Source organism: Chionomys nivalis, chromosome 9, assembly GCF_950005125.1.
Source record: "Chionomys nivalis chromosome 9, mChiNiv1.1, whole genome shotgun sequence".
In the NCBI taxonomy this organism is placed as follows: domain Eukaryota; kingdom Metazoa; phylum Chordata; class Mammalia; order Rodentia; family Cricetidae; genus Chionomys; species Chionomys nivalis.
The window spans coordinates 81,954,433-82,025,975 of NC_080094.1; the positions used below are offsets into that span (position 1 = coordinate 81,954,433).

Below are 71,543 nucleotides of genomic sequence, written 5' to 3' on the forward strand. Positions count from 1 at the left end.
CTCTATAGGAGCCAGACAAACAAGAGGTGCATACCCATACACACAAAATAAACTTATTTTAAAAAAAGAGAGAGAGGAATGTCCATGTAAGAAAGGGACCCTCATGGGTTCTCATGATGTCATTTGAGCTCCTAAATCCAACCACTCTTTCTGTTCAATCCAGCTGGATGAAATTTGATTTTGCTTAAAGGAAATTTCCGGCCAGCTTCAAATTCTCCTTCTCTTTGAACCTGCCCTTTCAGGCTCCAGGTCACGTAACACACTTCTCTTTTTGATTCCTTGTTCATTTATTTAGGATTCCACGTCACAAATTTCTGGGATTTTCTTTCCTAGAACTTCCCAACCCTTTTATGAGCAATCTTGCCCTCTAGAGGGCTATACCATGAATCATTTATATCATCGTCTGTTGAAGGAACTGCGGGCTGCGTTCCTGCCACCCGGCTCCCGGTTGCCTGGCTAGCTTATGCCCCAAAATAATTACACAGAACTGTATTCTTTTAAACACTGCTTGGCCCATTAGTTCTAGCCTCTTAATGGCTAATTCTCACATCTTGCCTTAACCCATATTTAGTAATCTGTGTAGCACCAGTCTTACCGGGAAAGATTCAGCATGTCTGACCTGGCGGCTTGCTTCATCGCATCTGCCCTGGAGAGCAGTGGCCTGGCATCTTACCTCACTTCCTCTTCCTCCAGCATTCTGTTCTGTTTACTCCACCCACCTATGTTCTAACCTATGAGACCAAGCAGTTTCTTTATTAATTAACCAATGACCTTCCTCCATCAATCATCTATTCATGGAAGCCCTTCTTTCTTTCAGGATGTTTAAAATCTGTCCTTTGAAGCTTTCTACTTGTCAGTTGATTCATGTTGACTCTTTCATGAGCTTGTGTGTATGCACATGTGTGTGTGTGCATGCATATGTGTGTGCACATGTGTATGTATGCACATGTTAGGTACATGTGTACATACCTGAATGTAGAGTCTAGAAAACAACTTGGTGTTATTCCTAGGGAGCTGTCCATTCTCTTTTTCTGAGACAGGGTTCCATTGGTCTGGAGTTTGCTGACCAACCAGCCCCAGGGATCCACTTGTCTCTGCCTCTATAGCAATGGGGTACACACCACCATATCCATCTTTTTATTGTGGGGTTTGAACTTAAGTTATGAGCCATTTTCCCCACACCCATGATGACGTTTTACAGTGGGGATCAGGGTACAGGAGGGAGGACAGGGGTGGTAGTTGCCACACAGAGGATTGTCAGCTTACAATGAGGCTGTATGATGCCTCCTCTGTAGCTGAGGACAGCAAAGAGGCCTCAGAGAAGAGAAGAGATAGACCAGATGTCAAAAGCAAGCCCACCTGACTATAAAGCCATTCCCCTCGTTTTCCTCACTACACTGCCACCCTCTAGGCTGTTGTTTCTCCTGAAGGGGACCCTGAAGATTTGAGAAGGTCATGTGGCCATGTAAAAGCTTAGAGAAAGTGAGAGCAGTTGACTGCTTCTCCAGGAAGAAGTAAACAGAAGGCCCTCTGGGAACCTGACTATATGACAAGCTGCCCACCGTGAATGGATGCCACTCCCTAATCCCTGTCCATACCTAGGGAGTTGGAGCTAGCAACAGGACATCCATGGTTACAGGCTGGAGCATCTTCCAATCATGGTCCCCAACCCAACTTTGCTGCTCTGCTCAAACAGGGACTATGGTTTAGAGGTACTTGCTGCAGGGAAGACATGTTGCCTTGTTTAGAGACAGGGTTCTCTGGGTGTGTTTTTTGTCCTGTGTTGCTCACTACCTTCCTTCTACTCCTACTGGACATCTGGTATACCAGACCATGTATTACCCAATGTGAACAGCAGCTATGAGGTAGGTGCTATTTTCCCATCGTACAGATGAAGGAAAAAGGCTATGAAGAACTGAGACTGGATCCCCACCCTTTCCAGTCTTTCTTCACTCCCAAAGAGAAGGCATGGTGTCGCATGCTTCCACCAGCTGGCCACAGGAACCACACTGCATTAGTTACTTGTCCGTTGCTGTCATAAACTACCATAACCTGAAAGAACTTAGAGGAGAAAGGGGCTGATTTGGGCTTACAGTCCATCACGGCAGGGAAGGCTTGCCAACAGGAGCCTCAAGCTGGTCTAGCAGTCGGGAAGCAGAGAGATCATACAGAAAGCAGGGCCAAATTACATAAATATTCAAAGTCCACCCCTAATGACATACTTCCTCCAGCAAGACTCCACCTCCTAAAGGTTCCATAACTTTCTCAAACAGAACCGCCAGCTGGAGACCAAATGTTCAAATACTTGAGACTGTGGTAAACAGTTCTGATTCAAACCAACACATACACACTCAGTGGATGGGGATGGCTCATGTTTTGGTAAATCCCTAGGCTCAACAGCAACCCCTATCACACTGTTTGTTGACCCCACTGAATGGGTACATCTCTAAGTGCTTGGTCTGACCCCACAAATCCCTCCATGGTGTTTTCAGTAGAGATCTAGGGACATGTGTATACTGGTAACACATTATCCACTGGGAGCTTTCCATATGGGAAATCCCCTCTCTCACCACCCTTTGCTGAAGCTGTCTTGCTGTGTCACTCGGGCTTGCTTCAAGCTCTGGATCCTCCTTCATCAGGCCCCTGAGTGCTAGAATTATAAGCATGTGCCCCCACACTCCGTCCAGGAGCCCCCTTCCTAGCAGAGAGTTCTAAACTTAATTCCCAGGCTTCCTTGCCCCTAGAATACAGGCACATGACTTGGCTCTGCCAATCACACCCTTCCCTGAAAGTCACTGATGCAGAGATGAGCGCATCCAGAAACAGACACAAGACTGTTTCCAGAGTGTCATCACAAGATCAACTTCCAAAGGCAGAAGCCACCCTAGCAGCAGGTCCCTGACATATATCCCAGTAGCAAAAACCCTTTCCCTGTGGAGCCAACTATTTGGTGTGTGGCTCTGGGTGTCTCTTCTGGAAGCCTCTCTCAGGTCTGAGTCTCTGGTATCCCAAGGATTCTGCTTGAACTAGCTCTTGATTCTCCTTTCTGTAGTTGACAAATAAACACTTACTTCCTGGAGCTAGAGATGAGGTTCAATTCCATAGGATCTCTTGTCTTTGGACCGTATGGTCATCCATATTCTTTTGTACACACCCTATACACACACACACACACACAACCACACGAGGAGACCCCAACACAACAGCTCTAGCCTGTCCGGCCTCACTGACTCCTCACTGGGTCTCCAAGCTCATCAGTAGCCTCCATCTGTATAAGCAGGACACAACCCAAAACACTGTAGTCCCTGGCTCTCAACCAGGATCATGGTGGACCTAGGAAAACACAGATTCTCAGCTGTTTCATCACACTGCTTTTTGAAATCCCCACCTTGGGCTAACAAGAAGCTCAGTGCTGAAGGAACTTGCCACCAAGTCTGATGACCTGAGTTCAATCCCCAGGACCCACACGGTCAAAGGAGAGAAACGACACCAGCATATTGTAGCACATGTGCACACCTGCAATAAACAAACAAACAAACAAACTGTAGTCTAAAGGGGAGGGAGGGAGGAAGGGAGAGGAAGGGAGAGAAGAAGGGAAAGAGAGAGGAAAGAGGGAGGGGGAGGGAAGGTAAGGGAGAGAAAGGGGGGAGGGGAAGGGAGAGAGGGAGGGAAGGAGGAAGAGAGGGAGAGGAAGAGAGGGAGGGAGGGAGGGAAAGGGAGGGATAGAGGAGAGAGGGAGGGGAGGGAAGGGAAGGGAGGGAGGGAGGGAGGGAGGGAGGGGAAGGGAGACAGGGAGGGAGAGAGGGAGGGAAAAGGAGGGATAGAGGAGAGAGGGAGGGGAGGGAGGGGAAGGGAGGAAGGGAGGGAGAAAGGGAGGGAGAGGGAGGGAGGAAGAAAAAAAAGAAAAGAAATTCCCACTTACTGAATTGTTTTTGTGGCCCAGGCATTGAGTGTGACAGTTAATATCTTGCTCACGCTCAGTGTGTTTTGTGAGGCCGGTGATGCCACTTAGACTTGAGGGCGAGGAAAGTGAGGCCTCTGTGGGCATGGCCATGCAGTAGCAGAGTCTGGCTGTTTGACTTCTTCCAGAGCTGATCAGTGGGGAGTGGGGCTGCTGGTTTAGGGTGCTCAGAACCACCCACCCCCGACACCTGCCTAGCTAGAGAATCCAAGAGCTGTGAGTGGAGGCGAGGAGCCCCAGCTGCTCGGCTTCGAAGCAGGGAGACTTAAAGCTATTATTTTTTTCTCTCAAAAATGCTCTCTGGACACCTGTGGCCATTGTCTACGGCCACACAATGGCCTGGGCTTTTCCCACTGCTGAATGCTTTCAGGTCCATAACAATATAAACATAACTGCTGCCGTCCTGTTTGCTTGTTTGTTTGGTCTGAGTTTGCAATAGAACCTCACAATGTGGCCCAGGTTGGCCTTGAATTCAGGATCGTCTCACCTCTGCCTCGCTAAGATCACAGGAACGCACCCCTCATTCAGCTTTTGGGGCTTGAGCTGCCACCACTGCCCCTACTACAGACTGATGTCTGTGTATTTGCAAAATGCATAGGCTGAAAATGAACCCCCAGTGTGACAGTATTTGGAGACAGGTATTTTGAGATGTGGTTGATTAAGTTGTAAAGGTGAATCCCCCAGATAGGGATTGACACCCTTATAAAATAAAAATTAAAAAAAAAGGCCTAGAGACCTGTCTTGACCTGATTTTGCTTCACAAGGATACAATGAAGACAGGCCTTCACGCTGCACAAGGGCCCTCACCAAAGCCTAATTGTGCCACCATCCTGGCCTTAGACCGCTGACCTCCTGCGCTGTAAGAAACAAAGTTCTGCGGCGGCTTATAAACCATCTGATGTCGAGACATCTTGTTACAGTAGAGAAAACTAAGATGGTTTCCATCCCCAGGCCTTTTCCTCTCTTCCCTCAGCTTCTTCAGAATGCTGCAAGCTACAGGGGCTGTCTTGGTGAGCACAAGTAGGGAGGACCTGTCCCGGTGAATCTCATCTGCTCTGCTAGTGGTGGGCTTGAAAGATTGGGAGAGGCATGAGAGGTTAAGGCAGCTGGGGGCTCTGCTGAGGAGCTGTGGGAGAGGTGACTGAATTTTGCCGCCATCTTAGTCTGACACTGCCTCTGCCCTGGAGAAACACAAACAAGAAATATTAGGTGTACACTAGCCTAAACCTTCATTTTGGAGTTTGTCAATTGGAGACAGTGGGCCAAATCCATTCTCTGTGTTTAGTTTGGCAGCCAGTGTTTAAGTAGTTTTGCTTTGTTCTGTTTTTGAGATAGGGTCTAGTTAGTTCAAGCTGGCCTCCACACCCAGAGCTGGGAGCACAGGTATGAGCCTCCTCACCCAGAGCTGGGAGCACAGGTATGAGCCTCCACACCCAGAGCTGGGAGCACAGGTATGAGCCTCCTCACCCAGAGCTGGGAGCACAGGTACAAACTTCCACACCCAGAGCTGGGAGCACAGGTACGATCCTCCTCCAGTATGCAGTGCTGGAAATCGAACCCAGGACTTGGTTCACTCAAGGCAAGCGCTCTACCACCTGAGCGACACTCCCAGTCCTATTTTTAAAAACGACCATTTCCCAACACCCTAGAATTGGGAGAGCTCATGGTTTACTACAGACGTAGAGAGTGCAAGTATATTTCGTCGAATTAAGTACGTGTGGTGTGTACCTTTACTGGAAATTCCCTTCAAGATACAGATTCTGGATCTTTACAGAAATTATGAGTCTGGGTGGGAAGAACAGCGGGGAGAGGCTTGGAAGCTTCTGGATCTTCACTGCCAGAGGAATGGGTAGACACAGGGATTAGATGCCACAGACTACAGATGAAGGCAGACCGACAAGTTCTATCTTTAGAAGCACAACCCAAAAGAAAGAAAAAAACTAGAATTAGACTTTCATCACCATGCTAGTTAGAGAGATTAGAGTGCCTGTGTATAGGGGCTGAGCTTGATAAAACCCGCTGGAAATCCTGGCACTTGGGAACTGAAGGCAGGGGGTGAGGAGTTCAGGAACAACCTTGACTGCATAGGGAGTTTGAGAATAGCCCCAGCAGCATAAAATCCATTTCCAAAAAGACTCAGCAGTCAAGGCAATTCACCCCAGCACATTGGGTGCAAAGGGAGGAGCCTGGAAATAGAGCAAGGGACCAAGGAAGAAAGCCATTGGCTCATCCCTGCAGGGACCGATGAGGAGGAGGAAATGGAACCCCACATCCCTGCAGGGACCAATGAGGAGGAGGAAACGGAACCCCACATCCCTGCAGGAACCGATGAGGAGGAGGAAAGGGAACTCCACATCCCTGCAGGGACCCATGATGCAAAACAGGAAGGGACTGGCGGTGTAAGCAATGTTGAGTTTCCCAAAGGGGGACATAGAAAGATCTAAAGCTAGGAGAGGGGTCAGGGAGCAAGAAGGAGAGGTGTTCTATGGTGGGCCCACCCTCCATGGGCCAATCTGCCAGGGACTCTAAGGAAGTCTCACTCCTTCATTTATTTGCCTTGGTTTGCTACTCAATAAAAGAAGATTGGCCTTGTTAAGCCAGGGTGTCTATGCTAAACTTGGAGGGTCCATAAGTGTGCTTAGGAGTTACTATACTATCTAGAGAAAACATGAAAAGTCCCAGCCCTTGTCCCCTCCTTGGCTTACCTTTCATGACAGATAATTAAATATGCAGCCTGCACCCCATTCCAGGATAGGCTCGGTGCTTCTGCTGGAAGTCTCCTTCCGCGCTCACAACCAGTACCCCAGGGCAGCACATCTCGTTACCAATGGGAGAGGTAGGCAGGAGAAAGGCCACCCAGATAGCTCTGGTAGACCAGTGACAGCTACAGACACCCTCTGGAGGTAGTCCGGACTGCCAACAGACTAGCACCCCAACTCGACTTTCTGTCTCCCCTGCTTCCTCATCATACCGTATCACCCTTCTTTGATGAATACCTCGAGCCTACTCCCTGGAAAACCCAGCTCCAAATGTTATTACACATGAGAAGCTTAGCTCAGAAAACAGCAAAAACAGAACCACAGTGGCATTTGTGATCAGTGAGTTCTTCCTTGGTAGTCTGCTCTCGAGTTTACAGACTTCTAAGTGGTCGTACTCCAGGCCCGTCCAGATACAATACTTGTTAGTAGTGGTCAGATAGTCAATCCTCAAGCCCTGCTGACCGCCAGAACTGTTCCAAACCCTGAGCCAAGCACGTGCAGTCTGGCTAGTGTCTACGTGTCTATGCCATTTTTCTAGGTGTAGAACAGAACAGTTTCTCTGGGGTACTTCCTGCTCTCTTCATCTATTAATTACTCTCCCAAGAATCACAATTGCTGATCTATCTGCTCAACATTCCAGGGTCTTATTTCCCTCTGTCTTCTGGCATTATTTCTTAGGGAGACAGGTGTGTGTGTGTGTGTGTGTGTGTGTGTGTGTGTGTGTGTGTGTGTGTGGAGTGCTCACATCTGTGTGTATGTGTGAAAATCAGAGGTCAACTTTGAGCATCTTACTCCACTGTTCAACACTTTTTTTTTTGAGGCCGTGTCTCTCCCTGAACCTGGAGCTTGTCATCATCAGCTAGACTGACTCTCAAGCTGGTGGAATCTGCCTGTCTCCACCTTCCCCACCAGCACTGGGTTACACATGAGTGTGCCATCCCTCCTGGCTTTTTACAAGCGTTCTGGGGATCACAGGTTTCCATGGGGTTTTTCGTTTGTTTGGTTGGTTGGTTTGGCTTGGGGTTTTGTTTGTTTGTTTGTTTTTCTGTGTTTTAGTTTTTCAAGACAGGAGTCTCTGTGTCACAGTCCTAGCTGTCCTGGAACTACGGAACTAGTTCTTGTAGACCACCCGCCTCTGCCTCCCGGGTGCTGAGATGAAGGGCGTGCCCCACCACCGCCTGGCAGGTCTTCATGCTTTAACAGCAAACACTGCATCCTCTGAGCCATCTCCCATGCCCAGAGTCGGGTTTTCATGAAGAACTGAACTGAGTCCTAGCCACCCAGATCCTGAAAGGATTTGGTTGTGAAAATTTTAAAGAAATAAAATAAAAAGAACAACTCAAGATGAGGGAACTGTAATAAAGTCAATCCTCATTAATAGTAGTGGTACCCACAGACTTGTGGGGTACTGGCCTAGGAGCTTGACAGGTGCTGACGGACAGGTGACATCATATGTGTCCTAGACCAGCATGAATGACTCTCTAAAGAGGGAGAGAGGAGAACTTCAGTCTATGTGCACTGACCCCATAGATCAAGCACAAGCCTCATGCCACCAGCCTGCAGGTGTGCTGTAAACCCTGGAGGCACAGCCAGTGGGGACCACTGATAGTGTAAGGAGAGCACAAGACCCTGAGGCTGTATGTGACGCCTAGGTGCCAGCTGTCCAGGGGACCTCAGCCAAGGTGTCTCAGGGAGACCAGTCCCACCCACAAGTGCTCTGCTGCACAAACCCTCCTCTCCTGGAGTTGACCTAGAAACCAGTAGCTTCCCCTGGGGGCCCATAGGTAAGTCAGGGCAGCTGCTCCTCCCCACCTGTGGTTTCCATAGCAACAATTTGAAGTGGCTGAGATTTTCACTGAAGAAGAGGTCCCTCCCAGAGAGCAAAGGAGATGAGGGCAGGGTGGGGGGGGTGACTCTTGAGCGCAGGGAGATCTCCATTGGTTTAGAGAAGTGGGGCGCTCAGTAGGACAGAGCAAGACATCTCAGGGACCTCCTGCTGTGCCACACGGGCAAAGGACAGTATCAGCACAGTAAGTGGGAATAAACCGGAGGCCATGCGCGAGCATCTGCAGGGAACTGGGGGAAAACATTGTCTTTCTATAATTCTGATAAGAAAAATAGGTAAGAAATAGGGCAAATGCTAAATATGGAATATGTATAAACCTTTCCAATGAAATCTCTTCAAAGGATTCAATGAAGAGCCTGAAGAGTAGTCCGTGGACACGTTTAAATAGACACATCAGGGTTTCTGTGTAAAATTCGCTTTGTTTGTCTGCTTGGTTTGGTTTGATCTTTCGAGACAGGGTTTCTCTGTGTAGCCCTGGCTGTCATGAAACTTGTTCTGTAGACCAGGCTGGCCTTGAACTCAGAGATCCACCTGGCTCTGCCTCCTGGGTGCTGGGATTAAAGGTGTGCACTGCCACGACCACCAGTACCTGCACCATTCTTAATCAAGACTTTATAACAATGCCTGTCTCTTCAAATTCTTGAGAGTCACCATTGTCAGGATATTTTCATACATACATGATATAAAATGTAAAACCATTTCATAACCGTTCAAAAACGTCTATTCCTTGAATGATATTAAAAGAACCTACCAGCCTCCCTTCTCTGCCCTTGGTGAATATACTGTTGAAGTGATGTGTGCTAACATGGATGGATTACCATTTTATAACAGGGTCTCAAAATAGGATGAAGTTTTAATTTCCAGGATATATTGAAGTTCTCACCCTGTAGCTAACATGGATGTCACCAAAAGGGCACATGGTCTACAGCGGCCTTCAATTGCTACTATATTCAAAGACAGGGAAGCTGGACCTGGATATATGTAGGTCTGTCATTTGGTTGCTGGGGAGGTAGAGGCAAGAAGATGCAAATTCAAGGTATAAACTGATGAGGGCCCGTATCAAAGTAATAACAATCAAAATAATTCATTTTTACCCTAAAAAGTGTGATGTGCAGGACACGGCTCAGTGGGTAAGTTGTTTGTCATGAAGTCATGAGGACCTAAGTTTGGATCCCCAGTACTCTCGTAAAAGCCAGGCACTGTGGCACCGCACACAACTGTAACCCCGGTGCTAGAAGAGGGCAGAACGGTGGGTTCCTAAGCTCTCTAGACAGCCAGTCTCGTCAAATCAGTGAGCTCAGGGCTCAGCAAAAGGCTGTCTCAAAGAATAAGGTGTGGAGCACATGAGAAAAAGACCCAGTATCAACCTCTAGTCTCACACAGTAGCAAGACTGAAGCTGTAGCTCAGTGGTAGAGTACTTACCTGCCATGTGCAAGGTCCTAGGCTCAACACCTAGATTTAATAAGAAAGGAAGGAAGGAAGGAGAGAGGGAGGGAGGGAGGGAGGGAGGGAGGGAGGGAGGGAGGGAGGGAGGGAGGGAGGGAGGGAGGAAAAGACAGACAGACAGGGATTTAAACCCTGGTTCTGGAGCCACACTGGCAAAAGGTCCCATCCCATTTCCTGTCAGCCACAGATGTGCACCTGCCCACCACAGATGAACATCATACTTCTGGGTCAGCAGCACATGAACTCCTGTGGCAGCTGCAGGGACCTTGTGGCCAGCTGCTAGACAGATGTTGCTACGGTTTGAACATCCTCACTAAAACTTGGGTTGAGAATCTCCGTGGTTGAGTTAAAGTTGGGGCCTAAAGGGAACTGTAAGAGGTGTGTGGGTTCTGAGGTCTCTCCTCTCCTGGGTGGGTTGGTCCATTCATGAATAGTTACTTCAGAGTGGGTTTGCTTGAGCCCCATCTCTTGTATGGCACCCCTCTTATCCCATGATGTCCTGATCAGCTCTGCGCAGTCCCCACCAGATGTGGCTTCCCTCCATCATGACCTCCCAGCCTTCAGAAACATGAGCCAAATCAACCTTCATTCTTCCTACATTACCCAGTCTTGTGTATTTTATGGAAGTCACAAAAACTGGGCTAAAACAGATACCCAAGTGCTAAAACTCTTCAGATGTGACTCCTCCTCACAAATCCCCCTGAGAGCACAGGATGTGCTCCACCTCCCAGGAAGAGCAGGAAGCTCGGGACACCTATGGAAAGGGAACAACCATCCCATCCTGGGGTTTGGAGGTTTCCAGAAATGTGGTCCTTCCAGGGCAACCCAAATGAGTGGGCCACCCTATGTGGCCACCTGAGGGCTGCCAGAATCACATCCCCACTGTTTTCCCGTAACTCTACTGCACACATAGCTCTTGCTGGCACACACTGCTGAACACTCTGGAAAGGAGGAGTCCCTAGGGCCTTCCTGAGCACACGGATACCTGGGGAATCTCATGAAAATGAAGAGGCTCACGAATGGTTACTGAGTTTCCTTTGGTGGAGCAAGAGGTCCCAGGGTACAGTTGCACAGGAGGGCATCCACAGAGAAACAATATCATCAGGAGAGAATGGTGTCCACAGAGAAACAATATCATCAGGAGAGAATGGTGTCCACAGAGAAACAATATCATCAGGAGAGAATGGTGCTTTCAAAGTTGGGCCATGCAGAGCTGCTTTTGCCTGTTTAAACGTTACCCAATGTGTGCCTGTCTCAGTACATCACATGGCACCTTGCATATGTGTGCAATTTTGTACTTTTTTTTGTTTGTTTAAGACAGGGTTTCTCTGTGTAACAGCCCTGGGTCTCCTAGAACTAGCTCTGTAGACCAGACCGGCCTTGAATTCACAGAGATCTGCCTACTTCTGTCTCCCAAGTGCTAGGATCAAAGGCATGGGCCACCACCACCTGATCAATTTCCTATTCTTACCTATCGGTTAAAAATAAATTTAATTTTTAGAAAGGAAGGTTCTAAAGTTGGGTCGTGGGGAGCTGTTGTTTTCATTTTGTCTTGTCTGGGGGACAGGGTCTCCTGTATCCCAGGCTAGCCTTAAGCTCCATGTGTAACTAAGGATGACTTTGATTTTTCCACGCGTCCATGTGTACCACTATGTCAAGTTTGTGTGGTGCTGGGGGTTAAAGCCAGGGCTTTATGCATGCTAGGCAGGCGCTCGACCAGCAGAGCTGTGGCCCCTGCTTTTCTTTACTCTAACAGCACTAGGGTGGAGGCCAGGGCCTCGCACATGTGAGGCAGGTCCTAAACCTCTGAGTGACGTCCTGGCCCTGAATCCATAAGATTTTCAGGTAGGGCAACTCCACTAGTAAGTGCCTGGTCCATCTGTGCTTCCATGCTGGCGAGCATTTCCGCATCCCACACTGAGCACAAGCATGTATTCCCGGATTTGCACATTTATTTGCTGATACCCAAGAACCTGTAGGATAATGGGGGAAAACTTGGTGTGGCCTCTGCCCTCGGGGATTGTTAATATACTGTATGTGAAATCGCCCTTATTGGAAAACAACTGAAAAGTCTGGGGAGAAGAGTAAAAGTCCTCGTGAGGGTAAAACGAGCCTTCCAGAAGGAAACTAACATGCAAGGCAAAACCTGGGGTAAGAGTGGGATCCAGGAAGGGAAAGGAAAGCAGTGGTGCCCACCCAGAGCTGGTCACTCACCCCTGAGGACAGAGCTCTGGCTTCCCTGCTGTCTTGGGGCAGAGGGAGGAGCTCACAAAGTCAAGAGTCCTTGACATTCCAGACTGGAATGTCTGTCTCCCACCAAAGGGCTAGGATGTTCAAGAGTTTCGTGGTCAGGCTGAGGACTAATGGAAACACCTGAAACCCTCCACTGGGGAAAGCGATGGCCTCTGAATGAAGTGCTAAGTCGAAAATGGAAAAAGTGACTGCTGAAATTCTGAAGCCATCAGCCTCCATTACATGGTACTTAACTGGAGCTCACACCTCCTGTGTGGCGCAAATGCTCCCCAACCCAAAGCTTTGAGTGCTCACTACCGGTTAGTGCTCCCCAGACACCTGGCAGAAGCAAAAGTGTGTGTGCACGCGGGTGTGTGCACGGTGTGTATGCACACGTGCACATGCACTCACATCTGTCTGTATCTGTGTCTGTCTGTCTGTCTGTGCATGTATGTATACACTTGGGAAGGACCATTAGTAGCCCTAGCTCTTTTAAATTTAGGAATCTAGGGAAATCAGTCTACCCCTGCTACAAAGCAGCCAAACCCGCAGGAAATAAGGTCCCCAGGCACCACAGCAGAGAGGAAGCAGAGACAACTGGCAAGAAACAGATCAATAAGAATTCCAAGGGCCTCAGTTTACCAAATATGTTGCAAGGTAAGTATGTCTGCTACATTAAAGAAGAAAGTCTGAAATCACCTGCAGGGAATAAGAGACAGCAGAGAACAACTAAGCAGATGTGGAAATAAGGTAACTTCAAGAAATGAAGAACTGAGCACTGAGTAGACCATGCTTAATAACAGAGGTTAAACTGGAGGATAGCTGGAACTAAGTTCTCAGCACAAAGGGTCAAAGGACTGCCTCTGCATAGAGAAGAGACAGACAGAGCCCATAGGCAAAGGGCAGTTTATAAAGGGAAAGGGGACACCACACACACACACACACACACACACACACACACACACGACGCTACAATGAGGAGGTTACTTTTGGTTGGACACATTAGTTAGGGCAGCCAAAAGAAAGCTTCTGATTGCTGGATTTCAATGCTTTGGTAGCTGGACATTGGTGGTCAGCCTCGGGAGGAGGAAGTGACCAGATAAGGTGGTAGCTAGCTTTAGAGAATGTAATCTAACAGGTTAGCAAGGGAAAGGAAATGGGGGAAGGACAAGGCCGGCCAGAGCCATGTTTGCCATGCTCAGGCCTGCTAGAGCCCTTTGATAGTTGTGAAGAAGTTATTCAGAATTGAGCAGAAAGAGCAAGGAGACAGGGAAGGTTAAAGGAATTTTGCCATGGGCAGAGGACCCTGACAACATAAAGAAAGAAAGCAGACTGCGCTCTAGCATGTAGCTGTGTCTTTTACTTTGTTATTGCTCTTTTATTGATTTTATTCACACTAGGATCAAGACAACTTGTATAAGAAAACATTAAATTAGGGGTTTGCTTACAACTTCCAAGGGCAAGCCTATGACCGTGGAGACAGGCACGCATGGTGCTGGAGCGGTAGCTGAGAGCTTACATATTGAGGCAACACCCATGAGGCAGAGGAGATAACCGGGAATAATTTGATGTCACCCCAGTAACACGCCTCATCCAACAGGCCTCAACAATTCTACCAACTAGGGACTAAGCACTCTAATATATGAACCTACAGGGAGCCATCTCATTCAAACCACCACCATCTATCACTCAGCTTTTCAACTGTGAACGTGATATGACCATGATCTTTTTGTGTCCCTCTGGTTTTGCCATTTAGTTTAAAGATTCATTGATTTCATTTTATGTGTACAAGTGTGTGGATGTTTGAAAGAAAATGGCCCCATAGGCTCATAGGGAGTAGCACTATTAGGAGGCGTGGCCTTGTAGGAATAGGTGTGGCATTGTTGGAGGAAGTGTGTCACTGGGGTGAAGGCTTTGGGGTCTCAGATGCTCAAACCAAGCCCAGTGACTCTCTGTCTCTCTTTCTGTCTCTCTCTGTCTCTGTCTCTCTCTGTCTGTCTCTCTCTGTCTCTCTCTGTCTCTCTCTCTCTCTCTCTCTCTGTCTCTCTCTCTGTGTCTCTCTGTCTCTCTCTCTCTCTCGCTGCTGCTTGCTGATCCAGATGTAGATCTCTCAGCTCCTTCTCCAGCACCATGTCTACCTTCCCGCTGCCATGCATCCTGCCATGATGATAATGGACTAAACCTCTGAAACTGTAAGTGAGCTACCCCAATTAAATGTTTTCCTTTCTAAGAGATGCAATGGTCATGGTGTCGCTTCACAACAATAGAAACCCTAACTAAGACAAAGTGGTGTGTGTGTGTGTGTGTGTGTGTGTGTGTGCAAGACCCATGGAAACCAGAGAAGGGCATTGGATCCCTGGAACTAGGTGGTTATGAGCCACCGTGTGGATGCTGGGAACTAAACCGAGTCCTCTGCAAGAGAAATAGTGTTTTTAACCACTGAGTCACCTCCCCAGCCCTGCCTTTGGCTGTGGTGTGTTTATTTTTATCCTATTTGGAATTTGCTGAATGATCTGCATTTATGGGTTTGCTATTTTCATTTGGAGAAGTGTTGAGCACCTCATCTCATCTCTTCCCTACCATGACGGACCACACCTTGAACTGTGAGCAGAAACAAACCCTTACTTACTTAATAAGTTTCTTTCAGAGTGTTTTGCCCCAGTAATAAGAAAGAAACCAAGAACATGGTGTAGTGCTTGCCTGGCATGTGCAGGGTCTTAGATTAAATTTGCTGTGTCACTGGAAAAACAAAACCAAACACAGACAGTGGAAGAGAAATCTGAAAAGCATTAAAAAAGGAACTATCCACTTGAATTCTTAGTCCAGTGTCTTAGGTAGGGTTTCTATTGCTGCAAAGAGACACCATGACCATGGCAACTCTTATAAAAGAAAGGATTTAATTGGGGACTTGCTTACAGTTTCAGAGGGCGCTCAGTGTGGTAGCAGCAGTCAGATGCTGGAGCAGTAGCTGAGAGCTTTACATTCTGATCCACAGACGACAGAAGAGGCAGTGACAGTGGACCTGGCATGAGATTTGGAAGCTCCAAAGCCACCCCAATACCTGTGGCACACCTGCTCCAACAAGGCCACACCTCCTAATCCTTCTGGGAAACAAGTGTTCAAATGTATGAGCCTATGGGGACACTTTTATTCGAACTACCATATTCCAATCCCAGGCCCCTATAGGCTTGTAGTCATATTATACTGCAAAATGGACTTAGTCTAACTTCCAAAATCCACAGTCTACGTTATATACTCTGTTATAGTCTATAACAGTCTCAACAATGTTCAAAATCTCTTCTGAGATTCATGGTAACCTCTTAACTGTAATGCCTTTAAAAATCAAAATCAAAAATCAGATCACTTACTTCCAGCATAAAATGGCACAGGATACACATTACTGCTCCTAAAGGAAAGGGAGCACAGTGAGAAACTACGGGACCAAAGCAAGACCAAAACCCAGCAGGGCAAACTCTGCCTTCCCGGTGTCTTATCCAATAGGATATCTTTTAGACAATGAAGGCAAGAATAAAGACCTTGGGACACACAGAACCTGAGAGTGGTTACAAAGTGACCTGTACATCAAGAAATGCTAACAACAGAATGGGAAAAGATCTTTACCAACCCCACATCAGACAGAGGTCTGATCTCCAAAATATACAAAGAGCTCAAGAAACTGGTCATCAAAAGAACAAATACTTCAATTAAAAAAAATGGAGGCCGGGCAGTGGTGGCGCACGCCTTTAATCCCAGCACTCGGGAGGCAGAAGCAGGCGGATCTCTGTGAGTTCAAGACCAGCCTGGTCTACAGAGCTAGTTCCAGGACAGGCTCCAAAGCCACAGAGAAACCCTGTCTCGAAAAACCAAAAAAAAAAAAAAAAAAAAAAAAAAAAAATGGAGTACAGACCTAAACAGATAATTCTCAACAGAGAAATCTAAAATGGACAAAAGGAAATGCTCAACATCCTTAGTCATCAGAGAAATGCAAATCAAAACAACTCTGAGATTCCATCTTACTACCTGAAAGAATGGCCAAGATAAAAAACACTGATGACAACTTATGCTGGAGAGGTTGTGGGATAAAGGGAACACTTCTGCATTGCTGGTGGGAATGCAAGCTGGTACAACCCCTTTGGATATTAATACGGCTATATCTCAGAAAATCAGAAAAAAGAAAAACCTTCCTCAAGACCTAGCAATACCACTTTTGAGTATATATCCAAAAGACGCTCAATCGTGCCACAAGGACATGTGTTCAACTATGTTCATAGCAGCATTGTTTGTCATGGTCAGAACCTGGAAACAATCTAAATGCCCCTCGACCAAAGAATGGATAAGGAAAATGTGGTACATTTACACAATGGAGTACTACACAGAAGAAAAAAATAACATCTTGAAATTTGCAGGCAAATGGAGCTAGAAGATATTATTTTGAGTGAGGTAACCCAGACATAGAAAGACAATTATCATGTGTATTCACTCATAGGTGGTTTTTAAACACAAAGTAAAGAAAACCAGCCTACAAATCACAATCCCATAGAACCTAGACAACAATGAGGACCCTAAGAGAGACTTACATATCTAATGTACATGGAAAGTAGAAAAAGACAAGATCTCCTGAGCAAATTGGGAGCATGGGGACCATGGAAGAGGGTTGAAGGGGATGGGAGAGGCAGGGAAGGGAGCAGAGAAAAAGGTAGAGCTCAATAAAAAACAATAATAAAAAAGAAATGCTAAATAACTTCCATCGGACAGGAGGAAAAGGACACCATGTGGGCATCTGGGTGGACACAAAAGACGAAGACTGCTCCATACAAAGAGCCCACAGACAGTCAGCATGATGGGCTCAAGTCTCCAGAGTTTCATTCATACAAAAGTCTGAAGAGATTTATAACAACGACACAGAGTGGGGACCATATGTGGCTGGTTGGTAGAGAAAGAGGGCTGGCCACCAGGTGGTGATTCAAGCCTATAACTCCAGCACTGAATGTTTGAAGCAGAGGGGGTCAAGTCATCCTCAGCTATGTAGAGAGTCTGATGCCTGCCTGAGCTACAGAAGACCCTGTCTCACAAATGTAAACGACAGAATCACTGGGTGCCACAGGCCAGCCGGCTTCATGCTCACCTGCCATCCTGCCTTCCTGCAGAGCACATTCTCCTTAGAGGTCATGTGTCTGTGTGTATGTGTCCAGTGTCATGTGTGCGGGAGTGTGTGTGAGATTCTGTGCAGATATCAGAGGCCAGCCTCACATCTTCCTCAGTTTCTCTCTACCCTGATTGTTGAGATTGGGTCTCTTCAGGGGCCGGGATCACACACACCCCACAGTGCTCAGCTATTCTACAGAGATGTGGGAGATCAAACTGATGTCCTCAAACTTGTAAAGCAAGCACTTTATTACTGAGCCACTTCCCTGGTCCAGAAAGCATACTGTTTGCCCTGCTTGTCCCCAGACTACCACTGTGACATAGATGTCCTGTAAGATCCCTCATTTCTTCAGTCATATGCACTAGGACAAGGTCTCAGTTTGAGATTCCTACCAACTAACCCACAGATTTTTTCTCTCTAAACAGGTCTAAATGCCTTCTGCTGCCCAGCAGTATGTCGTCCCTGCCTCTGAAGTTACACCCAGCTTCCCAAAGCCAGCCTCTGAGTGACAGAAGAGAAGAAGGCAGGAGGGCATATAGGCTGACCGTAGCTACATCCAGTCTGCTGGAGTATAACAGAAGGAAGTCCCAGCAGGGCTGTGTGTGACTGGCTAGATATTTCCAAGGAGAGGTAGACTTCAGGAAACTCTGCCACCTTCCTCAATGGATGTAATAGACCCTGGTCTTGGGGAAGAGAGTCTTGGCTGATCACAAGTTGTGATGATTGGTTTTGTGTCAACTTGACACAATGTAGGATCTTCTGAGAAGAAAGATCTACAGTTGAGAAAACACCTCCACCTTTATCTGTAGGCAAGTCTGCAGGAGATTTTTCTCGATTAATATCTGATGTGAGAGAGCTCAAACTGCTGCAGACAGGACTAGCACTGAGTAAGTGGTCCTGGGTTGTGTAAAGCAGACTGGAAGCTGGGCGGTGGTGGCACACGCCTTTAATCCCAGCACTCGGGAGGCAGAGGCAGGCGGAGCTCTGTGAGTTCGAGACCAGCCTGGTCTACAAGAGCTAGTTCCAGGACAGGTTCCAAAGCTACAGAGAAACCCTGTCTTGAAAATCCAGAAGAGAGAGAGAGAGAGAGAGAGAGAGAGAGAGAGAGAGAGAGAGAGAGAGAGAGAGAGAGAGAGAGAGGCAGACTGGACAAGCTATAGGGAGCAACCCAATAAGCAGCACTCCTCCCTGGCGTCTGCTGCAGTTCCTGCCTCCAGGTTCCTACCTTGGTTTCTGCCCTGATGTCCCTTCATGATGGACTGTGATGGGAAAGTGTGAGCCTAATAAGCCCTTCCTTTATCAAATTGTTTTTGGTCAGTGTTTTTTGACAGCAGTAGGGAGCCTAACTTGGACATGGCTGGGAGAACAGCAAGGATCCAGGGATCTCTCAGGGACAGAGAGCTGCCAGCTAGCTTAGGACTCTCAGACACCATTTCAGTCAGAATCCAGACAGCCTCAGGAACACAGTGGAAGGAGGGTCTATTCAGTGTGATGGGTAGTGTTGTCAACTTGACACAACCTAAAACAAGACCTAGAATCTCAATGGAGGGTTGTCTAGATCAGGTCAGCCTGAGACCATGTCTGTGGGAGACTGTCTCGGTTGCTGTAAGTGATTCTCGAAGACCCAGCCTGAAAGGGAAGGGAAGAGAAGGCGGGGCATGTGAGCTCACGCCCCTGCTCTTGACACTGCAAATAAACAACACCATCTCTTGACTAGCTGCTCAGTCCTTCCACCCTGACTTCCCTGTGGTAAGGGGCTGCAGCCTGGAACAGTAAGCTAAAACTAGGCCAGCATCTATCCCCTGCTGAAGCCTGGAGTCTCTGAGCATCCCACTGTGAGTGGGCCAGATTGTCCCTGTGCGTGGCCATCATTCTGTGGGAACCACAAACTTACCCCACTTCCTTTCTCTTTGGCATCAGCTGTCATCACTGGCCATCTTAGAGAGGTGTAGCATTGGCCACTGATAACAATTCAAATGAGAAAACCCCTAAATGGACCTTTTCAGCAAAATTTTCACTGAATGACTGTCATGTTCCAGGCATCTGATGAGGCAATTTTCCAACCAGGAAAGGCATTCTGGCCTAGAGAAATACTTCCCCAGACAAAAGTTTCTCTGAGGAATGGATGATCAGGAAGGTGGACAATACCCTCTTCACTTGTAGGAAGTGGGGTATCCAGTGGGCTCCCCAGGATTCCATGCAATGTGTTTGTGACTAACAGCGAGAGGGTCCAGGTGAGCAGGTGGGAACACACAAACAGAGGAAGTGTTTGCTGCAAGAAAATACAGGATGCAGGCAGTGTTAGCCCCACAGTGAGAGACCAGCCCGGAGTCTGGGGACAAGACCAGGAAGTGACTCGTGCATGCCTCAGGATCTAAGTTTTCTGGAATAATACACAGACGTGGGTTCAGGGCCAGTTCTGCGTCGTGGCACTGAGAACACCATTTCCTGTCTAGAAAACGGAATCTCCATGGTCAGCAGGAAACCATTGCCAGAAAGCGTTGACTGGCAGGAGAGGGAGATTTGCAAACTGTAATCCAGGCTGTGTGGAGCTCACTGTTACTCAGAGTGACATCCCAGCAAATGACAAGCATCGAGGCAGGTGCTGCCATCACAAGGAAACTACAACACTGACTCAGGATGTCAGGGGAGGGTGTGGAACAAGCCAGCATCCTTCCGGAAGGGCACAAGTTGTTCGGTCCCTTGGATCCTCGGGAAGCCTTGCCTGCTCTGTGTGAAGGCCCCAGACAGGCAAGCTCTTTTATCAGCTGGGGGACCCCTGTTTTATTCATCCTCGTACTCAGTCAGCCAGTGTTTATTGGACACCTATTGTGCACCGGGCCCTGTAGTAAAGGTGTGATTACAACTGCAGTAAACACTATGAAAGAGATGTACACAGTGCTGTAAGGGCCTGTAACTGGGATATACGCGATAGAGAAGCAGCTATGTAAGGGCCAGTGATCAAGATAAATGAACTGGTAAAATTTAGAAAGTGCTGATAATTAAGTTGGGATTGAAAGAATGAACAAACTTTAACTAAAGAAAGGAACAGGAACGGAGGTTCAGGCATGATGAGCGGTCTGTAAAGACTCCGGCAGGGACAACAAAGAGTCTATATATCCGTCAGAATTGGCCATGTAGTAAGTTATTCTGAAAGTCAAGTATCTTCAAACAACAGACATGCTTTTAATCCTCACTGCCGAGTCAGAAATCGGGCTAGACTCAGCCAGGTGCCTCTAACTATCCAGACCAGACTGTGGGTGCTATTAACTAGGGCTCCTGTGTTTCCCAGCTTGTGCCCTGAAAACCTCTGGCGAGTCAGCCTGGACCTACCTCACACAATAGACAGGCAGCCTCTCTCCTACCCCTGCAATTGCTCTTCTTCTGTTGACTGAAGCAAGTCACTTGGCTAAGCCCCAAGTGGCTTTGAGCAGGCGTAGCTCACCCACAGGGTACAGGGAGACGTGAGCAAATGGGGGGCCGTGGCTGTAAAAGTCTACCCCAGTGTGTTCAAGGTCTGAGATAAACCGATGGGGACTACAGGGTGAAGGACAAGGAGGGAGAGACTGCAGAGAGCAGTGTGAGAACCCGGATCTGTCCTGGAAGCAGGGACGTTCTCATATCCGTGTCGTACGATCATCTGAAGAAAATCTGCGTGGCTGAGTTAGTGGTGTGCTTGCCTAACAGGCTTGAAGTTGGAGTCTCAGCACCTGTAATTCCAAGTGTGGTAGCACACGCTCATACTCCTACTACCCAGGAGGTGGAAGATCAGAAGTCAGTGTCATCCTTAGCAACCTACTGACTTTGAGGCCATCCTGGGCCACATGAGATTGGGGCAGTTGGGGGCTCCCTCGTAGGTTAAACACCCCTGGTGGAGTGGCAAAGTTTGTTAGTTTGAGAAGATGAAGGTTGGGGCTAGTTCAGCCCACACATCCCTGGTGCAGCCTCTCCCAGCATAACACCCTAGGCCTCCCATCCACACTGTGGCATATAATTCTCCCCAGGTTGGGAGCAGCCTTCTCATTCTTCTTGAAAGGCCCATTCCTCCCTCCCTAAGACCCAATTCAGATGCCACCACTAAAGTAACCCTGACTTGTCTAATCTCCAAGAGCACGAAGAATGAGATCTTAAGGTCATCACAAATGACATTTCTAACATCAAGAGGCTATGAGACCCGACTCTGTCTGTGGTTCGACCCATGGGTTGCATTTACTGCGCCCATGTTTTCACTCGCTCGCCTTCACTGGGTGGTTTTGCTTGAAAGAATTCTCATACCCGTAAAACCTGCATGTAAGAGTCAAAACTGCGTGAAAATATTGAACACATGTACAAGTGAATGGTCTCATCAGCAAAGAGCTTTCTCCCAAAGACCCCAGGCATAGGAGTGGCGGTGATTCCTTCCATCTGAAGGAATCTCTGGTGTCTCCCAATTCTAACAGAAAGTCACTCTCTGAAGGAGAGGGGACACTGGCTCAGGTTGGTCATAGGGGAGCTGCCTGAGGGCCTAGGGAAATTCCTAGGTCTATAAGATGTTCGTTATGCAACCACAAGGACCTGAACACAGTTCTTAGAACTCTCATTTTAAAAAGCCAGGCAGGCTGGTGTGAAGTTGCAATCCCAGCACTGGAGCTTACTGGCCAGCCAGCCTAGCCTAAGCAAGCCCCAGATCCCAGTCAGAGACCCTGTATCGGAAAACAAGATGGACGGCTCCTGAGGAACCTCTGGCCTCCACACACAAGTGCACACACATACGCGCGCAACTAGTCTGATTTATCAGAAGGACCGTCTAGCAGTGGTCGTGGCTAAAGTCAGCCTTCTCTGATGTTAGAATGGCCGAGTAGCGACCACAAATGATGTCATGACATGAAGTCATTCCCACAGCCTAGGTGTAAGTCCTGTAAGCCAGAAATCAGTGACAAGCCCCACCTTGCCCACCACTCCTGGCAGGCTTTTCAGACCAGCTTTTGGTTCTGATAGTGTTGCCTCCTCTTCTACATGAGAGGACCCTGAATCCCAGGGAGATCCACCCTGGGTCCTTCAGCTACCTTCACAGTGCAGGCCACTGAGAGGAGAGCCCCGGGTCCTCTTATACCTATGTCCACGTGATCAGGAATGGAAGGGAGGCACTCATGCAAGGAGAGGTATGTCTCTGCCTTCCTTTCCCATTCTTTCTCCTTCTTGCAGCTTGGGAAGTCATTATACAGTCAAGGGCACCACCTTAGGAAGATGGAAGTTAGAGCCAGGGCCTGTGATATCTGGGCACATGACCTGAGACACCACTCAGACCTTCCTGGTGAGTGAGACTGGAATAGGCTAGCTCATCACACAAATATTAGGATGGACCCACTGAAAGGGAGGAGGGAAGGAAGAGTTGAAAAGGATGCGGAGTGGTGGAAACCCTGTGTGGTACAGCAACATGAAGCAGTACAGAGGCTGGAGAGAGGGCTCAGTTGGCAAAATGTCTGCTATGCAAGCATGAGGACCTGAGTTCAAATCCCATGTAACAAGCCAGCTGCAGCTGCAGACGCAGCTACAATCCCAGAGCTGTGGACAGAGAAGAGCGGAGGCTTGATGCGGCTTGTTGGCTCTCAGTGACAAACTTCTGGCTCAGGGAGAAACGCTGCCTCAGAGAAATAAGATGGAGTGACAGAGGACACCTGGTACCTTCTTTTGGCCACCGTGCACACCTGCACACAGGTACACAACCCACACACAGAAATTCATGCACACCAAAAAAAAATGATAATAAAACAGCATGACCACTATAGAAAACAGAGCAGGTCTAACAATAACTAAAAATGATTGCCAGAGGGTCCAGCAATTACACTTCTGAGTATACTCCTGTCCACAGCTGTTGAAACATGGATGCAACCCAAGGCCCACTGAAGCACTGATGGATAAACAAACTGTGGGCTGCACTGGCCCTACAAAGGAAGGATAGGCTGACGTAGTGTACAAGGTGATGAACTTTAAGGACATTGTGCTCAGGGAAATAAGCCAGGAACCAAAAGACAAATGTTGCATGATTCCATTTATATGTGGTACTCACAGTAGTGAGAAACACACAGACAGAAAGTGGGATGGTTGCTAGGAGCTGTGGGAGAGAAAGGGACGAGTTGTTTTGAAGGAACAGACTTTGAGTTTTACAAGATGAAAAGTTATGGAGGAGGATGGTGATAAAGCTTGCATACTATAGAAGTATTTAATGAGATGTGCACTTAAAAACAGTGAGGACGGAGGCTGGAACGATGGCTCAGCGGTTAAAAGCACTGACTTTTCTTCCAGAGGACTGAGGTTTAACTCCCAGCATGCACAGGCTCACAACCAAGCATGACTCTAGTTCCAGGGCATCCAACGACCTCTTCTGTCCTTCACAGGTACCAGGCACACAGACAGTGCATGCAACCAAAACCCCACACACATAAAATAATGGAGATGGTGGTGATTGCTGAAGCTCCAGATTTATTGTTTTATGGTAAATTCCATGTTCTGTAGCTGGGAGCTTAGAGATGGCAGTTTGGGGCTCGTGTTCTGCTGGGAGAGGAGGTTGGCTCCTGGGCTACCTGATCTAACCAGTTAGATGGATGGACCGGCTGCTTTGTGGTTCTTAAATCATGGTAAAGCATACCATTTTTATTTTCTATTAAATGTCATGTTATGTATGTTTCTTCAAGTGAGGACTAGGGAGCTTCTTAGAAGAGCCTGCTAGATTGCCCAGGAAAGTCGGGGAGTGAGCGCAGCAGATCCCCAGCAGGCCTGTACACCAGGAAACTTTTCCCAGCTTCCTTAGCCCCAGATCTCCTAACTGGTAGAGAATAGGCTCATTCTTACCTCATGCCACTCTGAATCCCAACACCACAACTCCTGTTAAATACTTTGGGCATCCTGGTCAGAAGACACCACCCATCTCGGCTGATGAGAAGGTAATAAGATTGAAAGCCCCAAGCCAGCATGGAGGGTGGTAAGAGATCTGAAAGGTGGGGTGAAGTGGAAGGGGGGACTGGGGGTTCATATGATCATGATAGGTTGTTTGTATGTATGCAATCATCAAGGAATTTAAAAGGAATATTCTAGTTCTTTAAAACAAAAATTAAAGTTCTAAACGACAAGTTTGTCATTTAATTCTCCCTTTTCTCTCTCCATCTCATCTCCAAAGCCAGGACTATCCGGAGCCCATTGATTAATACTCATAAGGCCTCCAAATCACACTCAGACAGTACTGCACACTTTTATTTACAGAAAACACAATTAAAGCATTTCAATTTTCATCTAGCAAACTGATCCACATTTTTTGTCGTTTTTTTTTTTTCACAAAGAAATATCACAGAGAGACCCCAGGATCAATCAGAAACTTCTAAGATTCATTAGCCATTACTAATCCAGGGGTTGCCACAAGACTCAGACAGACAAGCTCATCACAAACCAGAGAGAAAGGAAGTAGTCCCGGTTCACCTCACAGTAAAACCCTGCTCACCACCAGGCAAAGGTGCGCAGGAGGGACAGGTGCCCCATGAGAGGGAGTGGGAATCTGGGGCAGGAAGCAGGGATGGGGGAGGGGTGATCACTTTTCCTAAACTGGGAGAGCTGGTCCCTTTGTATCCATCCCTTACAATGAGAAGACAGTTGCAGAAGGTGGAAGTTGTGTGCTGGAGAGCCTCTCCTTGTATGCCTGTGCCTACGTGTGACTGTGTGAGTGGGTGCCTGTAAACACTGTCCCCATCTATAGAAGGATTCAACATCCTCTGTCCCAGTGAGTCCCCTCTAAGACATAGTGCAAATTTCAGGGTCAAAGAGGCAGGAGGGAGGGGAGTGGGCATGGGTGGGAAGGACACACAGACAGGGTGGGAAAGGCTGGAGGGAGGGGAGTGGGCAGAGGTGGGAAGGACACACAGACAGGGTGGGAAAGGCAGGAGGGAGGGGAGTGGGCAGGGATGGGAAGGACACACAGACAGGGAAAGGCTGGAGGGAGGAGAGTGGGCAGAGGTGGGAAGGACACACAGACAGGGTGGGAGAGGGAGGAGGGAGATAAGGCAACAGTTTTAAAAAACCGTCCATAGCAGGTCCACATCAGCAAAACCAGAGCCACCTGCCTCCCACCCCCACCACACTCGGGTCACAAGAATGGTCGGAAATCGCGCTCCTCCACTAAGCTGATGGCCGGGTTCTTCAGCTCCTCCTCCGTGTTGGCCATTTTGTAGCCCAGCTGGGCCAGCACCTGCTGGCAGGCATTCTGGGCGAAGGCCACAATGTCATAGGAGAGGCGGAAGCGCCACTTCTCAGCTGTGGCCGCAGAGTTGCGCACTGTGCCATACTTGTGCTTGCCCAAAGTGGGGTCGCCCCTTGTATTGTTCTGGATCCAGCGCGCCACGTGACCGTCCAGCGGTATACCCAGGAATTCGTAGATCTCCTCTGTCTTCTTCATGGGGTTTCTGGCCAGGTCCTCATAGCGCACTAGCATGTACTTGCCCTTGAGCCAGGAGGGCCGCATCAGGCCGGTGGACACGGAGCTGGAGAAATCCTCGCACACTGTGGTGAGCTGTGTCACATCCAGGTTGTAGGGTTTCCTTCCTGTGCCGTACCAAAGCCGCCAGAGTCGGTAGGTGTCCCGGAAGGTCTCACTCCGGGAAGCTAAGATGCCACGAGGGTCTCGTACCAGCTGGATGACCTTGAGGTTCAGCCTGGGGTCTTCCACCAGGGCTCGAAGGTCATTCACCTCAGGCACCCGTACAGTCTTGATGGCCACGTGGCTGCGCTCACGACAGGCTTCAGCTGCCAAGGTCAGGTTCAGAAGGCCGCACTTGCGCACACAATCCCCTTCCTCTAAGACCAGATCAGGGGACCCTGGAGGGTCGCACACTGGACGGGAACAAAGGACCCTGCTAGCTCCTCGGCGGAACACCCTGTCAGTGGTGTGGTTGACGGGTGGCGGCTTGATGTAATTCTCTAGAAAGTAGAGATCACAGTCATAAAGGCTCCTCAGCAGGTCCCGGCTGGCCCCAAGCATGACCCTACGATCTGCCGGGCTCTTGCCCTGGGTGAAGCGGGGAATGAGAGTGTTCTGGACGTGGTAGAGAGGCTCGAACAGGTAGAAGACATCCATGTGCTGGTTGAAGAGCTGGCCCACAAAGGATGAGCCACTGCGTGTGGTGGCCAGGATGAGGACGTGAGTCTTCCTGGAGAGGTTATAGGAGAAGGTGGGGCCCTCCTCACACAACCGCTCTGCCAGTCCAGTCTCTGTCAGTCCAGGGCAAGTATGGAAAGACTTGGCAGTGAACGTGCGGATGGCTGTGTACTGGATGGCAATGGAGGCCAGGGCAAGGAGGAGGACAGCCTTCCAGGAACATTGCATGGCTGGGCACCGTCATGGGGCTGCTGCTCCAAGGCACAGGGTCTGTGGACCGAGGACAGTCAAGGGTTAAATGTCTCATATAGTCAAGAGTCTTCATGGAATCCAGGAAAACACCCAGTCCTGCCCAGGACTACAAAGCCTGCACTGGATAGTCATTTTCTTGGTGTCTCCTGGGAGCTTTTGAGAGCTAAACAGATAGATTCCCTGTGCCCCAAGAGCTAAGTAAATTTTGACTGCAGAAGCCTCCTAGAGTGAGCTCTGGTTTCCCTATGCCAACCCACTTACTGTGCCAAAGTCCAACTCCCCCAACTCCTGCATTTAGGGGGTGCCTCATGCCACACCCTGCCCCTGCCTGTGGCTTCTGCCAGCATCTCCTGGATCATGAAGATCATCTTCTAATCACACAGGCTGATACCCAGCTTCCCAGACACTGCTCTTTCTACCCATCCTCTAGATACCCTCCGAGGAAGGAGATACACTCATTTCTTCCCCCAAGACACAAGTCCTAGAGAGCAAGGACTTGTGCCCCATTAATTCTAAGTTGACAGCAGAAGCCAGCAGGGCCAGAAAGTGCCCACATTGGGCCACGGCCCTTCTCCCTTGCAAATGAGGGAGCCCAGCTACCTCCAAAGGGGGACTCTGAGGCACCTTTAGTGTCATAAGTCAACTGGCCTGGAGCAGGGGCAGATCCCAGAGGCTGCTGGGATGTGTCTCTGCCCAGGACCCAAGGCTTGCTTCTGGCGGTGAGGCAGCAATGCTCGCTACCCAGACAAGATGCTCCTTCACCCTCTGGTCCACAAGAGAGAGGCTAGCAAGGGGCCATAGGAAGGTAGAAAGGGAAGTGCATGCCATGGGCTCACAACATGCCCCAAGCAATCTTGCAAGGTGGCCCAAGGGATGCTGACTCAGTCACCAGGTCCCAAGAGATGCCAGGGCTGTCCCAGACCCAGGGCCAGGGACCTCAACACTTACCGAAAAAGGACTGCTGCCCAGTGGAGACTCGGCTGCCAGTGTCTCAAATCCAACCTGTCCAGGAAGTGCAGTGATCTGCACCTCAGGCCTGTGGCCAGCAGCTGCAGGGACAGTGGGCAGGGTGTGCTTGGGCTCCATTCTCCCTCTCTTTACCCCACAGTCTGCTCCCAAGGCATAGTGACTTTGCCTGCATTGACTCAAAGCTCCAGCTGATCCAGTACCATCCATGAGCCATGAAGCCCCAACCTTCAAGCTGCAACCTCTCTTGCCCACCCCTCTACCCACAACAAGCCATGATCCTTCTGGCTAGCATGCATGCCCAAGTGCCTGAGGTGGCAGGCCCAAAGGGGTTCTGTATTGGAAATGAATGGAACAACCCTGACCTTTCAGAATTCAACTGGTCCTGCGATGCAGGCGGGTCACCCAGGCCTTCGGGTGGAGAAGGTAGCTCCAAAGGGACAGCTGGGGACAAGGGTCTTCTTTCAACCATGTGCAGCATGCACGACAGCTACCTGAAAACCAAAGGCACACTTTACCAAGCCCCAGTAAAACACCAAAGCCAGTGTGGCTTTAGATGGCACCTACTAAGCACTCACACAGGGCTAAGCCATTTACCCAAATGAGCAGATTCCCTCTGTAAGCAGGTCTGGGCCCACAACACAGGCGGCAGTACCTGCTGGGACCTATGGCTTTAACCCACTTCTGGAAGCTGTATACTTTCTCCCCAAGACACAAGTCTTTCTCATGCTCGGACACACCTGGCCTTCAAACATGCACCCGATTCACTGTCCCAGCCCACCCATGAGCCAGCATGGGAGGGACCAGAACCGAAGGGGAGGAGCTCTGAGACTCGGGATGCACGTTCTCTTTTGCCATTATGCCTGTTATTGGTTGGCTCACGGCTGGTAGGTAGACTCCATCTCCCGAGCAAACAGAGACACCATTTTGGATAATCTGTCATTCCTTACAAACTGCTCTGGTAGATCATGGGCCTACTCCCATTGCTCGAGTGGAGAATTCAAAGACCACTGTATGGCTCACAACTGGGAACCAGCAGGGACCTGAGTCCCTCTGCAACAGTCTGGCCAGCACTCTAATCCCTTCACCTTTGGCTCAGTGTCCCAAGGAAGAAGGCAGAGCCTGCTTGCCTGGGGAGAAGCAATGGTAACAAAATAGAGGCTTGAGATCTGGGAATCCCATTTAAAATGTGAAATTCCACTACCATGTGTAGAAATCAGTACTGCATCACCACCGAGAGGCAGCTAATAGGGTAAGAGGCACGGCCCGGATTCTTGGGAACCTCTCAGTATGATCAAAGTCATGGTCTGGACCACATTCAACACAGCCCCTGTGACAGAGGACGCTGCCCCATGGAAGGAGGGCTGAGGAGAGTGGGAAGCCCTCTTTATTTTAATCTCGGGTCCCTGCCAGGTGCCCCAAGGGAAACCCAGCACTCTGCCAGCCAGGGAACGCCAGCAACAGCAGAACCCCCTTTCTTCAGCTGTGACTCCACCAAACTCAGTCACGTTTCTTCACAGGCATCTACCAGTGATCTAGACCAATAGGCACCGAAGACCACAGAAAGTCAGCACTCTTGAGGGCTCCCTGTCTTCCTGTGTGAGTGCTCCACCCCTGCCCCACCTCAAGGCTATGAGATCAGCACCCCACAAACCCATTTAGCAGAAAAAGAAGTTGAGGCTCCTCGGGTTGCAACAGCTTTTTCAGGTTCATGCCCCAAACTAATGTTCAAATCCATTTGCTGAATCTGCTCCAGGGCCACCTCTATTTCATCACTGATCTGCATTAAGACAGGGTTCTTTGGCCCTTAGCACCCCACCCTGCAATTGCAGCTCTAAAGACAGAATACGCACAGGTCACTTCAGAGGATAGCCATGCTTCTTGCCTAGGAGAAGAGGGACAGTCCGAGCTCTTTCCCCAGTTTCCCTTCCCACACAACACTTGGAGAAACTCAAAGGCAGGTCTAAGAGTTGAGGTTGTTCTCAGAGACGTGGTCCCCTAAAGTGAGGAGACTTCTCTCAAGGGACAGCATGGGCACTGTGGGCACAAGTTTGAGATCCAGCTGAGGACCATGTGCCCGCCTTCCAGGAGGGCAAAGGCAGAGCATGAGAACAGGAAGGAGGATGCTAGGACCCACTGAGCGTGCCCTGCTCTCCTGCCAGCCTGGCACAGCCAAGCCCAGAGCTGGCCAAGGGTCCTTGGTATGCCAGAGGCATTTGTCCTGGAAACCAGAGGCCCAGGGGCCAGGTCTGGTTGTTCCCAGGCAAGTCTTGGATTCTGCAAGAGATTTCTCAATGCCCTAGTCTTCCAAGACAGACTTGGGGGCCCATACCCCTTCCTGTGTTTCCAGTAGTTTCTGGTATGGCCTCCCTCATTGGTGGGTCAAACCTTGGGCACAAGAATCCAGAATCCCACCTTCTTGTGAGAAGCTAGTGCCCACCCAGGAGAAGGTTCCGACTGCAGCAGCATAGTCAGGAGTGGAGGAGGATGCTACACAGAGAAGCTCTGATTTGCAGCTAAGAGCTTAAGCCAGCATCACACCAGCTGCCAATCAGAGGGCACACACATCTGCTGAGCACCAGCTGGGTCTGAATTCACTTCTGCAGTCTCTAAAGGTGGCCTAACCAGAGCAGTGGCTGTAACTGACATGAAATATTTATTCATACCCAGCATTATGACAAGACCTTGCCTTGCAATTGACAAGTGACCTCTGGCCCCAGCTCCATGGACCCCAGCAAAGCTCTCCTAATTTTTGCTTTGCTTTTTTGCCTTAGGGAAGCACCTCAAAAATAATTACCTGCACCCCTAGCGTCTGCTCTAATAGAGGCAGACCTCTGTAAGACTTTGCCCACCACTCCTTCCCAAACCACTTACCCTACCAGAATTTTCTGCTCTAGACTGCTGCGGTGTTATTTCTGCCTCACTCTAGTGGCCAGAACTGATAGTGCAGCCTCTTAGCTTTGTTTGTTTGGAAGAGGCCTAATGGGAGGGCCAAAGGTCCTGTGGTGGGTGGGAGGTGTGGTGTTGCAGACTGCAGGAAAGTGTGATAATGGCACCTCCACCCAAGTTCTGACTTCCGATCCACAAAGAGGCAAGCAGCAACAGGCAGTCTGGCTCTCTACACTGACCTTCCCCACTGCCCGCCCCACAGTGCCAAGGCTGGAGAAGCAGTGTCGTACACAATGCCACTAGCAGGAATGCTCTGCATCTTCTGCCTGTCACTAGGTTAGTGACACTGGTTCACACCTATTTGTACCTAGCATTTTCTTCAGGTCTTCGCCTCTCTACCTTAAGGACGTACCCCATATTCAGGACCAGCTGAGCCACGTTCACATGGGACAGAGGGAAAACCCCGTGGATAGTGGGAAAACTCAAGTCATTCTCCAGGAGAGAGCAGCATTCAGTGCCTGCCCTCCTCACCAACCACCAGCTCAGTCTCATTCCCCATCCCATCCCATCTTCTCGCAGGGGAGGAACTAAGAGGCTGTGGAGGGGTGGGCACTGCTTACAGTGAGCTTTGATTTATTATGTTTGGGAATAGTCCTGGGGAGTGACCTCATCTCCGGGGAAGAGCTAGAGAGGTGTCTGAAGATAAGGTTGGCCACTGAGACAACTATCCCTGACCCATCTTAGTGCTCCCTTCTTTACCCTGGTGACACCGCCAATCAGCCTTCTCCTCTCCAGCCTTCAACATGCCTGGTCAAGGCTCCACTGCCCTACAGTCAAGCACTAACCCTGAGCAGGTAGACCTGAGGGAAATGGTTGGCTGGAGGTTACTGAGGTCACACAGGACCTGCAATAAGCAGGGCCTTAAAGAGACCAAAGCCTGCAGGGAGTGGTTGAGGCTATTCTTGGACAAGTGACTTCTTTCCCCCAAAATGTTTTTTCTGACAGCCCGGGGAGCAGGGCACAGAGAGCAAGAGAAATGAGCCTGAGCATCGGCCACCTGAACAAAACCATGGCACGGGGACTCCGGGGCTCCGGGGGCAGGGCACTTGGCACGGGGACTCTAGGGCTCTGAGGGCAGGGCACTTGGACAGGGAGGAGCTTAGCTGGAAGGCAACTTCAGGAAACTGCACATCTAAATCCACTGTCAGCCCTGACCCACCATAGATGTTTGTTTGGTTAAGGTTTAAAAGGAAAACAGCCAGGGGATTTCTTTTCTCTAAAGGAAAATGAGGTGATGAAAACGGGGCAAAGAGAAAAGAAGAGCCGGGAAGCCTGAAGACGGTGCCAGCTCTGCTCCAAACACCAAGTAACTTGTGGGTTTATGGGGTAGAGCTTCCTGGCAGCCAATGGGAAAAGGAAAATAACTCAGCTACACGTTTTACAGGATCGATAAGACAAAACACATGATTGTAAGATATCTGGTGAATAGAGGCTGGGATCATGAGATCTCCCAAGAAGTCTCCAAAGTCACATGCCACCAAAAACCCAACAAAACCCAAGGGCAAGTTCCCGAGGGCTGTGTGCTGGAGCATCCTTCAGAATTAGCAGTATGGCAGACACAGAGAGACGTTGCAGGTGTTCCAGTCCGTGGAACAAAGTGTTCCTCTTTGCTGCCACGCCTGTCTCCACTTTAACCTCAGTAAGGTCTGCAGGTCTTTCCTGCGGAATCTGCATGACAGGTGTTATGTACCCACCCTCTGGAGCATCCTCAGCAAGAACCGGTCTTACTGTCAGGGTTCTCAAGGTCGACCAGCTGTACAGAGGGTTACTAGTCCTTTTTCATTTCGCCATAGGCACACTGCGTTCTCCAGGCAGGTCGTTCCAGTATCCACGAGTGCAGGTACTGAGGACACAGGACACCCCTGGCCGTCTCAAGCTTCTTCATAAAGTTGTCATCAGCCCTGAAGGAAAGACCTGCATGGGGAGGTTGGGTGGGAACCTCCTTCCAGCTGTTTGGCGGCTCAGAACCTTTGAACCAAATGCTCAACCCCTGCTGCCCTCTGTTGCTCTGAGGGGTGAAATGAGAGAAACAGAGCAATCACAGACAGAAGCAGAAAGCAGAGGATAGGAACAGCTCAACATAGTGGGGTACAGACAAGATTCATGAAGGGGTGTCCTCTGGTGTGAGTTCAGGGACTAGCCTGGACCACCACAATCCTGGCTTGGATATGCCCGCCCATGGAGCTAGTCCCACCTGCAGGGACCTCAGCTTTAGGGGAAGGAAGTTACTTCTGTCCTGTGTCTGGTGGCCTGGGAGCAAAGTCCTCCCTGACATGGGGTGAGTGACTGCCCTCCTGTGCTGACACAAGGGCCTAGTATACAGGAACCCGAGAAGAGAGATGAGTCAGAAAGCTGGTCCCTGTCTCAGCCAGGCCAGCCTGTGAGAGGCGGAACTACTGCCCCAGCACCAGACGGAAAGGCCCCGGTTTCCTGTCCCCCTCAGCACAGCCACGCCGGTTGGAATAGTACTAAGGCCCCACCCACTGGATTCTGGTTTGGTTTGGGCTTCAGTCATCCTCCCAACTTTAAGGATGAGGAAACAACAGCAGAAGCTGGGCACCACAGCTGCTGCCCTGCTGGCAGCTAACAGAGTGACCTCCTGCTTCTGCATCTTTGGACCCCTGTCTCTGGACACCTCGTGCTTCTGCATCCTTGGACCCCTGTCTCTGGACACCTCGTGCTTCTGCATCCTTGGACCCCTGTCTCTGGACACCTCCTGCTTCTGCATCCTTGGACCCCTGTCTCTGGACACCTCGTGCTTCTGCATCCTTGGACCCCTGTCTCTGGACACCTCCTGCTTCTGCATCCTTGGACCCCTGTCTCTGGACACCTCCTGCTTCTGCATCCTTGGACCCCTGTCTCTGGACACCTTCATGGGGCCCGCCTGCCCCATGTGCTCAAGAGCTGGAGCCTGAGAGTGAGAGAAGACAGGGCATCAAGGTTCACCTAAACCCTGAGGTTTAGGAGGGATGGGGACGACTATGGACCTGGATCCCGCAAAGGGTTGATCCCGCAGGAATAGCTAGTTGACAACAAGGCCGGGATGCCCATTCAACTGCAATGACCCAAGCCCTGATTGCAACCACAGAGTTTAGGCCCCAGGCCACATAAGAACACCAGTTAGCACTAGGACACAAGGAACCGATGCAGGGAGTGCCAGAACCAAGGGGGCCACCCCAGATAAGCTCCTGACAATCATGACCTCACCATCCACCCTCTGGTGGTGTCCCCTGCTGGAGACAGGGGCTACCTGCTGCTCTTCCTGAGGGCTCCCTGCCGAGTGAATGAATCTAGCTATTTCACCCTTCCATGCTGAATGACAAGAACAAAAATGACCACAACTGGATGTGGCTGTTACCATCCGCACCCCACCTCAGGACTCTGGGGGAGCAATAACTTAGAAGCTACGACCCAGGAATGTCGCAATCCTCTGCAGCCAGAAAACATCAGAGCAGAAAACACCAGGTCTGAACTTGCCTGAACTGGATAAAGGTCTTAGGCTCAAGGCCCAGAGAGGCAGCCTTTCTCTCTTCTCCTAGACTGTGCCACCCAATCTGGTACCAAGCACATCACATGCCAGTGTGTCCTTCATCACTTCTCCCAAGTAACAAGCAGAATGATAATCTCTGACTGCTACAAAGACCTCTAGAATAAAGGGTAATGTAGGTATTCCCCAAAGTTCAGAACCATGGTGTGGCTGCCACGCATCACCCCAAGCTGAGGGTGAAGATACGGCTGTGTCCACTTCACATGTAAGACTCAGAAAGGTTAGATAATGGGCCAGAGATGTCTCATCAAGTAAAGGTGACTGCCACCGAGCCTGCTGGTCATAGTTTGATCCCCAGTTCCCATGTAGTAGAAGGAGAACCGCCCTCCTTACAGACGTGGTGGCTTGCACACATCTACATACATACACACACAAGATAACTAGGAACATGTAATTCCCTTTTTAAAGAAAGCACGTTTAGGTGGCTGGATCACAAAAGTCAGATGTGGCAGTGGGGTGCGGGAGGGTCCCTAGTCTCTGAACTTGCCTATAAGCTTTCCACAGTCCATGCTGGAGAGTGAAAGCCAGACCCACAACCTCAGGTAGCCTGACCCTTTCTGAGCCTGGCACATAGAAGGGGAAGGGCACACCCAGTTCACAGGACTCAAACAAATCGAGTACAGTGTGTCCTCAGCACAGAGATGGGTCCGCAGCCATCACTCAATTAGTGCCATCTTCAGAATGTCAGCAACACACAGCCATCTGTCATTTTCTCTAGCCTGCACAATCCTTGAAGGATAGCTCCAGGAACCCCTCTGTCAGTGTCGAGTTTGGAGCACCTTCCTACTCAGAAGTCCCAAGAGACTCTCTGGCATCCCAGAGACTCCAGAGAAGAGTGGGGGCCTTGCTTTCCTCTGCATCCCTAGGTCTCCAGCTCACAGCCCTTCCAGCTCCAATCACGGAACAAACACAAAGCGAGGATCTCTAAACATTTAGAAATCGCGGGAACCCTGTGCCCCCACACAGCACCATGGGGATTTATAAAGAACAAATCATGCCTGACAAACTTGATAGCTTTCCTGATAGAATTACAAGACTGGTGGATGAAGGAAACGAGGGCAGGGTAATATATCTTGATTTTTAGTAAAGCATTTGATACAGCGCCTCGAGTAATCTTACAAAATTAATTCAAACAGACTTGGCCCTCAGCTCTTGTCATGGAGCCTAAAGGCAGGAGGGGGCATGTCCCAAGAGTCCTGAGTGGAGGAGGCAAGGCCAGGGGCAAGGCCTGGAAGGCAAAGAGTCTGGGAGTGGGGGCAGGGCTGCCCGGCCGGTGCCAGGCCACATCTTATCTAACATCTTCATTAATGATCCTGAGAGAGGGAGCAAACAGTCCGTTAATGAAATTTGCAGAGGATATTAAATTGTAAGGTGTTGTGAACACCAATGAGGACAGCAAAGTGGTCCAGAGAGACCTAAGGCAAGACTCAGATCGCTGGTAGAGACGGGGTGGGGGCAGAAGGCAGTTGCCGAGCTTCTTGGAGAGCTAAAGGGAAGGAGGAGAACGGTCCCCCAGGCTGCTGTGCAGCTGAGAGAGGTCACAGTTAGCTTGGGTTCTGGCCTAACCGAGCAGGCAAACCCCAGGAATCTTATTTTTGGCATCTGTAAAATAGAAGAGCCAGCAGCTAACTCCGTTGCAGCTGAGATAGCTGGTAGGAGTGGGCGGAGGGAGTTCAGGGAGCTGGGGACGGATTTCCACCTTATACAAGAGGGCCCTTCAAGCCATGGGTGTGCTACAGTGAGAAGGGGTCTGGGGAGGAGACTCTGCTTGTGTGTCACTGGCGGCCTGAATTTTCCTAGGCCATGCTCCCCAATACTGTGGTGCTGGAACTGTTAGAAAAAACCTCTCCCAGCCCTACCAGCTCCAACCTAAGGACTGTGCTCCTAAGTCCTGATTGTCATAACCACATGGCCCAGCTGCTCCAGGATCGGGGGATGGGGACTGAGCCCTTCTCTCTGCCATAAGGTCCCTTTCTACCTATACCTCCTTTGTCCTAGCCCCAAGGGGCTCAGCAAGCAACCCTTCCCTAGGATGTGAAGCAAAGCCATCTAGCCTTGGAGGGTTTCTTCTCACAGGTTTCTGGCTAGGTAGAGTCTTAAAAAGAGCCAAGCTATAGAGTACCAGGCTGGAAAAACCTAAATAAATCTCTATGAGAATAAATGAGTGGCTGACCCCAGCGGGGTGCCAGGGTTCTTCTCAAGCAGGCCATCCCAGACAAGCATCAGAGCACTGACTGGCACACAGGGGAGGGAGCCAGGTGAATCCCTTCACATTAGATAAGTAGCCATGCCACTCTCCCCACACACTGGGGTACTGCTGTGTGTTCCCTGTTAAGGAACCTGACCTTCAGGAGCCTATTAGGCCCTCGGTTTGCAGAGAAAGGAACAGAGGCACTGAGTAGTCACCAGAAGCTTGGAAGCTGAACCAGGAGAGAATCCTATCGGGTGGAGAGAGGTAGCCTGTCCTCTGGGGGGGGGGGGGGGGCTTGTTTACCCATCTCTCTTCCCAGCAAAGAGAGTTGGTCCAGCTGCACCACACTTGTGGAGCCTGATTTTACTATATGTTTCCTTCCTTCCCCCAATGCCTCGCTGCACCGAGTCCTCTGAACAAGTCTGTTTCCATGGAAACCATACAGTGACTCAGGGCTTCGGGACCTTCTCAGAACCAGATTATGACTATCAGATGCTCCCTTCTCACCACACTTTCAGCCTCCCAATGTGCAAGGATGGGGCACAGCAGATGGGCAAGAGGGACCTGGGGGGCACAAGCCAGACCTCACTGCGAACCTGACGCCCAAGGCTACTGCACACTCAGGGGAACAAAGACAGATCCCTCCTCCAGGGCAGCCTAGCTTACTCCTATACTAGCACCCTCAACCTAGCTCCTCTGGAGCCAGGACCCTTGGGAGAGGGCACAGAGATCTACATCCTCCTCTGAGCAGAACTGACATGGGGGCCGGGGTAGAGGGAAGCAGGGTAATGTAGGGTGCTCAAATGCAAAGGGTCCAAAGCTCCACAGCTGCTCAGCAAAGAGGATGTGGAGGGGAGGGGTCTGCAGGGTCTGCAGGGTGCTGGGGAAGGGGAAGGAGGTGTGACCTCAAAGCCCCAGCAGTACTGCGTGGATATCACCAGTGGCCTCTCACTTTGCACAGCCCACAGACACTGTGGTCTGAGCTGGTCTTGAGCCACTCACCCACCAAGACCAGGGATGACAACAACAAGCAATGAAAGTTTAAGGGGCCAGGCTCCTGCAGGGGTCCAAGACCCAAGGGCATATCCACCCCCTCCTTTCTTCTGCAGCTCCCTAAAGCCCCAAGAGGGCGGGGAATAGAATAGATTGGAAGCTTGATCTCTCCCTGGTGAATCCAACATGTGAGTCATGACGGCAGAAGCACTTTGAAAGAGAAACAGGGTCATCATGATGCCTAGAAGTGCGGCGGTTACTGGGGACTGGAGCCTGGGAACTGCCTGCCAGCTTGGGTGTCTCTGTGAGACAGCCCAGCCACACCTCCCACCTAAGGGACTGAGGAACCAGGGAAACCAATCTTGCTCCCTGGTCTATGAGCTCCCTGTCTATTTGCCTCTTACACCTACTGGTATCTTTGGCTTTCCAAAGCAGCTCCCTGCCCAGCCAGGATACCTGCCTCCTGCCACCATCCTCAGTTCCTACTGTCCCTAAGTTCCACAAGATTTTGGGCTGAATTCCTGTCCCTGGGAGGACATGCATCTTCCCTGTCCTAGCCTCAACCTCTCAGCCATCAGCTATAACATCCCTGGCACCTGGATGCCTGGATCCCCTGGTGTCCAGGAGCCTCTTGTTTAAACAGTTGTTAAGTCTATCAGGAAGCCAGAACTAAGATTGCAATCCTGAAAAGGGGCAGGCCTGGAGTAGGGGGAGATGACATAGTGAGGCCCTGAAATCAGGCCAAGGTGCCCCCCTAGCAGGACCATGAGATCTTACCTTCCTCAGATAGCTTAGCCTTTCAACCCATGGGTCCCAGACAGGGTCACAGTTGAATGTTACTGTAAAGTCAAACACTGTGTCCCTCCTCTCTGGAGCCGAGAGAAACTGACCAACACACACACACACACACACACACACACACACACACACTCCCGGTTCTACTCAGAGAGGAGCTAGGGCTATTTATGCGGTGAGAGGGGGGAGATCTGCACCGTCAGGCAGACCTAGCCTCCTAAAGGCCCATCCCATCACAGCATAGTGGGAGCGGATGCAAGACCGAGGCTAGAAGCAAGAAGCCTCAGGGTGTAAACCTGGTTTGGAAAGTTAGAGGAGGCACCCGAACCTCAGGGTTTCTGCCAGCTTTGGCAGCCCCGAGTCGGGCTGTGAGATGGTGAACCCGGAGCAGACGCCCGAGTGCGTTCGGCAAGAGAAAGGAAGCCCCGGGCTTATCCCAAGTTTGCTGCCCTCGCCAGATGGGGGCAAGGAGGGGCTGGGGCGATCGCTGCGCTCCACGGCTACCAGTCCAGCCATGCTCTCCCAGCATCTATCACTCTGCGGCCCCACACCACCGCCTCCGCGCACCGCCCAGAGACACCGGCCCCGAGCTAGGGGCGTCTCCCGCCGCGCCCGCGCCCCTCCCGGCTGCTGCGGCGCAGTCCACTCCCGCCTGCCCCGGGTACGGCGGGTCCCGGCCATACCTGGTGGCGGGCACGCTGGGAGCCCCTGCAGCGCACAGCGCCGGCTCCATCCTTGGTCTAGAGTCAGGCTCATTGAGAGCCCGCGGGTGGCGGTGGCGGTGGCGGCGGCATCCTCCTCCTCCTCCGCGCCCTGCTCCTCGGCCCCCCTTCTCCCGAGCCTCTTCCTCCGCCTCCGCGCGTCCCCTCACGGGCCCCTCTCCATGGCCCGGAGGGGCTCTAGCCTGGGGTGACTGGTGCAGCACAGTGCCTTCTCCCGGGAGGAGAAAGAGAGCGATCTCTGACCAGAGGGACGCAGGATCTGGGACCCGGACCCTGAGCACTGCAGCCCCAGGCTCCGGAGGATAGTAGCAGCCCGGAGGCCGGAGCCTCGCAAAGCACCCTCTTCGCGTCCCCGAGCCTCAAGCGGCAGCCTCTGCTTCAACCCGGAGCTAGCGGGCAGCAGGCGCTGCGGTCCCGGCTCCACCCCCAGCGCCGCCCGCCCCCTCTCCGCCCGACCCCGTCAGCGCGCGCCCTCCCGCCCCCAGTGCAGCCTAGGCCTCCAGCGCTGGGACACCCCCTCTAGCAGGGCTCCGGGGCCAACCCACCGGCGGGCCGGGCAGCCACGCCCACCCCGAGTTGAGGATGTCAGGCGGCAGGAGCACCGGTACCTCTTGGCCTGCCCTCTCTCCCGAGCCCCCACGAGGGAAAGCACATGCTCTATTTTTACGGCCAAAACCTCTGTATCTCCAAATCTGTCTACAGCCACATCCTGACCCTGTGTCCCAATCACTATCCTTTCTTCCGCCAGTGCAACCAGAGCAGACTCTAGAACCCAAAACCAGAGTCCATATTCCACCACATACCCCTGCCCACCTTGGTCGTGCTTCTGCCCACCCCCAAATAGAGAAATGTTTCACTTGCCCCAGCGCCCGTCTTCCCTTCCCAGCCGGGCTCCCGAGGAACTGGAGATTTTGTGGGTCACTAGAGTTCCTTTGCTGGAGGAAGCCTTCCACCTTGATCAGTCACTTCCTACGAGGCTACATCTGGCCTCCCTGGTGGAATCAGACCACAAGCTGTCCTTGTGGAACCAGGGCAGTAACGGAACTCTGCCATCACCGTGGTCCTTCATTCTCCTCACAATATCCACTGAGCATCTCCCGCTTGTCATAAATACCAAGCACTAGCTGGTGACAAGACAAATAGACCCCTGAACTCAGCGTGGCCTGAAGGAAAACCAAGGTAAAACGGCAGAGGAATGCCTGTGGCCCCTGAGCTGGCGGGGAAGGGAAATCCGGTTCTGCTCATCCACTACCAGTGTCCCCGCATGCGCAGCCCAGGCTCCACCGGGCAGTTTGGAGGGCTCTGGCCAGGAGATTGTCCCAAGGCAATGGCAGAGCCGGGAACTTCGGTCTCCACCATGGCTGAGTTCTCCTGGAATCTCTCATTTCCACAGTCTGTTCACCTGTCACCCCTGACCTGAGTACAGAGAACAGGGGTTTTACAAGGAGGCTGTGCACCTGGAGCTTCCCAGGGCACAGGGGCCTTTGTGGGTTTGCTGTGTGACTGCATGATGCAGCCTCTCGTGCCTCAGTTTCCTCATGGGGAAAATGGAGAAACCAGTTTTTATCTCCTAGAGCTACTGTGAACACCACATAGTAAAATAGATCTAAAACACACAGTGCTTAACCCCATTAGTCACTGGTTGTGAAATAGATATTTGTTTATAAAAATATCTTGGATTCTCTGGGAGACCCCAACAAGCATATCTTGAGAAAATTCTCCACATAGAACCGGATGACATGAAGGGTCTCAGTAAGCCAAATGACCATTTGTCTTGGTTACAGTTGCCACTTCCTAATTATAAATTCCTGTTCCCCACAACCTCCTTAGAGAAAGCAGCTAGCTTCACCCTCCCAGTGCCAGCGACAGCTGTGCCCAGGAGCACTGTTGGGCTCGCCCCACTGCAGCCAGGGCTCAGCCCCAACATCAAGGTGGCCACATGGGCTCAGTCACCTACTCATCACACCGGTGAGTTCTGAAATGCCCAAGGGGAGGGAGCTGAGCTTCAGGAGCACACCAGGCTTCAGATCTCCTGTTTCTTCATAGAAAGCCTGGCTTCCAACACCCTGGATGAACCAGAACCTTCTATTCCACCCAGGTTAATCCCTGCCTGTTTCATCTAGACAGAAATAGCCAGGGCTTAGAGCCTCCTCTATCTCCCATTCTCAGATCCCAGCAACCATTTTTCAAACTCTGCTGTATTCCTGGTGGAGACGAGGGTGTGGTTGAAGTGTAAAGATGGAGTAGAATTGGGGAAAATATATTCAAACCCTAAAAACAGAATCATGAGCCCCAGGATTCTGCTTCCAGACGCCCAGAATCACCCCAGAGAATGAAAATAAATGTTTCTTAGGTGCATTCAATGTGCAAGGAACTGCGGAATGTGTTATCGAGAAGGGGGTGTGGAGAAACAGAAGCAAAGGCTTCGTGCTCAGGGAAACAGCAAATAGTCACTGGGGGCTGGGGACGTGGCTCAGCCATTAAGAGCATACTGTTCTTGCAGAGGACCCTTCAGTTCTCAGCACCCGGGTCAGGCAGTTCACAACTGCCTGTGGCTCCAGCTCCAGGGGATCTGATGCCTTCTTTTGGCCTCCATTGCACATCTACACTCATGTGCAAGACATATACACATACTTTAAAACAAATGTTTTATTTTTAAAAAAAACTTTAGAAAGAATGGTCACTGAAAATGTGATTTGATTTTTCGAGACAGGGTTTCTCAGTGGCTTTGGAGCCTGTCCTTGAACTAGCTCTGTAGACCAGGCTGGCCTCGAACTCACAGAGATTCGCCTACCTCTGTCTCCCAAGTGCTAGGATTAAAGGCGTACACCACCACTGTCCAGCGAAAATGTGATTTTTTTTAAAAAAAAAAAAGTGGCTTAGAAAATCAGTGGAAGATAAAGACTTGGAGGCTCATTCAGGAAGGGCTTCTTGGAGGAGGAGGAGGAAACTCCAGGAACTAGACTTTGTAGGATAGACAGGGCATACAAGACAAAGAAGAAGACAGCAGCCAGCCTGCCTCTGACAGCAGGTAAGGAGGCTGTTAGCAATGCATCCTCAAAAGCAGCCTGTGATTGATAGGAATCTCCACTTCACAGATGAACAAACTGGGAGCCGAAGGAGTCATGTGACTTGCCCAGGTTCCAGAACCGGTTGGACACATAGTAAGTAGCCAAGTCAGGGTCTCCCACTGGGGGCCACACTGGGCCAGCCTGGCTTAAGGAAAGTATCGGTGGAAGGAAGAGGAGGCCAGGTGGGCTGAGGGTGGAACTTTCAGCAGGCTCGCAGACATTGGTGCTTCCTTGAATAGAGACCCCCTAGGTTTCCCAAGAACTCAAAGTAAGTCATTTCCTCTTATGCCCCAGCATTTGGGTCTCAGAGGCAATTGGAAATTTGTTAAGGGATTTGGGGCTTGGGATCCTGGCATTTTAATCTCTTTCAAGTGTCCATGTGGAGGCAGTCTGCGCCACCCACCTTGTTATTTCAGTCTCTAACGGGAGATTGATGGCCCAGGCTTTGATTTAAGATGTGCAGCAGACTCCTCCATGCCCTTTGTCTCCCCGGGACGCTGACAAGACAACAAGCTTGCACCAACTCCCAGCTGCCCCTGGACTCCAAGAGCTTCAGCGCCTGTAGAAAAAGTTCCAACCAGAACACCCCAGGCAGGGCAGGTAGGCCCAGCAGGTAGGGCTACCCCACTTCTACTTCTGAAGAAGGTTGCTCAGTGAGAGCCCTGATGTACAATCTGGGGGTTCAAAAGTGGCCAATGGCTCACCCACACAGGAGAGGCACTGGCCTCCACTCAAGCCTACAGTGTCCTGAGAGAAAGGTCTCTGCTACTTCTGCTTCTTTCTTGGTTCAGATGAGCTCCTTTTCTAGAAAAATGTAGGAATATCTCCATGGTTGACATGGAACAAGTATTTGAAACCTACCTGTGACTGGACACATGCTAGACCCTCAGAATTATAGTGTGCTTGTCTGGGACCAGAGGCTGCCAGATCCGGTGAGCATATAACTTCAACAGGTCATGCTGTTGAAAAAGAAAACCCGTTCCCCCTTTCCTGGCCCTCCAGCTCCTCCAGCTGAGGCCCCTTGAAAGCAGCCCCCTGCTGCGTGCACAGCGCTGTGCATGCCCAGGGACACTGTGTTGCCTCCGGACCAGCCGGCTGCCAGCCATCAACACTAGCTATCTGTTGTCTTCTTCGGTCCTGCAGAGGAGGCTTCAAGGGTCTCCTTTCCCCCAAGGCTCAGGAAGAGCACCATCTTCCCCAGTGTCCCTGCCCCAAAACAACTAGTCTACCTTAGTCTCTAGGCACCTCCCACAAACAGCTTGTCCCGCTGGCAGCTGTGACCTCTAAACTCTGGCTGAGGAGTCTGGACAAAAGTCCTTCTCCCTCCTGTCTGTCTTGCTCCTTAAAGCCTCTCCAACAGAAAGTCCCCTTCTTCCCAGTTACAAATCAAGTCCCCCAGGGAGAAGAGAGGAAGCCACCAAATCCTGGAAGGAAGGGAACAGAGAAGTTAAAGGGTTTGCTCTGGTCAGGAGCCAGACCAGACTTCACTGCCATCTTGTGACACACTTGTTACTCAGCAGCTCCCAATACCACCCCACCCCAGGAGCTCTTGGCCTCCCTGGGTCTGACAGCGAAGCAGAGTGATTCACAGTGGGGATTGGGACGGGGTTGGGGGGAGGCTCCAGGCTCCCTATCCTCCAGGCTCTCTCTTCCTTCCTTTGACCTCACATGGTCCAGCAAACACTTGCCAAGGTAAGTGGTATTTAAATCCCCTAAGTTCCCGAAAGGAAGGAGAGGTCCAAGAAGGTCAAATGTCCACTTCCTTCTAAGGAAGAAGCCTTTCCCAACCCACTCTCTGACTCGGGTCACAGTGGAGACTCAGGGGCCTAGCTGGGGCTCTCTGGGCTCTTGGGACCCAGGGCTTACCAGGGGCTCCTCCACTGCCTTTCTGCAGTGGAAGTAGAATGGTGGCCCCGAGCCTGGTCTGGCTTATTTAAGTCCGACCACCATACGTCTGGCATAAGAGTCAGCTCCTGAGATGCTGGCTCTGCCCTGACCAGGCAAACATTCTGACCCTGTGACCCTACCACTGACCTGAGAAGATGATTCTGTGAGCATCTCACAGGCCCTGGGGTTGAGGGGTGATTGAAGTTGGAAGCAATTAGCAGAAGAGAATGATTATGGGCTGCAATTAAAATTCCCCTCCTAGGTAATTCTCAGCCTTCTATGAGACTGTTTCCATGGTGAAGAGAGGTTGAACCCGGGGAAGACAGGCTCCTGGCCCTGTCTACCCACCCTGCTCCTGCACACAGTCCTGGACTTCACGCGGAGTTTGTAGTCCAGCTCAGAGTCTGGCAAGTGCCAGAGCAAGACTGGAGGCAATACCAACTGCAAGTCCTGTGGCAAGGCCTCGAACTGGGAGAGGTAGGAAGAGAGGGGCAGTATGTGGGTCCAGGGAGTAATTCAAGGGCGTATTCTGGGACTCTCTGAGGCCACAAGTGCGCCAAGGCCACTCTAGGAAGAAGAGCTACCCAGAACAGTCACCCACTTCCTCAACCTTTTAAGCCCACAGGAAACCTGATCTTTGTTGGATAAGCCCTCTCCTGATGCCCCTCACTGGCCTCCGGCCTGGCCTTTTCCAATCTTCCCTCTTACCCCTCTGCCCACCTCTCATCCCCTCTTGCTCAAGGAAGAGACAGGGGGTTGAATACCTTCTGGTTCCCAGGTCCACCTTTCAGCAAGTCCTGACTGAGGCCCTCCTGAACATTCTCTGCAGGTGTAAGCATTGCCTCCAACAGGCAGGAATCAAAGGGGGAAGGACAAGAGGTGGCGTAATACAGGGCCATTTCCAAAGTCTTGCTCAGGAATCCTTCAGCAGGATGACCTGGAGCACCAGTCCAGAGTGCCACACCAGGGAAGTCTGGGCCACTTTCAGAAGAAGGGAAGACCTGGCAGTGAAGGGCTGGAGCTTCCACGAGACCCTCAGCTGGACTACCCACACTTACCCATCCTGGGGGAGAGAAGGGAAAAGCAGATATCCAGTGCGCGTTTCTCTTACCTGCACTCCAGTGAGGGACCAGCTCAGAGGGCATCATCTGCCCTGCCTCAGGAACAAAGGCAGTGTAGATTATAGTGGGTACCAGGCCCGGAGGAGCTCAGATCGTCCTCAGCTGCAACTGCAGCCAGTCGCCTCATCCAACAAAAACAAGACCCATGTCATCTCGCTCCCTCAGGGTCCAAACCTCCCCGGAAATGCCTAGAAGGCTGGGAAAGGCCTTCTACTGTGCTCAAGTCTATGTAAGTAGTGCCACAGAGGCAAAAAAAGATGTCCATGAGTCCAGAGTGCTAACGTTTAAGGCACCCACTAAGCTGTCTTGCCTGCTGTGGGTGGCAAACTTGTGGTCAGTAGACTGAGGTCACATCTCCCACTGGACAACCCAGGCCTGGTCAATGCTACACTTGCAGGGCTCCAGGGACTGGGCAGGGAACAATAGGGCCATTCACACCACCAGCTTGTGCATAGTGACCCTCTTGGTCTCTTTTCTTGGCTAGACAGTATATTAAGTTTGTGTGTGTGTGTGTGTGTGTGTGTGAGAGAGAGAGAGAGAGAGAGAGAGAGAGAGAGAGAGAGAGAGAGAGGTGGGGGAGAGTTGAAGAGCTCAAGCGGACACAGCAGAAGGGAGCACCAAGCAGGGATTTGTAAGAACACCAGTCACCTGTATTGAGCACTTACTACATGAGCATTATCCTCACGATGCCCTGGGATTCAGTTCCATTGTAACAGCAGATATATTCTTCTCATTGCCAGGGCCTTGTGCCTGCTAGGCGAGCACTCCACCACCGAGTCTCAGCTTGTGTCCACAAGAACACGGAGGTGATAGCAATGTCTGCACAGTCATCTTGACTAGAAAGGAGCAAAGAGGGTCTTTCTGAAGCCGCACTCTTAAGGGTTCCGGTCCCACAGGTGTGCATATCAGCAGAAGTCCACTGTGCAGCCCACTGAAGAACAACTGTGCAATAGAAAAATGGTGTGTGCTGTAGCCATGGGACAGAACTTTCCCTGCTGCAAAGCGCAATCTCCAACAAGGAAGTGCTTTGGCTCCACAGGCTTCCCAAAATAGTCCATTAAGTGGGAAAGAGCAGCATAAATAACAGAGAAATGTGCAGACAAATTCTAAAGTCCTTCTATACACATGTCGGCTTGTGTGTGTAGAGCATCTCCAAAGAGACCCGCAGAAACCACAGCTGTTTCTGGGGATAGTAGCCATGTGGTCTGAGACAGAGACAGGAGGAAACACTTCCACAATACAGTCTTTGCTTCTCCTGTGGGAGCAAATCACTGTTCAGAAACGAAGGGAAATTAAAACAAAGGATGAGAGATCCTGAGTTGCAGGTTATTATCCCAATGGTTTTTATGCATTTGAAATCAATAAACATCTTCACACGAGCCTTCTGGCCATGGCTGCCAACCCTCCACCAGCACCAAGGTCAGGGCTATCCAGGACCCACTTGTGGCCATGAGATGGACCCAGTTTCAAGCACCAAGGCAGCTACAGACCCCACAAAGCCAAGCAAGCCCTCCACCCGAGTGGGGTGCGTGCTGTAGGATGCTGATATTCCATCCTGGTTTTCCAGCCACCAGTGACTCTTCAGGCCACCACTTGTCCCAGAGGCTCAAAGTTCACATCAGTCCTGGTATCTGCAGACAAACCACAGCTAACAGGGTCTGGGCCTGAGGACCGTGGAATCCAGAAATCCAGGCTGAGAGACTTATAGGAAGCTGTCACCCTAAGCTAAGGGAAGGGGCATGAGAGGCATTTGCTGGCACAGCTGAGCGTACAACTTCTAGAAAAGATCAAGTGTGACTTATGTCTTATGTTCAGATACTACTCCCACCGCTGTGCTGGTCTTCGGGCCCTAGGAAAGCACACCCATTGCTTTGCACCTGTTCTTTCATTTTCAATAAAAATGATGGCACCTACTATTTGAATGGCAGTGAGGAAAACTGAATGTTGTGCCCTTCCCCGCCATTGTGGGCTATCTCCCTGCTCCCAACAGCACACCATGCCTTCCCCGCCATTGTAGACTTCTAGCCCTCTGGAACCATAAGTCAAATAAATTTCATTTAATTAGAAAAAAATAGAAATAAATCTCAGGAGGAAGTGCTAAAGCTGGAGCTCCATTCATTAGACTGCTAAGAGCGTTGCTAAGCAAGGACTGGGCCAGGCCAGGCCAGACACCTTGATAAAAGCAGGGTTGTTTTAAGTTTACAAACGCTACACCTCCTCCTGAAGGGGTCACTGGGCATCTCCTGGGTTCCCTCCCTACATGAGAGTTGTCTAGAAAGTGAAAGTCATAGAGCTGAGGAGTGGTGAGGCCCCAAGTCAAAAGTCTATCTCCGAGTATCTAAGAAGAGCCCAGCAGGGAAGTATGGGTAGTGCAGGGCGAGGGAGACACGCCGCATCCTGCAGCAGCGGTTATCCTAAGCGCCTACTTCACCCACAGCTTTCCTTCTGCCAAAGGCCTGCTACTGACCACTGAGCAGAGGCCCGCAGACGTTCTGAACCTCTGAGCTTCACAGAGATGAGCTGCTGTCTGAGTCTGGGTTCTCTGAAGACTGAGCATTGCTGCCAGCAGACGGCAATTCTTCCTCACCCAGCCCCACCGGTCTTCCTAAGACCTAGCCCACTGCACTGAGCCCTCACTCAGCCAACACAAAGGACCATCAGTTCAAACTCAGAGTCTTGAGTAGGCACAGAGGAGGTCAAAATAAACCAGTAGTAGGTCCCCACCCTCAAAGAGCTGAATGCCAGTGTGGTAGATGTGGGTTGTGCTGGGTTGGGAGTAGATACAGACTATCAGGGACCAGGAAGATGATGGCAAGTACTAGATCTAAGGGGGAGCTGAAGGTCATGGAGTGTGGAGGGACAGATCTGTCCTGCCCGGATGGGGCTTCTCCTGCAGACCTTATCCCCCACCCCCAAAACCACATCAACACTCTTGTCACCTTAGTCAACAACCTGAAAGACATTTTACAATTGAGCACACCGAAGTTCCAACAGGCAATCAACTCAGAGCTAGGTAGAGACCCAAGGCAGGCTGGCAGAAGATGCCTCCCCAACCCTGTCTGTGGCTGACCTCACCAGGTCCAATCTCCCTCGTGAAGCTGAGAAACTTCCCCCTTCTTATTCATCAGTAGGTGCAGAGAAGCAGACAGGCCCTTGTCAGAAGAAGATGATCTCAAGAGCTAGCTCCATCTCTCCACAACCTCCTCCACCCTCTCAATCAACAGCAAAACTGCTCTCTCCAAAAGGCCCCTGGTAGGGTTCAGCCATTGACCCAGCATTACTAAGTGCCTCACTTCTGCCAACTCTAAATGCCATCCCCCTCCAAAGTGTGGTGATAAAATGCGGGCTTTACGAGATAGTCTCATGGGGTTATTTTGGCAGCTGGTCTGAACAGTCCAGGGTGACTTATTTCTACCCCTCTCCTAAGTGGTTCAACTGCCAGTCAGCTGTTTTCCGAGTAACATACCTAGAACACAGCCGTGCTGGGAGTGCCCCTTCTCACTTGGTACTGACCCTTTACTCTCTAAAGGAAAGACATCATTGAAGAGGGCAACCCCTTCCAACAGCAACCTGACAACAGGTGGCAGGGCAGGCTGTGGGAACAGTAAGACAGCACATTCCAAGACGGCCAGGTGCCCAACGCCTCCCAAACTCTCCTCAGGACCCCTAGAAAAGGCTTTTGGCAGTGTAAACATCTTTCTTAACCCACAGAGAAATACATCCTAAGTCAACAACTCGGAAACAAGAGGGGTGCAGCCCTATGCTCTCATTACACAGCAATGGGAGGGGGAGCAGACAGGACTCACACCGCCTCTCATCCAGGGATGTGTTAGGGACAGTCCACAGGAGCGACCTTCTGTCGTGAACCAGAATGTGGAACCAAGAGCCTATCAAAGAAGCAGCTTCCACCCAGAACCCTCGGTCTCATTTAAGCTCCTCCTCTCTCAACAGGCATGGTTTGACCACCAAGGCCACCTCTGCCTCCCTGACCTTTATGAGTTCCTCTCCTTGAAGATGAAGGTCTCCTGACATGAGTACAGTGAAGCACCCAGTTCTTCTCGTCCACTCTCGGCCTCCATCTTAGATGGAGATGTCAACAGCACACACCTCATCCGGCTGTTGAGAGGAGTCAAGGAAGGAAGAGCACAAGCTAAAGCATTTAACAGTAGGCAGAAAACACAGTAGATACTCGATGGCAGGCAAGAGAGACTGCCCAAAAAGGGTCCCTCTGATGGCTCCTACCCCTTCCCCACCAATGACATATCTGCTCAAACTTATAAAACAGTAAGGAGAAGAAACGGGACTCCCTGGAGGGGACTTTGCCTACAGATGTGAGATCTTTTGGACCTCGAGGTGGTGAGTGAAGGGACGTAGCCACAAATCCAGCCCTACAGAAAGTAATAGAAGGAAAAGCACAACAAAAGGAATCCAACATAGCCAACACTTTCTACAATAACTCAGACATCTAGTGACCCTTTACCAGCACAACTCAAAGAAGGGAGACACACAAACTCTACTACAAAAAACAGTAAGAATAACCAGAGTCAACAACCACTGGTCATTAATATCACTTAATATTAATGGTCTCAGTACACCTATAAAAAGGCACAGGCTAAGAGATTGGATACGAAAACAGGATCCAACATTCGGCTGTTTGCAAGAAATACATCTCAACCACAAAGACAGGCATCTACTCAGAGTAAAGGGTTGGGAAAAGGTTTTTCAAGCAAATGGTCCTAAGAAAAAGCAGGTGTGGCCATACTAATTTCTAACAAAACGGACTTCAAACTAAAATCAATCAGAAGAGATCGAGATGGACACTTTATACTCATAACAGGAACAATTCATCAGGTTGAAGTCTCAATCCTGAATATCTACACCCCTAATATAAAAGCACCCACTTATGTAAAAGAAATATTACTAGAACTCAAGGCAGACATCAAACCACACACACTAGGAGACTTCAACACACCTCTCTCACCAATGGACAGGTCAATCAGACAGAAATCTAGTAGAGAATTAAGAGAATTGTTGGAGGTAATGAAGCAAATGGACTTAACAGACATCTATAGAATACTCCACCCAAATAGGAAAGAATATACCTTCTTCTCTGCAGCTCATGGAACCTTATTGAAAATTGACACATACTTGGAAACAAAGGAAACCTCCACAGATACAATAAAAATCAGTGGCCACCTGTATCTTATCAGGTCACCACGGATTAAAGTTAGAAGGCAAAAACAATGCTACCCCCAGAAAGCCGACAAACTCATGGAAACTGAACAGTCAACTACTGAGCCACACCTGGGTCAAGGAAGAAATTAAGAAAGAAGTTAAAGTCTTCCTTGAATTTAATGAAAATAAAGAGACAACATACTCAAACCTATGGGACACGATGAAAGCAGGGCTAAGGGAAAGTTCATAGCACCAAGTGTCCACTTAAAGAAAACAGAGAAAGCATACATTGGGGACTTAACAGCACACCTGAAAGCTCTAGAAAATAAAAAGAAGCAGAAGCACCCAGGAGGAGTAGAAAACTGGAAATAATCAAAGTGAGGGTGGAAATCAACAAAATAGAAACACAGAAAACAGTCCAAAGAATCAATGAAACAAAAAGTTGGTTCTTGGAGAAAATCAACAAGATCGACAAACCCCTATCCAAACTAATTAAATGACAGAGAGAGAACACGCAAATAAATAAGATCAGAAATGAAAAGGGGGACATAACCACAGACACAGAGGAAATTGAGAAAATCATTAGATCTTACTACAAAAGCCTGTATGCCACAAAACTGGAAAATGCAAAAGAAATGGACATTTTTTTAGATAAGTACCATATAACAAAGCTAAACCAATACCAGGTGAACGATCTAAATAGACCTGTTAGTCGCGAAGAATTAGAAATGGTTATCAAAAATCTCCCTTCCAAAAAAAGCCCGGGACCAGATGGTTTCAATGCAGAATTCTACCAGAACTTCCAAGAAGAGCTAATACCTATACTCCTTAATGTATTTCACAATACAGAAACAGAAGAGTCATTGCCAAATTCCTTTTATGAAGCTACAGTTACCCTGATACCAAAACCTCACAAAGACCCAACCAAGAAAGAGAACTACAGGCCTATCTCACTCATGAACATCGACGCAAAAATTCTCAATAAAATACTGGCAAACCGAATCCAAGAACACATTAGAAAAATTATCCATTATGATCAGGTAGGCTTCATCCCAGAGATGCAGGGCTGGTTGAACATACGAAAATCTATCAATGTAATCCACCATATAAATAAACTGAAAGAAAAAAAAACATATGATCATTTCATTAGATGCTGAAAAAGCATTTGACAAAATTCAACACCCCTTTATGATAAAGGTCTTGGAAAGATTAGGGATACAGGGATCATACCTAAATATAATAAAAGCTATTTACAGCAAGCCGACAGCTAACATTAAATTAAATGGAGAAAAACTCAAAGCCATCCCACTAAAATCAGGAACACGACAAGGATGTCCACTCTCTCCATACCTCTTCAATATAGTTCTTGAAGTTCTAGCAATAGCAATAAGACAAATTAAGGGGATCAAGGGGATTCGTATTGGAAAGGAAGAAATTAAGCTTTTGTTATTTGCAGATGATATGATAGTATTCATAAGCGACCCCAAAATCTCTACCAAAGAACTCCTACAGCTTTAGTAATGTGGCAGGATACAAGATCAACTCCAAAAAATCAGTTGCCCTCCTATACACTAAGGATAAGGAAGCAGAGAGGGAATTCAGAGAAGCATCACCTTTCATGATAGCCACAAATAGCATAAAATATCTTGGGGTAACTCTGACCAAGGAAGTGAAAGATCTATTTGACAAGAACGTTAAGTCTTTGAAGAAAGAAATTGAAGAGGACACCAGAAAATAAAAGGATCTCCCTTGCTCTTGGATTGGGAGGATCAACATAGTAAAAATGGCAAATCTACAAAAAGCAATCTATAGATTCAATGCAATCCCCATCAAAATCCCAGCAAAATTCTTCACAGATCTGAAGAAGACAACAATCAACTTTATATGGAAAAACAAAAAACCCAGGATAGCCAAAACAATTTTATACAATAATGGATTGTCTGAAGGTATTACCATTCCTGAATTCAAACTCTATTATAGAGCTACAGTATTGAAAACAGCTTGGTACTGGCATAAAAACAGAGAAGTCGACCAATGGACTCGAATAGAAGACCCGGACTTTAACCCACAAACCTATGAACACCTGATTTTCGATAAAGGAGCTAAAAGTATACAATGGAAAAAAGAGAGCATCTTCAACAAATTGTGCTGGCAAAACTGAATGTCAATCTGTAGAAGAATGAAAATAGATCCATATCTATCACCATGCACAAAACTCAAGTCCAAATGGATTAAAGACCTCAATATCAGTCTGAACACACTGAACCTGATAGAGAAAGTGGGAAGTACTCTTCAACACATGGGCACAGGAGACCACTTCCTACGTATAACCCCAGCAGCACAGACATTAAGGGCATCATTGAATAAATGGGACCTCCTGAGACTGAGAAGCTTCTGTAAAGCAAAGGACACTGTCACTAAGACAAAAAGGCAACCCACTGACTGGGAGAAGATCTTCACTAACCCCACAACTGGCAATGGTCTGATCTCCAAAATATATAAAGAACTCAAGAAACTAGACCATAGAAGGCTAATCAACCCAATTATAAAATGGGGCACTGAGCTGAACAGAGAATTCTCAACAGAAGAAGTTCAAATGGCCAAAAGATACTTAAGGTCATGCTCAACTTCCTTAGCGATCAGGGAAATGCAAATCAAAACAACTTTAAGATACCATATTACACCTGTCAGAATGGCTAAAATCAAAAACACCAATGATGGCCTTTGCTGGAGAGGCTGTGGAGAAAGGGGTACACTCATCCATTGCTGGTGGGAATGCAAACTTGTGCAACCGCTTTGGAAAGCAGTGTGGCGGTTTCTCAGGAATTTCAGGATCAACCTACCCCTGGACCCAGCAATACCACTCTTGGGAATATACCCAAGAGATGCCCTATCATACAACAAAAGTATATGCTCAACTATGTTCATAGCAGCATTGTTTGTAATAGCCAGAACCTGAAAACAACCTAGATGCCCTTCAATGGAAGAATGGATGAAGAAAGTATGGAATATATACATATTAGAGTACTACTCAGCAGTAAAAAACAATGACTTCCTGAATTTTGCATGCAAATGGACAGAACTAGAAAACACTATCCTGAGTGTGGTGAGCCAGACCCAAAAAGAGGAACAGGGGATGTACTCACTCATATTTGGTTTCTAGCCATAAATAAAGGACATTGAGCCTATAATTTGTGATCCTAAAGAAGCTAAATAAGAAGATGAACCCAAAGAAAAACATATAGGCATCCTCCTGGATATTAACCTTCATCAGGCGATGAAAGGAGACAGAGACAGAGACCCACATTGGAGCACTGGACTGAAATCTCAAGGTCCAAATCAGGAGCAGAAGGAGAGAGAGCAGGAGCAAGGAACTCAGGACCTTGAGGGGTGCACCCACACACTGAGACAATGGGGATGTTCTATCAGGAACTCACCAAGGCCAGCTGGCCTGGGTCTGAAAAAGCATGGGATAAAACCAGACTCACTGAACATAGCAGACAACGAGGACTACTGAGAACTCAAGAACAATGGCACTGGGTTTTTGATCCTACTGCACGTACTGGCTTTGTGGGAGCCCAGGTAGTTTGGATGCTCACCTTACTAGACAGGAATGGAGGTGGGTGGTCCTTGGACTTCCCACAGGGCAGGGAACCCTGATTGCTCTTAGGGCTGACGAGGGAGGGGGACTTGGTTGGGGGAGGGGGTGGGAAATGGGAGGCGATGGCGGGGAGGAGGCAGAAATCATAAATAAATAAATAAATAAATAAATAAATAAATAAATAAATAAGAAAACTGTAAAAAAAGACTACACACTAAAAAACTCATCTCCTCTTTTAGCTGTAATTTCATGTTTTAAATGAACTCTAATTTGCACAGAAATATGCATACTTTTGAAAATTAAAGGAAATTCTATCTATAACCATTGTAAAACAACAGGGAAAAATCAATATAGATGGACATACCAATCACAACACATGTCAAAAATATAAAACAAATGATTGTAAAAAAAGAAGAAAAAAAAAGCCTCACCCACTTCCTATTCCTTCCCTGCTTTATGCTTGGGTTCAAAGCTGTGAACTCTCCTCACTGTAGACGCTGCGGTGCCTGCCACTTGCCGTCATCCTTCAATCTACCTCTCTAGAACCATAAGCCAGAAGAAGCTCTTTGTCATGTTCTATTGCAACAGTAGGGAGCCCACAGAAGGGTCCAGAGAGCACAATCTGGTGGTATTGCTGGAGCAGGTCCAAGGGACTCGGCCGTCCCTGGCAGCCCACAGATCTTTGGATAGCTTCTCTGAGAAGAAGTCAACTGAGACCCTGGGAAGTCTCCGAATGACAATCTGAAAAGGATCCCATATCCAGAAAGACAGGACTTTTTTCCAGATGGATCATTCATTCATTCAACACACAGGAAGTACACCACTTGGGGCTCAACTGAATCTTACTTAGGTTATTCTATAGACACCTTGGCAGGGACAAGGATGTGCTGTCCTCTGTTTCACCATGGGTTCCAAGAACTAAACTCAGGTCATCAGACTCGGGAGGAAGGTGCTCCAGCCCTCTGATATTCTGAAGGGACATATGGCTCATTTGGGTTATCAGACTATTGAAACAATGAACCCCAAGGAATTGGAATTTCCCCAGGAAAAATTAATGGCTAGGAGCTCAGGAAGAGATTCCCCACAGTTCTGACAGTGACGGTGGGTGGGACCAGGACTGCTCAGTTCTGTATACCTCCTGCTCTCTATTTAAACCTAAACTTTATGTTATAGCCCCTGAAAAGAGACTTGGGAAAGGAGGTATGGGCTCCTTTGTTCCTCTTCCCAGTGCGGTCACATTGAACAAATCTCCCTTTTTTGCTTTTTGTTATTACTTGTATAATGGGCCAGTTGAAGGGAGATGGAGCCTGGTTTGCTAGAGACTTCCGGGCCTCAGGGTCTAGCCCTAACAACTGTGGTAACAATTATTCAAGGGCCCAGCATATATGCTATGTGACATAACTCCTCAGCCCCAGCAAAGGGTCCTAGAATGAAGGCTAAAAAAGACTAAGAGTCACAAGTTGGCAATCAGAGCCAGGATCCTGGCAACAGAAGCCCTGGAAAGCTCTCTTTGCCAAACACCTGTGGTTGAACTGAGAACTCTCAGTGCATCTGCATGGAAACCTTGACGAAGGCTCCTCCATCCTCAAATGAAAGATTGACAAGTGGCTTAGTTTGCTCAAGTTGACAGACATCTTCATATGGATTCCATTTAGGTTTCTGTGCAGAAGGCGCTTAGCTCCCTTATTTGTGGCTAGGTAAACTGAGTTCATCACTATGGATTCTAAGGCATCTGACCTCACATCCAGAACACTTGTACATCAAGTGACAGGGCAGATAGGTTGTGGACCAAAGTAAGTCATTAGAAGTAAAGGGCACCACTGTTTGCAGAAAAAGTCACTCATGAGCCCAGGGAAGGGACCCGAGCATACATGCCTTCAAGAGGCCTTTGGAGCCCTCGAGGGCCATAAGAATGGAGGACTCAGCAGAAAAGCTACAGGAGTGTGGGGAAGGGCAGAGAGGCACCTTGCTCTCCTCTCTAGAGACACAGCATCAAGAGAAGGGCTTCACTGCAAAGCCAGGCATCTTGTGGAGGCCTTGCCCAGTGGCAAGCTCTAAGAAGCCTACAATGAACTGAGCTTAGAGGAAGAGAAAGGCCACTCAAGGTAGCAGTGACCACAGAAAGTCTGTTTTCCCCCAAGCCAGTGTCCAGGTAAAACAATAAATGAAAGTTGTAATTCAGTGAGGAAATAAGGGAGAGGGGTTCCACGGGTCATATGGATGGACGAGGGGCCGAGAACACATTAGGTAGAGGGACCCCCACAGACAGGCTCTAAGGCCATAGCCTAGACCTAAGCTTCTCGCCACATCCACACTCTCTCTGCTGGTCCCCCAAGTTCCAGGATCATTTGTGGGTGGCCTCCCAGCTGACTCCCTCCACAGGGCTCTTCCCAGCCATTCTCTTGGCCCTGAAATGAACCCTCCCCTGCTCGTATTCCTTACTTAAGGAGTCAGACAAACCAAATGTGTGTCCCATGGCCTTGAGGGCTGGAGGTAGAAAGCCTGGGAAGCCCAAAGAAGAGACAAAAAAAGAAAAGAAAAAAGGAAGAGTATGGTGGTCACCCTCCCCTGAACCCAGAAGGGAAAAATCCAGATTAACACAGACACTGACTGCTGTTTCCCATTGCGTGTCCTTGTGTCCACTGAACAGTGGTATCTCCAGGAGGGAAGGCTTCTATGGTCAAGTGACTTTGGAGAAAAGAGGGATCTAGCAGGGTTTCCCTGGCCAAGTCCTCCCAGAAACTCTAATGTGTGCATGCGTAAAAGGGAAGCCGGCAGGCAGCACTTGCCGCCCTTGACGAAGGAGCTCTTACATCACCAAGGGTTTCTCGGGGCCAGCTTTCTACAGAACATGCTTTGGACAACACACACCTAGTCCTAAGCAATGGTTTCCAGGTAAGTATTATTGTTAAGAATGCTGACATGGAATTCAGCAACTAGGTATGCAGGTGGGCAGAACTTTCCACCAAAAGGCTGAAGAGCTAGCCTCCCTTTCATGTGTCTCATCATTATTACCTCAACAGTGGAGCAAAGCACCCCCCCACAGCCTACCCCACTGACTCCCCATAGCTCTTCGGGGATCAAAGGAAATGTGTGTCGCCCCTTTATAAGTAACAGCACTACCAACAATAGGGCCCCTAAAGCAACCTCCTTTGGGAAAAGAAGTAAATGTTATAAAAAGCAAGATAACTTGGGCAAGATGAAAATGTGGCAGTGAGGAAAAACAGAGGCAAAGCAAATGGCAGGAAGAGAAAGCCCACAGCAGCCAGGAGTGCTGGGTCTAGCTGCCACCCACCATTCCCCACTGTGGGGTCATGGTCACATCCCTCCTTTTGCTGTGCACACAAGGACTTGGGGTGATCTCTGATATGCCTCCTGAAGTCGGAATAGAGACTAAACCTCTGATTTGCCTCCAAGGTGAATGGATGTCTTGAGGAACATTGTCAATGGGAAAGGAACAAAGCAGGGCTTACCAAGAAGTCACATCCATAGTTAGCTATGGAATTGGAGGCAAGTTCCCAAGTCAGAAACCAGCTAATGTACAAAGTCACAAAGCTCCAGGTATATTTAGGCCTTAGCACTGAGAGTCAGGCTGGAGGACTGTCAAAGTTGCAGAAGACTAGGAGACCACATGATTTGCTGGGGGCAAATCCTGAGAGGGAAATGGACTCTCAGAGCACAAGATATCACAAAGTTCGTAATGATCGATGAGGGAGCAAATAGGGGTCTCGAGAATTCTGTGGGTTTGGAGGGGCCTGGTCTTTCTTAGTTTTTCCTACTTTTCCCAAAAAGGTTCGTCTTCCACTTGTTAAAGAGACTTCAGGAGACTGGGCAGAACCATGTAAATGCCCATACCTGTACAATAAAAGGACGGTCTCACTTGAGCCCTGCACTCTCTGAGCCCAAAGCTCAGGTGAGGTCAAGAGACAATGCGAGTGTCCAGCATTTAGGGCCCATGCCTGTCAACACTGGTGCAAGCGGTGTTCACTGCTCTGCAAGTACGCAGACTACAAAGGACCGAGTGTGTTGTGGTGTGCAGAGGGTACTTGTCAACAGCAGTTAGTATGAACAAGAGACCAAAGAATCAGCGTACGGTCCAGGAAGCACATTTGTCCCCACTAGCCTCTAGACAGAAGGGATGTGGGACTGGAGTGAATCCACATCCACAGGATTTGAATCAATAGCTCACAAAAAGTGAAGTGCATGTGTGTGGCATGCAATCGGATGTATTGGTGACAGCAGCCTTTGGTACCAACTCCAGCTATGGACTACTCCGTCCAGGACAGCAGCCATATTGCTCGTCCTCCTGGGGATCTCGGTCTCCTCAGCTACAAACAGAAGATTCCTGCAGTCTGATCTGCTGCAGAGGGGAACAGGCAGAATGTCCGCCACAGGCAAGGGCCTTCTCTCCACCCCTTCCTGAGCCCAGCATGGCCTCCTTCCCAGTCAGGCCCTGGTTGAGGACTGGGGTGAGAGCACACAGGGGGCAGGGGAAATGTTCTATCATGGGAAGATGATTCTCAGTCACTGCCCTTGATGGGCTATGAAGCACATCTATTCTGGAACTTCAGAGAGCAATCCCGGCCTGATTCTGAAGTCAGTGACTAACCCCTAGCAGTGTTTTCTACTGTAGGCAGCTGCCCAGCTAGAAAGCATTAACCTGCGGCCAGCTAGAAAAGCCAACCTGGCTTCCAGGTCCTGCAAAGTCCCTGGACAGCAGGCTAGGGACCGCAAACAGGGGGGCCAGAGGAGTCTCCAAACTGAAACTAAAGGGTCCCCAGACCTATGGTCAAGGTCATGATGAAGAGCCAGTGAGAACACTGGGCCTTCCCTCTTAAAACCGACTGTCAGTTCTCTCTCTCTCTCTCTCTCTCTCTCTCTCTCTCTCTCTCTCTCTCTCTCTCTCTCTCTCTCTCTCTCTCGTCAGAAAGTATTTAATTGAGTGTCCTTGGGGACACGCAGTTCCATCTAATTCAGCTCTTAATTAACCCAGCACACCCCAAAGAGGGTACAGAACTACTCCTAAATTAAATATGAAAAGCATTATTTATCTAGGAACAGCCTTTTAAAGGCTGGGAGTCTGACGTTTATGGTTACTAATGAAGATGGATTTGGAATGAGAGAAACTGGAGAGAGACACTTCGTGGAAAAGGATGGGGCCCTCAGGCCTCAAACAAACGTGTTTCCAGAGCCCGGGGAGGGTCGGCTCAGTCCAGGGAACTGTGTTCCTTGGTCAAAGTGGACAGAGGTGACTCAGACCAGCCCCTGGGATCCTGCTGAGAACCAGTCATGGCCCTCACACTGGGGTCTTATCACTAGGCCCTCCCCATGCCCCATTGGCCATGTCCTTGTTCTGACCAAACACATGGCCACTTCCTTCCCTATTCCTGTTGCCGTCCTTTTACTTCTGGTTAGAGTGAGGAAGAAAAACCATGAAGAGGAGCAATTGAAAGCCCCTCACTGTAACTGGCCATTCCTGGGCTCTACTTGCTTCTCCAGGCCTTCTGACTGCCTTCGTGACCCTCCTTCCAGGCCCCATGCAGCTCCCAGACGCCTGGAGGTTTGGTGTTCTGGGGCCGGATGTATGATCATGGACTCCATGGAGACTTGAAGGTCATTAGCAAATACTGCTAACAACTAACCCAGTAGAAAAGACTATGGAACTACCCATAGTGGTGGTGCCTTCCTGAAGCAGAGGTCACTGGGTGGTTGGCCAGCTATCCTCAGGCAACCTCAAACTAAGGAGTTTTATAAGTTCTTAAAGAATAAATAACCACAAAGAAGCAGCATAGACCCAAGATGACAGGCATGGCACTTACTTTAGAAGTGGGGGACTCCCGCCAAGGTCCATGGTGTTTCCACTACACATTACTCTTATCATTGTAGTCACACCCTCAACTCCCTAAGAGAGTTCTTAACACAACTGCCCCTTATATTAACCCTATGGATTTTTATCCACCTAACACCTACCCCAAGGCCTTCTGTTTCTAATGAATAGAGTAATTGCCCTGTGTTGTGCCAGCTGACAGTTAAAGCAGGAATAATTTCAGTGGTAACAAATATTTAAATTCTTTTAAATCTATCAGAAGCTAGCTATCTATTTGTATAAACAAGTTTGGAGTAATTTCAGTGGTAACAAATATTTAAATTCTTTTAAATCTATCAGAAGCTAGCTTTCTGTCTGTTTGGATACATAAGTTTATCAGCTATAATTAACTCCAAGGATGTTTTATTAAACTTTAACCCCATTACAGAAAGATGTTTCTGTTTAGGTCATTGCAACTCTACCAGCAAAGCACGACCCACCACAAATGGAAACTGGTCTTGAGGTGGTTCTGGTTATAATAGTGGGTCCCTTTCGGAGATTCTCCATTGTGCTTCTCCCATGCTCAAAGGAAGCTTTCCACTTAGTGAATGGAAATTTTAAAACTTTAACACGATATTTCACCCTTGTTGGAATAAGTGGCACTCAAAGGTCAAAGGGTGTAGGAGAGTGTAGATGGCATCTGGACTGTTTCCCTCGTGGGAAGGCTAGTGCACACTATTACCATCCTCGTCCTCTGTCTTCAGACTGAGTTTTAGAGACTGTATGTTTAAAAATTGCCAACATTTAGAGAATGACACTCCCTTGAGAGGTATGCTCAAAATTTCAAAGACATGAGACAGCTGAGCATCCTCACAGGGAGTCACTAACTCCGTGTGCCTTCTGTGCACACTGCAGTTCACATGACAGAGACCATCCTGAAATGCCTCAGATCCCTCCCTGGTCCTATTGGATCCCATTAATTCACACACTGCTGGCTCTAAAAACCAATTCAGCCCATTTACATGGAAGTGTGCAGGCTGGACTTTGTGGCCCTCTGTTCATAAGATCTCACAGCACTTAGTGTCCCACTTAGCCAAGGAGGATCAAGTGAGCTCTTCCTCAAACTCACATAGAACAGCCCATGTTCTAGGTTAAAGAAAAGCCAGCTGGGTGTCTAGGAAAATGTCACTTGGGTTAGAGGCATGGTTTCCTGGCCTGGAGTTGTTTACCCAAGCCTTGTCTTCAGGGTCTGTTCTTAGAACTATTAACAAAGTCTGCTTCTGACCGTGCCTGTGTTGCTGATGTCTTCTAGTCAGCCTTCCTGAACTTGGTGCAGCCCTGTTTCATCAGATTTAAAAACCTAATCTTCCCAAAAGGCATAAAAAGGATTTTTATCCAATTACAGAAAGCTCCAAATGGGGAAATGTTGACAGTAGGAAAGACCCACATGCCACAGACTTGTGTGTACAAGCTGACTCTGACCTTGGTCAAAGAACAGGACCAGGAAAAGGAAGGCAGCTCCTGCCCAGATAATGCCCTGGTCTGTCTCCTTCGTTCCCCTTCTGAATGGAGAAAAAGCAGAATGAGAGGACCTAACCCAAGAAGAATCCAGTCAAATCCCCCAAAGCATAACCATTAAAATATAGACTTTAGTGTCCTCTGAATCTCAGAAAAATGACAAGACAACCACCTGGTCTAGCTAACCAGGGAGATGGTTGCTTCTTTGCCAATTATGGTAGGAGGCTCCTTCATTCCTCAAGATTTCCTTTGGATGGATGGACTGTGAGGAGTTGGAGAGACAGTTCAGTGGTTAAAGGTGCTCACTGCTGTGCAATCGTGAAGACTCAAATCTGGATCTCTAGATCCCTAGTAAGCACATAAAAAAAAAAAAAACCTCTGGGCGTGGCAGGTGCACAACTCTAGCACCATCGCTGTAAGAGGAAACAGGAGGAATCCTGGAGCTCATGGACCAGTCTATCCAGTCCATGAGCTCTAGGTTAGTGAGTGACTCTCACAAAGCAGGGTGGAGAGAAATTGAGAAAGACACCTGACTTAGATCTCTGGGCTGCATACACTTGTGCATGCGTACCTACACCAGCACTTGCTCATGTACACACGAATAAACATACACTGCACACACCACTACCGCACACAACAAAAACATATGAAGATGCTCTTTCAGAATCAATGTCGCTCATCCATCCCCACCACATCTGTGACCACTGGAGCCTTGGCCCTGATTGCGCCTGGAAAGGTGAGTTTCTGGGTTCTTGGCTGGAGAGCCAGAGGCACATCCCACACCCCACCCCCACCCAGTGAAGTCCCAGAGCCCTGGGAGCAGCCTCCTCACATCCGCAATCAACCACCACTGTATCTACGACCACGGGAGCCTTGGCCCTGCCTGTGCCTGGAGGAAGAGGGACCCCTGAAGCACAGGCCCCACCTGCACCCATTGGAGGAAGAGATGGGGAGACGACAGAGTAAGAACACATTCAGCAACATAAAGAGCAATGCGACACCTCCAGAAACTCGTGGTTCTACAGCAGCAGGACCTGAACATCCCAACGCAGATGAAGCAGAAACAAACAACCTTAAAAATAACTTTACAAAGATGATGGAGGCCCTTAAGGAGAAAACGAAAAATTCCCTTAAAGGAGTGGAGGAAAAGACAAACAAAAAATTGAAGAAATCAACAAAACCCTTAAGAAAAGCAAAGAAAGCCTAGAATAAATGCCTTTACCTGTCAGTACCCAGTCCAGAGTACTTGAGTGCCCAGATCACTTAAGACAAGCCCAAATTCTTAAGTCCTTTCTAACATTCTTACCCAAATTCTTTGGTGCCAATGGGCCAACAAAAAGCCCTGTCCCAAAGGCGTGTTTCTGGTGGCTTTTAACTAAAGGGCATGGACACATCTAGAAGCAACAGGACAAAAAGCAGTTGGTTAGAGCCAAGACACAGCATAAGTCAAGGGGGAAATTATGTGACTGCCTTGCAAAATTGTTGGCTAGTTACTGAAAGTGAAAAAGATGGATTGTAAGCATTCCTGGATATAACCAATCATTATAAAAGGTTACTCCCCCCCCCTTTCTACCTTTGCTTTTTTAGAACTATGAGACTAGGCTGAACTAAGTCAGGAATATCTACCTTTGTAAACAAGATAATCAGGGATCCATGTAAAGAAGAGGGAAGACATCGCCAGGACTGACAGAACCACAGTGAAAGAAACCAGAGCCTGCCTCGGGGCTGTGAAGGGTTTTGTGCAGAGAGCAGAGACTGGGGCCCTGTAGAGAAGGGTTGAAACATAACTGTAGAAAACCAGAAGGCCAGGAGTCAGAGTTGTGTCTGTTGCCCCTTCTCTTAACGACACCCATCAGCTGACATGTCTTGCAAATGACCATGGTCAGCTGCAGTCTGTCAGGCTATGAGGCTGGAAGGATTCACCCTCAGACAGTGACAAGGTACCACTCAAAACTGCATAGGCGCACAGGACAGGGCAACACTAGTCCCGTGTCAGCAAACAAATGTTTGATACACAAGAGGAATAATGCCTCTCACAGCATCGAATGTGCAAGTCAAAATCAATCAAGGCAAAAGCCCTCTTCTTCTTGGCAAGAGAAAAGTACAGTTCAACAAGCCCGCAAGGCTCCAAAGGAACTTCAACCAATTGAGATGATTTACTCACAATCCCTCATCCAGTGTTTCTTGTGAATCCTCTCCTCTCCCTTACCTCACACCCAGTAGAAATGCCATAGCCAAGCAGAGTTTTTGCAGAAGAAGCAATTGACTTGGACATTTATGAATTATCGTTTTTTAAACTGAGACAAGAGTCTCTATATAACTCACTATGTAGCCCAGGCTGACCTCAAATTCCCAGTCCTGCTGCTTCAGCCTCTCAAGTATGTGTGGGGATTGCATGTATGTTCTGCCACACAAGGCTACAAATGTCTGATTTTACAAAGAAAAAACTGAGGTCTAGTGATACAGCCCTCTGCTGGCTGGAGATGTTCCACCTGAGTTTTGTTTGTACAACATCAACACAAAGTTTGCAACTAAAACCTGCATTATCATACATAAGAAAAATCACCTTTTCCCAGTGACATAGCTGTGCAGAAACACCTGGGGGAACATTAGAACCAAAGTAAGCAGGCACGGCAGACCCAAGTCCTTTGTTATTAAAATAACAATAATAAAAGGTTCTGGGGCTGCACAAGCTCCTAGGATATTACAGCTTGGGGTCTGCTTAGGTTTTTTTTTTCCTTGCCTATAGCATGCATTATAGAGACATAATTACAGTAATCATGAAACTAAACCATTGGGTGGGCCAGAACCCTTCCTTCCCCAGGAAACCCGGGAGCTAGAATCCCTCATGTTTTACAGCACTTAAAACCTTCACAGGCCACACGCTAACCTGGATCTCTCTCTTTTCGCAGACCAAGTACTATTTCAGATACTTCCCATGGTCACTGGCCGAGACTTAGTTCTCAAAATTGTCCCTCCAGATAAGACACGTGGTACCAATGCTAGGGCGGGCCTGGTACTTCTCCATTCTTAGAGTATGTGGTCCCTGAGAACTGCATACTAATTCCCGACAATTTATCAGGAAGCTTCCAGCAGCTTAATTTGCATGTCTAGGTGGTAGTTTTAGAAGCCCAAGCTCCTGTCTTTTATTATAAAGAGTCAACAGTCCTCATGTTAGGCAGGATGCCTCGCCTGGTAAAAACCACCTTCGAAACAGCATTCTGGTCTTCTTAGGAAGGGCATCAACATGGTGTCTTCACAACAGCTTGGATTACACTGACCAGTCCTGGTCGCACAGAGCTTGATGCTCCTCTAAGCCACCTTGAAGGTTAGGATGCTCACTGTTTTTTGAGAAGCAGGGAGAGGTAGCCTGAGTTTGTCACCCCCAGATTCCCTGTACCTGACCAGTCCCCATGCATGTCCAGAAGACTGGACATGCCAGTCTAGTCTAGTCCCACCGCTAGGTCCCAGCATTCCCCATCTAGTGAAAAGGAAGCTAGACCCTGTGACCTCTGGTTCTCTCATGTTTGATTCTACTGTGACCTGGATATGTGAGACAAAAAGCACTAAGCAGCCGGAAATTCTTTTTATCAGACAGACTTGCTTGTGTTGGTTGACCCCTCCCTACTCCCTCTTCAGGCCTGGACAGATTTCTGCAGTGGTCTGTTCAGGTGCTTGAACCATATGAACCTCTATCAGCCTCTCCAACACTGTACCAACCCCAAGTCTGTACCACCATGGAAACCGCCATCTGCCCCTGGAAGAGCTTTGAAGACCCCTTACTTTTCAGAATATGAATTTTCAGAAAAGGGAGATATGCCCCAGAAGGCCTCGCTTCTCCCTGACCCCATGGGTTCCCATAGAGAGAACTCACTTCAGATACTATCTCTTTCTTCCCTGTTCTCTCTTTCCTTCTTTCTCTCTCCTGTTCTTTCCTTCTCCCCACCCTAACCACTCCCATTCACCCCAGGCTTTGAATATACTCCCCTCAATCAACATGAACCCCTGGTTGCTTCTCCAAACCCGTAAATTAAAAGGAGCCTTCTCCCAAGGTTCTCACACCCATCGCTTCTCTGCCTTTTGGCTAAGATCAAGTGTGAGGCTCTCACAACTCCACCCTAAGAACAAGCACAGGCCCTTGCACAGGGCAGGCACCAGCCCCTCCACATCTGCTCACGTGTTCCTCCTTCCCCCAAATGAGATACACTCCTGTAGAACAAGAACACATGCGCTTCTGGCACTCAGTCCTGACTCCAGTGAATGATACAAGCTTCCAGTGTAATTCGGGAGATCAGAAACCTTTTCTAGGTTACAGGATAAGAAAGTGTTGGAACCACAGACAGTGTTTCTGAAGTTCAAAGTCAGGCATTATAGACAAAAGATTGTTCTGCTTTGATGAAGATTTGAAATGTTGGGACTATACAGGTAGATTAAGGGAGGTAGGGGGTCATGATTTAAAAAAAAATAGCATTTTGAGATGAATCTGGAAATAGCACCTAGAATGGATTTGAAGAGAATTGGAAAAAGATAGAAAATAGTCCCCTGCCTGTGCTTACAGGACACCCCACTCCTGACTCCTCATGCACCCCAGCAGGCCTTGTCCTATGTTGCTGCTATCTCAGCTTGCTCGCACCAAAGCTCCAGACGGCAGAGGGCAGAGAGGGTGGGACTTGAGCTCCTGGCCAGTCTTTCACTCAGGGTAATCTGTACTACGCAGAAGTACACTTTCTCTGTCCTTCTGACTGCACTTTAGCCTCCCCTCCCTCCCTGCTGCACCTGGGAAGAGGCCCAGGCTCCTCAGGATGGTCAAAGGCCTTTGCGGAGGCTCCCCCTTGCTGTCACCACACTGAAGTGTTCTGTTTCCAGTGGAAGAAACTAAGCCCTTAAAGGTGAAGGAATTTGTCCCAGGCCCACAGCCAGTGGGAGCCAAACCCAGACTCCAGACCAGGCTTTCTCTTAGGGATCTTTCTCTGACTAGGGTTGAAGTGGGGGGTAGCTCCTCCCCAAGTTCCTGGCTGGACAGATTTCCACAGGTCCATAGGAAGTGTACATGCTTCAGGGACCTCAATATGACAGACTGACAGACACCAAGACCTTCGTCACTCGATCTCTACATACGAGCACCCCTGTCTAGGGCAGAGGCGTCCTGCCTCTCTGCCACCCTGCTTTCCTCTAAGGCTGTAGATTCTTCCAAGGTTACAGGCAAACACCCATTTCTTACAGTTCTCAGGAAATCAGAAAACATGAACGGGGTTGGGGAAGAGGCAGGCCTGGAAGCAACTCTCTCTGCCCACCCCTGGGTCTCACTTGTCCTAGGCGGCTTGTTTTCCTTACCACCAATAAGTAAGAGAATAAGAGAATTCACCACTTACTACCAAAAGAGACACGAGTTCTAGTGGAGGCTCACTCTGTATAAAAATCTCCACCAGGACACGGAGATTCTTTGAACTCTGACACCTCTGATGTCCTCCACTTCCTTTCCCTATGCCATTGCAAGGGCACAACAGGCAGACCGTCAGGAGAGTCTTTCCGTGACCCTCCTGCCCCACTATAGCAATGGCTCAAATACTGCTCACACCTGGGTCATCTTACACATGAGGGAGGTCCCCAAAGCACATTTGATTACATCATACACTTGGACTGGGTTCCTCTGAGTGAGCCTAAAGTGTGGTCGTACTGCTAACTAGTTGTGTGAGCTTGGACAAGTCCTTGACTTCCAGGACCCAAGTTACCTGCAATCTTTTCTTACAATACTTCTCCATTCTAAGCTCCACCTGAGTGATTTGATCTTGATCAGCCTCACACTCTAGCTCCCGTGTGGCCGAGGGTGTGGAACACAGATCTATATGCAACATAGATCATGAGCGCCAACTTCAATAAAGACCCCACCGTTCCTTCCAAGAGCTATCTCCTTGCCCTTCCTGAAACAATATACCCTACTCCATAGACCCCAGGACCAGGCCTCTCCACTTTGGGCCCAAAATCTTTGGAAGCCCAAATACTCAGCAAGCTTGTGAACGATAAAGACTCTCCCTGTCTCCACATTGGCACAATTGGCATCTCTGGAGACTGCCAGCTATAAGAGGCTCCCTGGCAATACTGGATCAGGACCCTAAGCAAGAAAAGGATTGGTAATGCTCCCAGAAGTGACCTGGGACTGAGAACTGTGGGATGCTGCACCTGCCAAATATTTGTAGTCTTCTTCAGTAGTTGTCAATCAAACAGAAGAGCCATGATCCTGCCCCCCACCTTACCCCTCTCCATACTACCTGCCAAGCAAGTCTGGAACTTACTGTTGTCCTCAGTCAACCCTGAAAGCCCCCTGTCTCTCCTCACTGGCTTGAAACACCTTCTCTCCCTAAGACAAAGCCAGAATGCCCCAGCCCACATCTTTCCCCTGTCCATAAGCATGCTGGTATGTTTTTGTAAACCACCCCATCCTAAAGAGCTTTGCTCAGCCATTCCCTTTGAAGTAGACCTCTCAGCTGCCCAGGCTGCCTCTCATTCCCAGGGCTCAGCTCTATAGAGCCCCTACCATACCTCTGGCTCCAGGAGTCTCTGAGGGAGAGGGCACTGAGAATACAGAAGCTTGGGCTGGGAACCAGCAGTGTTAGGTCTTAGCCGTATTGGGGAGGTCACAGTCTCCATCTCAGACTGAAGGACAAACAAGGATGTGAACCAGGTGGGTCTCAGGCTCTAGAATTAGGGGACTTTAGTAATGACTCCATTAGTCTGGGATGCAGGATGAGAAGACCAGAGAGAAAGAGATTTGGCCACAAGGGACTCAGGACCCAGAGTCCTATGAGCCTCACATGTTGGGGACAAATCACAGCACTGGAAACTGCCCAACGGTGGCTTTGCCAGGAGAGGCAAGCAGCACTCCGGAGTGAGAGAATCATTGTAAGTGGCATTTTTTTTTCTGGAACAAGCAACACATGGAGGCTTGCCACTGACACCTCCCCCACTCCATTTCCGCAGCACACACGGCAGGCAGGCTTATTATTATCCCCATTTTACAGATGAGGGAACAGGCTCAGGGCAGGAAGCAGTGCTGCCATGGTCACAGAACTGGCAAATGATGAGAGACAGTTTTTAAACCTAGATGAAGTCCTGAGAGTCCCCACTCTTGACCACCCCAAGGAAGATACAGGCTCTCAGGCAGTGTGTGTCATAGCTGTGGTCAGGAGGCATCATTTCCAGGCTACAGTTAGCTAAGGGTGTGTCTTAGGCCTAGAGTCAGGCTGGCCTCTAAGGCTCAATCTCCATCTGGAGACAGACTTGAGTGCTTCCTCCCGGCCACATGGTGCACACCAGTTCTCCAGCACCCTCTTCCTTCTCTCTTCCCTATTCCTTCCCAGAATGCTGCTCACCTTTTCCCTGCCACCTCTGGAACCCCACTACTGCCTTGCATGGAATGCAGAGAAGTGGCCTCACTGGGTGTCCTTCATTCTCTGGGCCTCTTTACACCGTGTTTCTTCACACCTAGAGGAAGACACAATGCAGCCTGATTACTCAGAGGTCTGAGCCTAGGAATCTGTGGAACCGAACCCAAGCATATGCCATGCTCTCAAACTTCGTCCTCCCTATGGAGGACCAGGGTCTTGCCAGCTTGGAAGGAAGAGTTGGGGACTTGCACGAGAAGCTTCTTGCTTCACATAAGTGGATATAAAGAACTGTTGTGACTGTTACCTCAGGTACCATGATAAAGTCATCTCCTTCTCAAGTGAGACTCAAAGGGTGCTCATCAAACCAGAATTTCACCAGAGAAAGCCTTCCCTGGGCAGCATCCGGTGCCCGGATGCCTAAGGATCCCTCACTTGGACTGAAACCCATTTCCCACATCTCCTTGGCTCAGCTCCTGCCTCACATTCCTACTTATTCCTGGTCTTCTGGAAAAGTGCCCCACCCCCACCCTGTCATACCCAAGGACATGGTCCAGAAGTCCCCAAGCCATGCCTGTCCTCCTCCTCCTTTGCCCACCAAACCTGGAAGACCTATTTGCACATCTCCAACTCAAGCCCTGCTCCTTTCCCAGTGCCCTCCTGGAACTGCACTGCTTTCTCAACCAGAGACCCCTACTCACTAGCCTGACTAGTGCCACCCTACTTGGAGCCACCAGGAGTCTGTCCTGGACATCTAGATAGGTGCCAGCCTCTGCTCCCCTGCCTATCTGTTTCTGGACTCCTTGAAGAGACATCACAGCAGACCCTTCTCTGAACCTACCCATAATCTAGCCCCAGAGGCCTACCCAATCCATATTTGACAATGCATGGGAAGGGGTAGGCTACGCTGGGGTACCCTAGCCACCTGTACAAGTTAGCCGTCAGCTAGAGACCCTGGGCTGGACCTTTCCCTACAGCAAGGACTCTTGGACACAGTGGATGTCACTTGAGCATTCCCATGACTGTCTTTCCTTTTAGATATGGTCCCCATGTCTCTTTCTATAAATGGACCCAGAAACAGAAGCCAAGGTAGGGTTTTGCTCCAGCAGGGCCTGCTGCTTAGGAGAGCTGGAAGAGACCCCACGTTGTCATAGGACAGTGTATGAAGGCTGAGCCTTTGGCCTGTGCTCTGTCTTCTCAGCCTGAACCCATAGTGTCCACCTGGCCAGCACCTGAGGCAGCTTGGTCCTGGGGTGTATAAATATCTTCCCACAGTTAGTGGGAAGTGATGAGAGAAGCCACCTCACCCACGACCCTTTGATTTGGCCATACTGTATGGGCTGCGCTGGGAAGGCACTAGCTGCTGCTTTCCTGACAGTCTTCCTGGCCACTTATTGAACGGCAAATCAAGGGAAGCACTGCACTTCCTAGATGGGGGAAGGGAAAGGTGAAGGCCTTGTACTTTTTGGTGCAGAGCCAACTTTTTAGGACTTTTAGGATTAGGTAGAAACAAGTGTAAAAAATAGCTCTCCAAGACAAGCTTCTAATTGAAGAAAACAAAATGTCACCAAAATGTCTGATAAAAGCCCAGTGCTCAAGCAAATAACGGCAACAGGGTGGACAAGAGGTTGTGTTTCTAGTGCTATTTTGAAGAAGTACAATGGCGTAAGGAGATGGGTCTGTTGTTGTGAGGAGAGGCTTGCCACTAGACTACATATGGAAGTGTCTGCATGCTGAACTGTCCACGTCTTTGGGTCAGGAAGAGAAACCAGTCAGAGTTCTGTTCTTTCTCCGCACAGCAAGGTTTTGAGTCTATTCTGGATTCTCTTCTGAGTGCACCTCTCCAAGTTTTCTGTGTTCTGCATATGGTCTTCTAACCATCCTATAGTAAAAGACAGCAAAGATGAGAATGGACAGGATGCAGGGATTGTTAGAGTGGAAAGAACAGGGAGGAAGAACAAGAGCTTGTCCCCTGCCTCAGCTCCCCTGAGCCAATCTTGGGGGTGGGGTTCACCAATCATGGTAGAGCCTGGAAAGAGTGGCCTAGGATCCATTCCCAAGCTCAGAGGTGAGACAAAGAGACTTAAGGGGGAAGACTGTTCTCCACAGCTATATCCTTTCTGTTCTGTGTCAGGACAGGAAAGCCACCTGTCACCTGCAGCTAGTTGCCAGCTGAGCAGAACATGTCCTGAGGTAGCGGCCCTGCCAGCTCTTCAGGCACACAGGTATCTGAGGCAGTGGAACACAGTGTATCCATCTTGTCATCTGTCCACTCAGCCCTCACCCCTTCCCCTAAAGGCTGTTAAAAAAAGAGACTGGTTGCCGGGCGGTGGTGGCGCACGCCTTTAATCCCAGCACTTGGGAGGCAGAGGCAGGTGGATCTCTGTGAGTTCGAGACCAGCCTGGTCTACAGAGCTAGTTCCAGGACAGGCTCCAAAACCACAGAGAAACCCTGTCTCGAAAAACCAAAAAAAAAAAAAAAAAAAAAAAAAAGAGACTGGTTAGTGAGTCAGCTAAGCTGCTACTATCTGGCAAGTACCCTGTCTCCCTCAGGAAGCTCCAGCCTCACATTTCCCCATCTCTTCTCCTCCCCTTACCCCCGTCTTGCCCCTGTGACATCCTTCAATCACAGACTCAGATCTAGAGAGACAGGACAAGGATGCCAGCTGCCCTTCCTCTCGGCAGCTCCCTTTCCAGCTCCTGCTTGCTCTGCATCGCCTGCTGCCCAGCCCAGCTCCGCCACTGGGCCTTTTAATTTATTGTGCCCCCTCAGGCTGACTCTGTGTCACATGGTTGACCTAGTCTGTGTTTTGGAAAGTAAGAACTGAAGAGTTAGAGGCAGATTCTTTCTTTGTCACCCATCTCTCTACAAAACTCACAGAAGGTGAAAACGGCACGAGAACTCCAAAGAAACCTAAAGTTGAGACAGCCTATGCTGTTCTGCTCTGCTCAGGGGGACCCTAAGGCAAAAAAAATAAAAATAAAAGAACTGTAGCCTCCTCATCCAACAAAAGCACTGAAGGCGGGGAAGGCATTCTGCCTTACTCAAGGCTAT

The 71,543-nt window shown here is 49.3% G+C and overlaps 1 protein-coding gene across 3 annotated transcripts; it reads right to left on the reverse strand.

The window, feature by feature from the left end:
* Nucleotides 1-24,594: 24,594 nt before the first annotated feature.
* On the reverse strand, nt 24,595-39,353 carry Chst1 (carbohydrate sulfotransferase 1). 3 transcript variants are annotated; one of them, XM_057781635.1, is made up of 4 exons: nt 38,889-39,353; nt 28,096-28,224; nt 27,713-27,766; nt 24,595-26,782 (listed from the first exon to the last, which is right to left on the reverse strand). In XM_057781635.1, exon 4 carries the CDS (start codon nt 26,738-26,740, stop codon nt 25,505-25,507), a length of 1,236 nt encoding a protein of 411 aa, XP_057637618.1. In that variant the 5' UTR covers nt 26,741-26,782; nt 27,713-27,766; nt 28,096-28,224; nt 38,889-39,353; the 3' UTR covers nt 24,595-25,504. The 3 variants fall into 3 exon arrangements, with proteins under 3 accessions (XP_057637618.1, XP_057637616.1, XP_057637617.1); XM_057781633.1 differs by having other exon boundaries at nt 27,713-27,813; XM_057781634.1 differs by lacking the exon at nt 27,713-27,766.
* Nucleotides 39,354-71,543: the final 32,190 nt, after the last annotated feature.

What these genes read in the sequence shown, in the direction of transcription:
- Chst1 (XM_057781634.1), bottom strand. Translation starts at nt 26,740, where the DNA reads ATGCAATGTTCCTGGAAGGCTGTCCTCCTCCTTGCCCTGGCCTCCATT.